The sequence below is a fragment of the Arvicanthis niloticus genome, chromosome 12 (genome assembly GCF_011762505.2).
Source record: "Arvicanthis niloticus isolate mArvNil1 chromosome 12, mArvNil1.pat.X, whole genome shotgun sequence".
In the NCBI taxonomy this organism is placed as follows: domain Eukaryota; kingdom Metazoa; phylum Chordata; class Mammalia; order Rodentia; family Muridae; genus Arvicanthis; species Arvicanthis niloticus.
The window spans coordinates 43,500,738-43,572,826 of record NC_047669.1 but is presented as its reverse complement, the minus strand read 5'-3'; the positions used below and the strand labels follow the sequence as shown (position 1 = coordinate 43,572,826).

General features: G+C 35.4%; 5 protein-coding genes across 5 annotated transcripts; 3 read left to right on the top strand and 2 right to left on the bottom strand.

The window, feature by feature from the left end:
• Positions 1-13,400: 13,400 nt before the first annotated feature.
• LOC117718064 (olfactory receptor 5AC1-like) lies at positions 13,401-17,769 on the top strand. Its single transcript, XM_076911192.1, has 3 exons — positions 13,401-13,749; positions 14,747-14,855; positions 15,030-17,769. The coding sequence occupies exon 3, from the start codon at positions 16,834-16,836 to the stop codon at positions 17,755-17,757; it is 924 nt and encodes a 307-aa protein (XP_076767307.1). The 5' UTR covers positions 13,401-13,749; positions 14,747-14,855; positions 15,030-16,833; the 3' UTR covers positions 17,758-17,769.
• An 8,391-nt stretch (positions 17,770-26,160) lies between these two features.
• Positions 26,161-29,598, bottom strand: LOC117717918 (olfactory receptor 5AC1-like). The gene is made up of 2 exons (XM_076911191.1): positions 29,485-29,598; positions 26,161-28,453 (listed from the first exon to the last, which is right to left on the bottom strand). Exon 2 carries the CDS (start codon positions 28,433-28,435, stop codon positions 27,515-27,517), a length of 921 nt encoding a protein of 306 aa, XP_076767306.1. The 5' UTR covers positions 28,436-28,453; positions 29,485-29,598; the 3' UTR covers positions 26,161-27,514.
• Positions 29,599-38,060: 8,462 nt separating this feature from the next.
• Positions 38,061-43,567, bottom strand: LOC117717928 (olfactory receptor 5AC1-like). The gene is made up of 3 exons (XM_076911190.1): positions 43,514-43,567; positions 42,369-42,455; positions 38,061-40,625 (listed from the first exon to the last, which is right to left on the bottom strand). Exon 3 carries the CDS (start codon positions 40,605-40,607, stop codon positions 39,681-39,683), a length of 927 nt encoding a protein of 308 aa, XP_076767305.1. The 5' UTR covers positions 40,608-40,625; positions 42,369-42,455; positions 43,514-43,567; the 3' UTR covers positions 38,061-39,680.
• A 4,033-nt stretch (positions 43,568-47,600) lies between these two features.
• Positions 47,601-53,168, top strand: LOC117718052 (olfactory receptor 5H19-like). Its single transcript, XM_076911189.1, has 2 exons — positions 47,601-48,068; positions 51,980-53,168. The coding sequence occupies exon 2, from the start codon at positions 51,998-52,000 to the stop codon at positions 52,925-52,927; it is 930 nt and encodes a 309-aa protein (XP_076767304.1). The 5' UTR covers positions 47,601-48,068; positions 51,980-51,997; the 3' UTR covers positions 52,928-53,168.
• Positions 53,169-59,609: 6,441 nt separating this feature from the next.
• LOC117717919 (olfactory receptor 5H19-like) lies at positions 59,610-65,811 on the top strand. The gene is made up of 2 exons (XM_076943054.1): positions 59,610-59,796; positions 61,906-65,811. The coding sequence occupies exon 2, from the start codon at positions 61,923-61,925 to the stop codon at positions 62,850-62,852; it is 930 nt and encodes a 309-aa protein (XP_076799169.1). The 5' UTR covers positions 59,610-59,796; positions 61,906-61,922; the 3' UTR covers positions 62,853-65,811.
• The last annotated feature ends 6,278 nt before the right edge of the window (positions 65,812-72,089 follow it).

The following is a 72,089-nucleotide window of genomic DNA, read 5'->3' as shown; positions in this document are numbered from 1 at the left end:
AAGCAAACTAATATGGAATGTCTATGACAAAGATAAAGAAAGCCAAATGAAGTCTCACAAAGCATTTGAAAGTTTCACGTATCTCCACCAGTCAAAGATAGTTTTTATATCTAGGTTGGATACTGGGTTACACTTCTGATTGAGCATTACCAAGCTTATAAATCCTTTGATTAATATTTAAAAAAATTGTATAAAAGCAAAAAGGAAAGGGGGGGCATGGGACAGGGGTTTTCTAGGGAGAGGAAATGGGGAAAGGGGATGACATCTGAAATGTAATATATATATAAAGAAAGTTTCACAAACTAGAAGATAAAAGGTGAAGGATAGATTCTGTTGAAACTTGTGATGAGGAAGGGGAGCCCAAGCTGGCATCACAGTCTGTCACTTAATTGTAGACACATTGTATGGTTATGAACATAAACTATATTTCACATATTCAAATTATTGAGAATAAAAGGCAGAAAAAGTAGTCTTTTTCTCAGTTTATAATTTTATTTTTATTTTACTTATTCAATTTACAGCCTACATGCTTCCCAGTCTCTCCCCACCACAGTCTTTCCCCCTTGCTCCCCTTCCCTTCTCCTCTGAGGAGCTGGCCTTCCTCTGGTTAGCTCCCCCTACTACAAACTCTGAAAGTTCATGTCTCTGGGAGGCTAGTTGTTTCCTCTGCCATGAAGCCAGATGAAGCAGCCTGGATAGAAGAACATAACCCCTTGTATAGACAACAGCTTTTGGGATATTCCCCATTGCAGTTCTGGACCCACATGAAAGTCAAGGTGCATATCTGCTATATGTGTTTGGGAATGCATATGTCCAGCCCGTGTATGTTTCAGAAAAAGTAATCTTGAGACAGTAAAAACATATAGGTGTGCCAAAGTAATTTTTTGAAACAAAGAAGTTATGCTATAGAAATTATTCTTTTTGTTTTTTCTGAGAATATGAAAAACAACTTTAGAGTCTGACTGGGTATCGTAGCATATTAACTAAACAGAGACGCTGATAGTGAGTCTAATAATTATTCTGTATCCTACATCAACTCTCAAAAGACATTTGGAGATTTATCCTCATTTAATATATTCCAAAAATTCAGCAGTGAAACTGCCTCTTTAGATAGTGATTTTTTTCTCTTCTATATATTTCCAGCAATACTATTCAAACCATGTACCAGGTGAGGACAGAAATAAGTGGCCTAAGGTGTCACACACTTCTGTGATTCTCATCAGTTGGAAAAACTCTTTCTGTTATTGGAAGATTTGCAATATTAGTATCATAATACATTTACTTAATAAAATATTCAGCATACTGGCTCAATAATTTTTATAGAAGCATTTATTTATTTATTTATTTATTTATTTATAATTTCAAAATCTTTGAGTCTCAATGGCACCTCTGAATTACTTGATTGTCTGCTTTCTCCAATTAATGACTCTTGTTTTAAATTTCATTTTCTTTTCTGCTCACCAAGAAGCACACCGTCAGTAATCTATAAGCTTCTGTTTTTTTAAAAAACTGATGTCAATAACAGCATAGCTGAAAGGCTAGTCTTAGAGTTCTTCATGCATTCACCCAATTGAGCTCAAATTTCTAGTTTACAAATATTTACATTTGTAGTCATAAAGACTAAGAGGATCAGACAAGATGTTTCAGGGTATTTTTCCCATCACTACTGCTTTCTATCCCATTTCATAGATAAATCCTCTTAACAGATATATTCCTTGTACTTTGTCACTTTTATGAAACAATCTCTGAGCATTAAAGCATTCTTCTTAAAAAATATAATTACATCAAAAAATACTGCATACTCACCTAATTCCTATAAGGAGATGTATGGATGTAGAGAGACGCAGATCATCATGAAGAACTCTTAAGGTGAAAAACAAAGCCAGCATAGACCATTGTTCTCTTCATCGTAGTTTTTCTTAAGAGGAGTTTGGATTGAATGATTCTTTTTCACATCTTAAATGCTGCCTGTGATATTAATACTGAAATTTCCTCAATGGCACTAAAAGAATCCCAGTAGAATAGCCACTCCCCAGATAGTATGCAAAAATTAAGAAGACACTACTAGGGAACCTCTTATAACATTTGTTTCCACATGTTTTATTTCTCTTGAAAACAAAAGTATTACAATTCAATAACAATAAAAATGCATTCCATTGAGATCATTCTAATGTTTTAGATGTAACTGACTTTTCAGGTAAATTTAGTAGAGGATAAAACAACTGATAACATGCCCTGAAGGGAGTGTGGAGCAAAGGGAACCCTCATTCACTATTGATGAGGTTGCAACTTGTTCAGTCTGTGTATACTATACATGTAGAGTTTAAATAAATATTTTATATCTGGGCTGGTCCCTCCAAGAGCCAAATACTATCCAACAAAATCCTCAACACTAGGCATGAGAAAGAAGCCTTCATTTGAGTTGTTGGTCATAGTTTCCTAAACAGCTTCCAAAACATTATAAACTATTGCTGCTGCTCTCAGTTGCACCCAAGAGTGAGAAGGTTAGCCCCTATCACTGAAGATATGCCTAAGCTAAAACTTACATGAAAGCTTCCTCCCTGAGAACAGGATTTAATGATTCCAGAAGGCACCATGTAAGCTTAAAAAGGAGGGAAGCAAACAATAATCCTTCCTAGGAATTATGTCTATGAACCATACAATGACCAACAGTAACCATAAGGATGTAAGAGTAGCATGAATACCTTGGCAATACCTTACATTTTCTAATTGGATTTAAGGCATACTCGGCAATAGGGAAACCATGTATGATACTGGAAACCTAGCTAAATACACAGGGCTAGTGAATTCATGGTTCTTGGGGAAGAACCTATAATTAACACTTTTATTAAACCAGCATAACAGCTAACTAAACTAAATATTTGTCAGCATACCCACAGGTAACAGTAGTCTTCAACTCTCATGACATCTTTTTACAAAAGACAGAGACCACTACAGAAAACCACCTTCAATCAAAATGCAAATGGGCAACCAGCCAATATAAAATACATCCAGATCTAAGGTTTGGAGAACATTGTAGAAGAGGGAGTCAAAAAAGTGTAAGAGCCAGAGTATCAGGGAGTATGTTGTGAGAGTGTGTCTCCTAGTAACATAGGAAGCTATACCCAGAAAGTCTCAGCAACATATCTGCCTAACATGCACCAAACAAGGAAAACAGGCTTCCCAAAGTGGATGTAGGAAAGCCTACGAGGCCTCAAACCAACCAACCAAATCCCCAGCCTCCGCCCAGAGCTCCCAAGGACTAAACCATCAACCAAGAATACACATGGAGAGACCCATGACTCCAGCTGCACATGTAGCAGAGGATTGCCTTATCTGGCATCAATGGAAGAGAAGGCCCTTGGTCCTGTGAAGGCTCAATGCCCCAGTGTAGGGGAATGCTAGAGAAGTGAGGACGGAGTGTATAGGTAGATGTGGGAGCATACCCATAGAAGCAGAGGGGAGGGGTGGTGGGATAGGAGGTTTGTGGAGGGGGAACTGGAAAGGGGATAACATTTGAAATGTAAAAAATAATAAAACTATAATTAAAAAGAATTACAGCAAATAAGAAATGCTGAGCATGGATGAAATAATCTTTCTCATTAATATCAGTTAATGAAAACAGAGGTCATGGATCTGAATGAGTGCAAGGAAGGGTTTATAGGAGAGCTCAGAGGGTGGAAGGGGGAGAAATAATAGGATTATTTTGTAATTTCAAAAGTAAAAGAAAGAAGAGAGAATGGAGAAGAAATAGAATCAGATGGTACAGAAATAATGTTTTAAACATATACTATGAGTATTTTCAAAATTTAAAAAAATTTTCTAACATTATATTCATAGTTTCTCATGACTCATATTTATCTTTCCTGTTAGAAAATGAACTAAGAGAGATAATGATAGTTACTTAAATTATTATTATTATTTTAGAAATTATTGGTATTATCTCCTATTATAGATCATCATTACAAGGGTAAGAATATATGAAGCATATTTTATGTTTATAATCATGCATAATCTCTCATTCACTAAATAATAAACTGTGGTGATGCTGATTTATATTCTTATCCAACTTGGGTTTGGGGTTTGTCTAGGTCTTAATTACTGTATCTTTAATGTGCCTATCTGTTGAATTTTAAGAGTGTGCTGGATTTAAGAATCTTGCAAAACTATGAAAACAAAGCTAGAAATACCAGATTTGAACCTTGGAGGAAAGTAGCCACATCACTAAGGTTATTTTTGTAAATCCATGTTTACAATATTTCAAATAGCTTTGAGGAATCGATATCTAATACACAAATGTGTTTCAGAGTTTTAAAATGGATAGCTAATACTTCAGGGACTTCTAAAGATGTTTCAAGGAAATAAGCAAATCAATAATGGCGGTTTCATTTGGACTGATATCTGTTTTGTATCTGTATAGTGAGAGCTGTTGGTCCCAATCCAACAAGACAACAGCAAGTTTTAAAAGTTCCTCCTGTGCAGTGATGCTGCATTAGATACAGTTATGCTCTGTACTGATAATATTAAGATTTTATCTGTCATATGAAATTGTTTCACATCACATTTAGGAATTTACTGGAGAACTAAAGAACAAATAGCTTACAATCCTAAGTTTGAATGGAAAGAAAGATTTCTTTAGAAATTGGGATTAGAGAACATTTGGTCCAGGAAAGTTTTTTGAACAATTTGTTTTTAATTCACTCTACATTCCAATCAGCCCATCCCTCCTCTCCTGGCTATAGAATTAGTAATGATTAAAAGTATAAAAGGACCTCCTATAATTCTGATGAGCCAAGTCCTACTTAATTTCATCAGTTAATTATACGATAAACCCTAAGGAAAGTGCAATAGACATTGTTAATGTCAAAGAGAACTATTTTATAGATGAGAATTGATGCAAAATATAATTGATGAGAGACTGTTAATTCTGTCTTGAGTTTAAATTCTTTTAGGGTAAATAACTGTCTTTTTAACAGGACAAAGGTAAAACTGTATCATTCTCCTCATTTACATGAGCTCAGAGGGAACATTTCACTTATTCTCTAACCTTTTGTACTCAGGCAGTAAGGGGTGATGTACTCAATTTCAAGAGAATTTAATACAACCTATAATGGCAACACACAAATAGACTGGCAGTGTTCTTATTCTATCACATTAAAAGGCTGTAAAATGTCGGAGGCCATCCATTTCTGGGGAAAATTTCTCCAGTTTAACTTGAGTTTGAAGTGAGCTATGTGTTTACATGCATGTGATGTAAGAAGCGTGTTTTTAGCTTACAGATACTGGCTAGTCACTGGATACCTAGGAGCAAGGCACATGTCCAGTAGAGGGTCTCTGGTGATTTTTGTTACTTGTTGTAGAAGGCATTTAGAATAATAAGTGCATCAATGCTTTACAGTATGTGTCTGTTTTAGGTTTAAAAGAATTATATGAACATAAAGTTTTACTAATAAAAATAAGGGTTTTATAGTTAACTGTATGAAGAGTCAGTTAAATATTACCACAGCTGTAATATGGGAAAGAGGCATAATGTTAAACCATATGACACCTTTAATTTAGGTTAAATATGCCAATTTCAAATTTAGAACGCTGCTGATGAATTTGGCTTTTTCTCAAATGATAGGAAAAAACAATAATAACAAATCCATTAAATAATGTCACTCCATTGATTGGTAAAACAAAACTTATGTTGTTATCATTTTGTTATTTGAAGTTTCATTCAAGTTCTCCAGAAGGAAAAAAATGTCTTAATATCATTTGGGGTATGATGATATCATCAGAATTTCAGCAGGTTAAATATGTTATCAACCAAGAAAAATGCAGTGTTGAATCTCTCTTCCTCCTCCTCCTCCTCCTCCTCCTCCTCTTCCTCCTCCTCTTCCTCCTCCTCCTCCTCTTCCTCTTCCTCCTCCTCTTCCTCCTCTTCCTCCTCCTCCTCTTCCTCCTCCTCCTTCTTCCTCTCTCTGTCTCTGTCTCTCTCTCTCTCTCTGTCTCTCTCTCTCTCTCGATATCAGCTGTGCAAGATGGTAATTGAATAAAACCTATCTGCAGATAATCAAATGGTCCTATTGGAGAGTTACATGGGAGCTTCTTTGATGATATTTCTGACATTGTGGGTTGGGCAAATCACACTTTGGTCACAGAGGATCAATCACCCCATCCATGTATTTCTTTATCTTTAATAATTTATGTATACAATGAGGAGTTAGATGTAAGATTTTCACAAAAAATATTTTAACATCTTCAAAAGTATTTGCTTTGAACTTATTGTGATTCTGTCCTGGGTCATCTTCTTGGAACAAGATCAGGCATGGATATAACTTGAAGATAAAGAGAAAACTATCATATTGAAGATGTACATGTCAACCCAACAGAATATCTAATCATGTATATCTCTTGACCTTCTCATTTGGGCTCATAGGGAAACCAAAGGCAGGGTAAAACTCCGGCATTTGTGCCTTAATTCTATGTGTGTCTCTTGTACTATGGGTCAGATTCCTTGATGAGTCTGTATGACTGTCTATCTAGCACATTCATCCCCTTTAAAATGTAAGTAATGAGAGATTAGCTCTTTCAAATCTCCAGTCACCTTGGATTCCAAAGACAGCAAAGTTTCACAAGAAAATTATCTGTGAAGAAGAGGCTGGACTCTGGGGTATGAGAAATAATCTCTTGAGAACCAGATTTTCTCTTTGAGCCTTAGGGACTCCTTATCACCTTGTATGACCAGAATTATGACAATGATCAATATGCCCACATCTTGAGCAGAATATCTAAGTATGCATATCTCTTGTCCTTTGTCTCAACTTTATTCTATTTAAATTCAAAAGCTCATGCTAGTATTTTAAAGATGAACTTAGAGTTACTGAATCCTTAAAATGGCCACATTGATTAAATTCTTCTCTTTGGCCATCACTCTTACTCAAGTCTTCACTTTGGTGCCTTGGGACTGGTGCTGAGCCTCGCATGATGATGCTCGTAGAGCAGAAGCTTTGCCCTATAATCCAATCACACTGCAAATTAAAAGGAATTTGAGGTGATTTAGCAAACTAAATTTATGAGTGCTCTTTTATAAGCATGTTTATATGCTGAGAATACTATACAAGCATCAGCACACTTATGTAGGCAATGTACCAAAATGCCATGATCTTTTAAGACAGACAACAGAGGACAAAGTTTCCTATACTATCTACTTGAGTAGTGTGGAATTTGTTAAGTTATATTAGGAATCTGGAGTTCATTTAACAATTTTAGATTAGCTTACTGACTTGGAGAATGAAGGTAATACATTCCAAATATTATTTTTAAGGATGCTAGATTAGATACATAGTAGCTTATGAATTATTATTAAGGTGATTAAGATATTGAACTGTAATATGCAAACTCTATAATTACAAATCTTTCCTTGCTATGTTCCAATCTCAATTTGTAGGAAGTTTTGAGTAGTTTTGAGGACAGAGACTCTTTTGTCCGTCTTGATGAAGGACATAGAAAGGAACTAGATCTTGACTTTGCTTGAGAATCTCTGCTGTAGAGTTTAAAAAAATTTTTTTTTGGCTATTATTCTCCTCATTGTATTAATGCTAACTTCTCTAAAGACTTGAATATTTTCAAGTGTTTATACCACTCAATATTTAGAAAAAAATAATCCCTCTCAGATTTACATGATTATTGTCATCTAGTGACCAACAGAATTCTTATCTTCTTTTGCCATTTGCAATAAAACAAGCAAACCAACACAGTGATAGTTCATTCTAAAGCGATGACAAGGAGTTTATGAAGACTCTAGTAGAAGAAAATGAGGGAGGGTCAGCAAATCCTTATCTAGGATTGTGCTCAAAGCTCCTGTTTGCATCTCAAGTACATGTAGGTTTGGGATATGCTAGAATAGATAGATGGTGGAAGATTACTAAAGGTGAAACCCCCAATGTCCCACTTCTGTCAAATTGTCCCTTAGATGGGCTGTTTTTTTGTGTGATGCTGTTGTTTTAAATTCACACATGCTCCTGTAAACCCTGATCTACTCTCCAATAAAGGCATTTCTTTTTACTAATTTAGACCGTGATAGCCTAAAGTTAGTGCTATATCAATAGGTCAATAGATAGTGTTTATCTATAATCAGTATGTCAATAGATTGTATTTCTGTCCATCTGGGCAAAACTATACAACTTTTGTTTTTTTAAAAATACAACTTATAGTGTATATTTGAGATTCATTATACAATGCTATGGCATACAGATAAACAGAAAATATCTACTATAGAAAAGAATATTAACACAATAAACATGTCTATCATCCTTCATATGCTTTTTGACAAGAAAAACTAAGAACATATTGTTAAGACAAAAATCATAATTATTATACAATTTCATTATCTTAAGGCTTTATACTTTGCATTAGATTGTTACACATGTCTGTTCTCCACACTTGCTAACTTATTGCTTTGCTTCACTCTTTTCTATTTTTTCTCTACCTGTTTTTAGGGTAAACTTGTATTTTCTTTACCTGTGTATTTTCATCCTTTTATTCCAGAGAATCTGTTTTTAAAATAGATCATGTAATAGTTTCCTTTCCATTTATGTCTTAATTTATTCAGCAAAATTCCATTCATGTTTATTTACACTGTAGCCACTAGAAGAAACTCTTTCTTTTTAAATACTAACTAATATTCCGTAGCATATTCAAGTGCATTTTCCATGTGTTTATTTCTGGATATTTAGTGTTTCTCTTTCTACATATTTGCTGTTGTATTTAGTACTAAAACACTTATCCGAGCACAAACATTGTCAAGGTGCTGATTCTATATTTGTCTACATGGGTCTATATTTGTCTATATGGGTCTATACCCAGTGGTTTTTTTTGCCATGATGAAGTTCTGATTTATATTTTCTCTAGGAAGTCTGTAATGTTTTCCAAGGATTTTTAATGCTTATTCGTAGACACTCATTCATCAAACCATAGTCACCATTCACAGACTGAGGAGAAGTACTTAGTGTCCTGAATCCCATGTCTATGATGTATGACAATATCAGCAATGATGACTGCTTAGTTTTCTATCTCTGCCAGAATATCAATCACAAGGAAAGAGTTAGTGATAAGCCACAGCAATATGAAACTGTCTGCTTGTGTGCTAAGAGAGTAACCAAAAGGGAAGAATTATTAAATTAGACCAGTTCAGAGAACTGTGTGAACAGACAAGTCCATTTAGGTGTAGAAGAATTTTAATCCAGCAACATGGTTGCTCTAGCAAGAAATCATACCCAGAGACACTAACAAGCCAGAATGCAGACATGCCATAGATTACAATATGATCTGGCTGTAATATAGACACATCCTTCACGTATACCTTTTATCCCTAACAGTGAAGACAAATTTAGCTTGTAGAAGGAAGCAGCCATGTTTGAAAGTGACATCTAATTGAGGGGAAGACAAAGTGACAAATCAGAGAAATGTTTGAAAGAATGAATCAGAGATAGGATACATCCAACACTCACAAGACAGACAGGATAACAAGGCTACTTAAAAGCAACACAGAGTGGCATGAAGGGCAATTAAGTGAGTGCAGTTCAGTTGAGTTCAGGTAGTGCAATGGAGTTCAGATGAGTTAAGTTCAGTGAAGTTTGGTGCAGTTCAGTTCCATTTGTGCAGTTCTTTTCAGTTCTGTTAAGTCCATGGAGTCAATTCAATCAGTGCAGTTCACTGTTTGTAATTCAGAGGTAGTTTTTTGAAGCAGAGCAATTCAGTGAGAAGGCAAGAGAAGCCAATTTTAATCAGTCAGCTTGGAGAGGAGTTTTGAGCCAGAACAGTGGAGTTGAACCAGCCAGCCAGAATTCAACAAGATGGGTGAGCTTATTCAGCAGTAAGCCTCAAAAATGTCAATTACATCTGGCAAATAAAAGTTACTAGGTTGTGAAAATGAAGGTTACCAACTAGCTGGATTTTTAAAAATATAAATTGAATTTTGATTATTTTTTAATAAAGTTGTATAGACACCATTAAAATATCTTGCGTTACTTTCAAAAGTAGTATAAGCAATTTTATCTAATTCATTGCTATCTTCAGGAATTTGCCATTGTTCACAAATCATCTGCTCCATCATGTTCCTTGTTGCAGTAAAAGCCATCCCATAATGATGCTTACTTTTGTATTTCTAGTCAATCTTGATCCATGGGTTCCTAGATAAGGATATATGTCTTTTATATAAAGAACAAATAAAATAATGTCTAATTTTTATTTATTTATTTATTTATTTATTTATTTATACTCCAGATTTTATTCTCCCCCATCCACCCTCTGACTGTTCCACATCCCATACCTCCTCCCCTGTCTCCACAAGAATGTCCCAACTCCCCAACCCCCACCCAACCAGATATGTAAACTCCCTGGAGCCTCCAGCCTCTTGATGGTTAGGTGCATCTTCTCTGACTGAACTCAGACCAGGGAGTCCTCTGCTTTATAAGTGTTGGGGGAGTCATATCAGCTGGTGTAGGCTGCCTTTTTGGTGGTCTAGTGTTTGAGATATTTAGGGGGTCCAGATTGAGACTGCTGGTCCTTCTATAGAGTTGTCCTCCTCCTCAGCATCTTCCAGCTTTTCCCTAATTCAACCACAGAGGTCAGCAGCTTCTGTCCATTGGTTGGGTGTAAAAATCTGCATTTGACTTTTTCAGTTGTTTCTTGTGTCTTCCAGAGGGCTGTCATGATTGTTGTGAGGACTCCATAGCCTCACTAATAGTGTTAGGACCTCCCCTTGAGCTGGATCCCACTTTAGGCCTGGGTATTCTGTACTTTTTTTTTTTTTTTTTTTTTTTTTTGGCTAATATCTACTATTAGTGAGTTCATACCATGCATTTCCTTTTGGGTCTGAGTTACCTCACTCAGGATGATATTTTCTAGTTCCATCTATTTGCTTGTAAAACTCAGGATGTCCTTGTTCTTAATAGCTGAGTAGTATTTTATCATGCAAATGAACCACATTTTCTGTATCCATTCTTCTGTCGTGCCTCCATCTGTTGCAAAGAAATGATTATTTGATGAGGCAAAGAAGATACACTTATCTGTTGGTGTAATGATAGGTACTTACAATGCATGTACTCTGTTTTTTGTAACTGTTGTTGCATGTATATGTATGAAATAAAATATATAATACAACCTACTGACTCTTTTACTGCTGTTTGTATGAATATAATTTTAGGGTTGACTACTTGTTATTAGATAACTATCCTAGAGAAGATTCTCCCTCTTTCAGCATTCATTAATTACTTGGGCATCTTCATCTAGGGGTGGGGTCTCATGAAATCCATCCATTTTGGCTGGTCAACTAGTGTTGTCATCATTCAGGATCTGTTTATGTTGAGATTTCAAGAGTGTATCTGATTCCTTGTCATATCTGAAAGACAAAAATACCACAGCAGAATTTCTTGTCTTCTGGCTGCTAAAATCCTTTTATTCCTTCTTTGGTGATGTTCCCCAAGCCTTAAGTGTAGGAGTTGTGCTGTAGAATATCAATTGGGATTGGACATCCCACACATTTTTCTTTGCATTTTGATCAGCTATGGGTTTCTGGCATAGCCTCCATCTGTTGCAAAGAAATGATTATTTGATGAGACACAGAAGATACACTTATCTGTTGGTGTAATGATAGGTACTTACAATGCAGTTAGGAATATACTGGCTTAGGAAATTGACAGTAGTTGGTTCTCCTCTAAGATCCAAGACCTTAAAAGTGAGAAACACCCTTTCCAGTTCTCAGGGCACTCCAAGAGACTCTCAAAACAATATAGGCTATGCATGCTGCCCTTGATCGCCTCTCAGAAGTTAATTAAAACTACATCCCTATTGTTTCACTATACCCTTTAGACATAGGACACAAAGGAATTGAAATAAATCTGATTCAAAGGCCAGCTCCCTGAGGAGTTTTAATAGTAGTGTAATGGGCTTTGAGAATTTCCAAGGTAAGGAAGCAATCAATAGCCCTATTTATCTATAATGACTATGAACCACAACAATGACCAGCATGGCAGGTATCATGCACTTGGTATCTAAATGAAGAATGGCTGCCACTCATTTTATTTATTTATTTTTTTGAGAGAATAGTTTTACCTGGAGCTTTTAGCCTTTTGTACAGTTAAGTACTGGCTATAAACTGGATTTTTTTTTTTTTTGAAGAGAGGTTGAGAGTGTATTGAAAGTGAGGAAACAGGATAATGGGTAAAGGTAGAGGAGGTGCTATAGAAAAAAAACTATCATCTGATTAGTATCCATGTTTCTCCTTTTATAAAAATGGCTTTCCATTGCACTTAAATGTGGTCAGATTGTTTAGGTTTGAATAGAGAGTAACATATGCCAGTTAAGTTTTTAGCCAATACTCATTTCATGTGCAAAACATGTTGTCAAGTGTGTTTCCTTCTGGATTTATCCAGTTGAGAAAATAGACACTGAAGAGAGCCAAGTTGGGAAAATGGCTGAGTGGTAAAATCAAAACCCTTCAGGACTTTGTATTCTCAGGTGTGCTTGAATTTTCTTCCAATTAGGAACACAGTCATTGCACTTTACATGAAAAATAACTGAGCTTCTTTCAGATCCACTAAGACATTTTGAAGAACCGTGAAGCAATTAATGTTACAGTAAAATGGAATCCAGACATGCTGACAACACCCATTTAACTCTGTTCAGTTAGTTATCGCGTCTATGTCTCAACATGGAGTCTAGAGCAAGAATCTTAGCTCTTATGTTACAAACAATGAAAATCAAAAATCCTAAGAGGAGAGTTTGTGTTTGGAGAGGTAGTGAAAGGTAGTGGCACATTTTATGAGGATCCCTCTTAAGTCAGTGTGGAAATTAAATTTGATAGCTCTGTTCTAAGATAGAATAGCTAGGAAGTTATATAACTCTAAGAAAGTAATAAATAATTTCTGAGTTAGGTTTTGAGCCTCATAGTGGAGAAGGAAAGAAATCTATGAATACAAAATTATCTTTAGTTGATAAAATCTAGAAGAGTTGGTATCCTAAGAAAAATTCTGGAGAAAAATCAGGTTTGGGAATGGGATAAAAAGAAAAAAAAAGACCACCTCAGGTTTGAACTTGTTAAATGCTTTTGGGATTTTCACATGAAAATGAAGTTAATTAGGTAATTTAGATTGTGCAAAATTTTGGGAAATAACAGGACGAGAACTAAATTCACTCTAAATTCTGCTCATCATAACTGCAAAACAAGCCTTTACAGAGCATCTGAGGACATAATGCCTACTGCTAATTGGACCTTTGTTTGGATGATTTAATGATTCTAGGCAATGCCCAATAGAACATAGCTGACATCATCCTCTTGAAAATAATCATGGGAATTTCAACATCATTTATTTAAAGTATAGATTCATTGTAGTTGAAAGAAAAACATACTAGTTTGGAGGTTTTGAGGAAAATCTCCACATAAATAACAGTATCTTTCCATACTTTGCATGGTACTTCCAGGAAATGAACAAGGTTCCAGTTTTCCATTGTTTTGAAGGAATTGGGTGAGAATGCAGATATTTTCATTATTATAAAATTGATTTTTTTTCTGTTAGAGAAAAATAACAACAAAAAACTCCCCAATAGCCCCAGGCATGGAAATTGATACTCACTTGCTGAGGGCTCTGTTAATAATTCACAGTGCAAGGGACATAGCTGTTGTGGATAGCCCTGGTCTTGTATTTTGATGCTAATTCAGCTTTCTTTGGAGGGGCTGCAGAGGAGGAGTGAATCAGTACACAGGTAACTTCTTGTGAACCTTCTGCCCACCTTAATTTGTAAAATAAAGCCTAGAGCCAGTGATTGGGCAGTAGAAAGGGGAAAAAGGTTTGGGGGAGAAGAGAGAGAGAGAGAGGGAGAGGGAGAGGTAGAAGAGAAGAGGAAGAGGTGGAAGGACAATTGAGGAGAAGCATGTGGCTTGGAAAAAAACCTGCAAGTTATAAGGCATCTTATAGCTGGGGAATAGAGTAGTGTAATGTTAAATCTGCCCAATCTAGGTTTGTCATTTATATTCATAATTATTGAATTGTGTTTTCTTTGACCAATCTTATTTGGGTTAGAGATTAACCACAACAATTGTTAGGAAATTTTCATTAATTAATAGAAAGGTGGAACCTAAGAGATTAATTTCCATATCTATCTAGATATCTATATCTATGTCTATATCTATATCTCCAAATTCACAAGGCTTATTAGTATATTCTTCAAATGCATTGTGTGATCTGAAACTGAGAATATCAATAATTTGAAGATATGAAGAATTTTGAGTCTTAGAGTATATGTATTGTATAAGTTATCATTTTAATCAGCATTTGATTCTCTTTTGCATAATAGAGTTCTTCTGGATATTTAAAAGTAAGAATTACAGATTGCCCTCATTCTAGAAATTTCAGGGATGACAGAAAAGCTGATGTTTCTTCTCTATGCTGGTATTTATTCTGACAGCTGATATTTTAGAATTGGATAAACGTAGGTTTTGTATTATTGTAACTCAAATCTTACTGTCTTTAAGTAATAAGTGTTTACTAATTAAGTACTTATGTCTTTAGTATTAAGAATTGTTATTAAATATTAACTATCAGATTATTTGTGTTTTTTATCTATAGAAAGATAATACATATTCTTGCATTTATTTTCCCTTAAAAGTATTCATTGGAAAATGACATTCTTTCAGAAATTGTCTACCAAGCATGAAAAAACGTCTCAATTCATGTTTACATTAAATGTCTTTTCATAACAGGGTCATAAATAAAGAACACAGGAACAAGCTTTATCAAAACATTGCCGGACAAATGGCAACTTTCATTATTTTGCCAATCTAACTGATATTCTATGTTATGAAATTAAAGGTAAGTTTTAGGGACTATCTACTCTTTAGGCTCAAGAGGTTCATTGCTAAAAATGTCTAAGTCAGTGGGTTCTCAACCTGTGGGTTGTGAACCCTTGGGAGTTGAATGACTTTTTCATGAGGGTTGCTTGAAACCATTGGAAAACACAAATATTTACATTATGATACATTGCAGGAGCAAGATCACAGTTATGAAGAAGCAATGAAAATAATTCTATGGTTATCACCCAGCATTAAGAACTGTATTAAATGGTGGAAGGATTAGCCAGGTTGAGAACCACTGGTAAAAAAAAATATGCTTGTTTTCCTCAGTTTATTTTTGAATTTCTCTGAGTTTTAATTGCAAAATTAAAGAAGAAAATCTCTTAGCTTTACATTGGGATTTTGAGTGGGGGATCACTCCTTATAGCAGGCAGCTGCAGCAAGTAACCATTCATTTGTTTCTACCTCTATTCGACACTATTAAGTAAAAGCCATCCTTTTAGGTATATGTATATAATATATTAATATATGCACATGCATGCATATCTGTTATTTTATTGCTTGTTATATGACTAAGGCTTTTTTGGATTCTCTCCTTCTGGAATGCTCACTTGAATATAATACTTATGTATTCTTTGCTCTAGTCTATCTTTTGTGTACCTCCTTCACAAACAAAACAAAACTAAAACAACATAAAACAAAATAACATTAAACAAAACTAACAAAACAAAATAAAGGAAAAACAAAAAGCTTACTCCCCTAAAAAAATGACATTGTATTTAACATTCCTCATCAACAAATAAAAGTATTTTAAAATGCTTGTTTTTATATAAACTTATTGGTTGTGTGAAAACAACAAGATCATAATTATTTGCATTTGTCTGTATGTATCTCCATAGACTTGATGCTTTCTGGCTATCTCCAACATAGTTGTTATATCTTCTTTCATCTCTGAATTTTAGTACATATTATGAATGTGCCATGTTTTCTTTTAATACTTCATTGTGGATATGTGTGGCCTTCCGATCTTGATAAATAATTCATTACATATCAGAGAGAGAGAAAGAGAGAGAGAGAGAGAGAGAGAGAGAGAGAGAGAGAGAAACAGACAGAAATGGAGACAGCTATCAATCCTTGTGTAGTTACACTTTTTCTTCTAGTGTATATAAATAGACTATATAAGAGGTACTTACATTTAAAATGATATTTCATAAAATTGTTTTAGAAAAAACTAGCAATCCTATTTCTGTAATTAGTATATAAAACACCATTTTTTCATTTCCATATGTAGTGGATATTTTATATATTTTAATTTCTGTTGATGTTATACATGAAAAGAGATATATGTGCTTATGTGTGTATGAGTCATATGCTATTTTTACTTTATTTTTACCATGGTCAGAATATAGATATAAATATTTTTACTAATTTCCCATATACATTAGAATACTCTTTTCAAATTTCTTATATGTGCTTTGTGAGGGTGAGGCCTAGTTTATTATTTCCAGACATAGAGCTGGAAGCTTCAGTCATTCTTTTTCAAACTGGATTGAACTCTTACATTGGTTCACATCTTATACAGACCAAAATCTATTATTATCTCTCCATTCTGTCATACTTACTCTCTTGTCCTAATGTTTTGTTTATTAAGCCTTTAACATAGTTAACAGTCTATTGAGTACACTTGACTGATCCTACTCATATTATTCTCAGGAATGGAAACTATTCATATAAACATTAAGATGAAGGTTTGCAGGTTCAGATAACCTTGCAAGACTGAAAAGTAAAGTATCTGCATTACATTTACTTGTCACTTTGTATTTCCTCTTCATTATAAGAAACTTACAGTGAGTATTTAAGTAAAGAAATGAAGGCAAATATTTAAACCTAGTAGAGAAGCGTCACATAGAAATGTACTAGTAACAAACGTCTCCCGATTCTCCAATCCTGTTTAGTTATTTCTCACTGCTTCATCTTAATGATTTTCCAAGTCAGATATGGTGGAAAGGAATTGGACTCTGGTGACTGAATTTATTCTCACAGGACTCACTGAGCGTCCTGAGTTGCAGGTTCCGCTCTTCCTGGTTTTCCTTATCATCTACCTCATCACCATGGTGGGCAACCTTGGACTGATTGCTCTCATCAGGAAGGACCCTCACCTCCATACTCCCATGTATTTTTTCCTCAGCAGCTTAGCCTTTGCCGACGCGTGCACTTCATCCTCGATGACCCCCAAGATGCTTGTCAATTTTTTATCTACAGATCATGAGATATCCCTGACTGAGTGCTTCACCCAATTTTACTTTTTTTGTTCCAGTGCAACCACAGAATGTTTTCTCCTGCTTGTGATGGCCTATGACCGCTATGTGGCCATATGCAATCCCCTACTTTATCCAGTGGTGCTATCCAACAAGCTCTGTACTCAGTTAGTAGTCATTACATATTTTATAGGTGTTCTGAATTCAACAATTCACGTGGGTTTGCTAATTAGATTAACGTTCTGCAAGTCCAAAGTTATAGACTATTTCTACTGTGAAATTGTACAATTATTTACAATTTCTTGCTCCGATACTTCAGTTAACGTGCTTGTGGTTTTTATCTGCTCAATCTTTATACAACCCTTCACATTTGCAAATATTGTAGTCTCCTATACCCGTGTGCTCTTTGCGATTCTTAGAAAGAAGTCTGAGAAGGGCAGAAGCAAAGCCTTCTCCACCTGCAGTGCCCACTTGCTCTCCGTCTTTTTATTCTATGGAACTCTCTTCCTCATCTATATCCTTCCTGGGTCTGAGCCAGCTGAAGATAAGGAACAACTGTTTTCTTTATTTTACACAATAATTATCCCCTTTCTCAACCCATTTATTTATAGTCTGAGGAACAAAGAGGTTCTAGGAGCCCTAAGAAGACTAATAAAGAAATAAACATTTCTCACACATTTCAAGTGTTTTTTTTCTCTTTATCTTAAAACAAGAACAAGACACAAACAAAAGAACCCAACACACCTCAAGTTTACTGTATGAGCCAGGACTCTGTCCTTTGAGCAAAGAGCTGTCACTCAGAATGTTTTATTGAGCTCAGAATGAAGGCAGACAGTATCTTGTTTCAGTTTCGTGCCTTGTGTATACATTTCCTTGCACGTACGACAGGGATGATTTGTTAACATTGTCTATAGCTACATTGTTTAGGAGCATTGTGCTTCATTATACATCAGCATTTTTATTTATGTAAATGAGCTATTTTCTATGGATTTCCACAATTATAAGCAGCCACTGGCAATTTTACGGATAAATAATGAGAAACATGAACTGACATAAATGAGTACTTGGCTGCTAGGATAAAAGTTAGCAGCTGAGCTGTCACTTGTAACTGCTGGGAGAGCCAAAATCAGATGCTGAGAAATATGAAGACGCACAGCCAGACATTACTCAGAGAGTAAGAGACCTTAGAATACTCAGCCCTAAATGAGATGTCTCCACCAAATCTCTCCCCTCAGAGCTAAGGGAACCCCGTGGTATAGGATGCAGAAAGAGGTTAAGAGCCAGAGGTTGTAGAAGACAAAAAAGAAAAGATCCTCTGAACCAATATGAGCAAAGCACCTATAACATTAGAAACTGAAGTAGTGTGCAAAGGCTCTGCACAGCTGGGCATCAGCTTATCTGTGTTTTGATTTTGTCTTCAAGTTTAGTATTTTTATGGGATTCCTGAATTTGTGAATGGATAGGTCTCTCATTCTTGTGACTTCTCTTTGGGCTCTTTTCCTTCTGTTTGTTTCTCTCGTTTGACTTCAGTGTGACAGTTTTTGTTTTATTATTTTATATTTTATTTTGTTATACCTAAAAAAGGATGAAAAAAATCTATGAATAAAAACCCAGTAACTAAAGTAAAGGTTAACAACATAACTGTCACTTATACCTGATAGGAGGGGAAAATCAGTTCTCTCCAATAGAATGACCCTGTGTGTTTCAGAATATGTTCACGAATAGTTGACCAATATAAAGTGGACTCCATAGGTTTGTGTGTGTGTGTGTGTGTGTGTGTGTGTGTGTGTGTGCTTTACTTAATTAAAATTTTGTTTTTTAAGGTGCGGCTTTATTTTACTTGTTTGGTTTGGGAGTTTTTATTGTTGTATGGGTTTTTGTTTGTTTTTTGAGAAGAGACTTAAAGTAGAATGAATAGGGATGGGGAAGAGATTTAAAAGGACTTAGAGGTAGGGATGAATATGAGCAAAATGTATTTAAATTTAAAAATTGTTTTAAATTAAAATAATCTTAAACATATATACAATAGTTACACAAATGAGCCTATAAGTACTAATGGTTGGTGATGGCTCAGTGGGTACAGGCATTCCTCCAAAGACTAATAACTTGAGCTTGATCCTCAGGACTGTAGGGTTGAGGCCAGAGAGAGGGCTTACCGACTCAGTCTTTGAAACTCAATCTGGTACAATAAACTAGCTTGTATAAATATAAAAGGTAAAGTTTGCCATTTATTCATCATCATATACACATATATATTTACATTTTAAATGATTATGTTCCAAGGGACCCAGAAATTCATGCCTGAGAATTCACAGGCACAATTGTATGTCTTACATTTAAAACATAGCCATAGATGGTGTAAATTCTCCTTTTGTAGAACAAGTGCATTCCTTCATTTGAAGGGAAATGCAACACAACAGTTGAAGTAAAGATGCTTCTTAATCTACTCCCTGTAAATTATAACATATTATTGCAAAATTCCAATTATACTAATTCCAATTATACTAAATGTTCTGTTCAAATACCAAATACATGATAGCTTATGACTGAAATATGTGTGTGTGTGTGTGTGTGTTTAGTGCCCATTTATGAAAAGATCAGTGCAAGGTGGGAGTCATTGACTAGGGAATGATTGCCATTGGTCAATATTGCAAATCAGATTTTGGTGTTGAATATAGTGAATTCTACCAAATATTTCAAGAAGTTATATTAATTATTTGCAAACTCTTCTAAAATTAAAGGGCAAGAGAACATTTTCCTATTTTACTGGGATTATAGCAGTGAATCAGAGAGAAAAAAAGAGAGAGAAAAACAAAACAACTAACAAACAATACCCCAGTGGTTTCATAACTAAACAAATAAAAGTCAAAAGAGAAACAAAAGCCATTTTATTTGAAAAGAAATAAGCATACATACTGATAATGTGATTATTTTTGTGTAAAAGTCCTAATATAATAACTTATGCTTTGTAAATGAATTTAGCAATGTTCCCCGATATAAAACAAATATAAAATGTCCATTGGATTATTTTTGTTCTAGAAACTATAAATCAGAATCACAATTAGTAAAAAATAATTCTTCAGTTTACAATAAATTTATAATAAGTTCATAGAATTAAAATATATATCTAATCAAAAACTCTTTTATAAGAATATACCAACATCATCTGCAAGATCTCCCAGTAACTCAAAATCTCTTAACTGAAGAAAGCAAAAGCCAAATGTGCTACAGCCACACAATGGGATCGTACTGAGCAAAAGAAAGGAATGACATGGTATTCCACAGTATAATATACATAAATTGGATGCATATTGACTGAGAGAATTTGTAATTAACTCATAAAAACATTTGGCTTTCACATTATGGAATATTTAAAACAGAAAACTAGTTGACTAGAAACTTTCATGAGCTGTGTTTTAGGAAACAGTGTTGACAAGTTTGCTACTTGCAACTGCAACGTGACGTGAGCTTACAAGCTGTAGCAGCCTCATTCTTTTTCTTTCAACGATAGTTTCATGAATATGAACTTTTATTTATCATCAACATCACATATATGAGTCAAAAATGAATAACTATTCAACTCCTTGGCCTACATATCCTTAAAAAATTTTGTAAATTTTACCTGAAACTCAACAAGCTTCCATGGGCAATATTGAAACATCCCTGCATTCCTGGGATAAAGCCTACTTGATCGTGATGGATAATTGTTTTAATGTGTTGTTGGATTCAGTTTGCAAGAATTTTATTGAGTATTTTTGCATCAATATTCATAAGAGAGATTGGTCTGTAGTTCTCTTACTTTGTTGGATCTCTGTGAGGTTTAGGTATGAGCGTAATTATAGCTTCATAGAACGAATTGGGTAGTGTTCTTTCTGTTTCTATTCTGTGAAATAGTTTTAAGAGAATTGGTATTAGGTCTTCCTGGAAGGTCTGATGGAATTATGTACTAAAACAATCTGGTCCTGGACTTTTTTTGGTGGGGAGACTTTTAATGACTGCTTCTATTTCTTTAGGGGTTATGGGATTGTTTAGATAGTTTCATCCAGATTTTCCAATTTTGTTGAGAAAATATCATTCTGAGTGAGGTAACCCAATCACTCACAGCTCACAGCTAACCATTGATCTGATCAAGGGGTTCTCAATGGAGGAGTTAGAGAGAAGACTGAAGGAGCTGAAAGGGTTTGTGGCCCCATGAGGAGAGCAACAATACCAGCCAACCAGAGCTCCCCAGAGTTTAAACCACCAGCTTGAGAGCAGATAGGGAGGGACCCATGACTCCATCTGTATATGTAGGGGAGGATGGCCTTGTTGGGCATAGGTGGGAGAGGAGATCCTTGGTCCCATGAAGGCTGAACACTGAGTGGGGGTGGGGGGGAGATTTGAGGGTGGGGAGGTGGGAGTGGGGAATAGGAGGGGGCACATCCTCAGAATCAAGATGAGGGAGATGGGATAGGAGTTTCCTGGGTGGTGGGGGTAATGGGGTAAGGGGATAAAATCTGAAATGTAAATATAATATTCAATAAAAAAAGAAATTCTGAGGAGTTCAGCATCAAACATATCTCTCAGGGACATTTAAAATATATATTTATTTAGCGAAGTTCAGCCATTCTACACTATAAATTCTAAACATAACAATTTATCTGATAAGTATATCCAGTTCACTCTTCCAAATTCGAAACAACATGAGAAGAAGCTGGGTAGATGGTAATGACAAGGTTAAGGTAATGAAGGTTAAGATGAAGACCATTCAATTTGTAATTAGACTTTGATTTTGGTAAATGATTGACACTTCAGAGCACATTAGCATGTTTTGGGGGCACAGCACCTTGAAGAGACAGAAGAGAAATGGAGGTGGTGTGTCTCCCACAAAGCTCAGAGGGGAGTGTTGACTTCAGGCTGTGCTTGCCTTGATATTCTATATTTCGTAAAATTATGTTTTTGTTTTAGACTGTGCCTGACATCAGGGGATCATTTCATAAACAGTCGGATTGCATTTACAGAATAGAGAATAACTTTCCATCTTGTTGGACATGTAAACCATAGCACTGTCTGATATCATCCACAGGGCACAGGTGGGTAAATAACTTACTGCTTCGCAGAAAGGGTGGTACCTTATAACATTAGCAAGGTAAATTGGAATTTTTAAAAAACAAGTATCTTTACTAATTCTTTGAGAATTTCATGTAATGTATTTTAATGATATTCACCTCTACTCTTCTTAACCTTTGCAATTCCATACCCACAATTTTACCCATGCAATTTTGTATCCTTTACAATGTTGTAATAACTCACTCCAAACTTTAGAGTTGATATATTTATGAGTGTAGACTATTTTCTAGATTCTAATAACTAGAGAGTGACCAATCTACCGAGAGCCACGTGACTTTCCCCTAAAGCTACTACATGTCCATATCTCCTCATTTAGGAGTGTGGGAACCCCAGGAAACTCTTCGTATTGAATGCTAGAATGTTGACTGGCATGGTTTTTTTGGGTTGTATAAAGACAACCACAGCTGCTCTGAGACCATGAGTTTGACAACTCTCTTGTGCCCCAAAGACATTGCTTCTCTCTACTCTCTCAAAGATCTGGCTCTTACAATCTTTTTACGACGTCTAAGTCTTAATGAGAAGGTTTGATACAAAAGTCCTGTTTATAGCTGAGTACTTCACTGATGTTTATTCTCTGCACTTTGACACGTTGCATGTTTCTGTTTTAATAACCATATACTGTACAAATAAACTTCTCCAATGAGGCCTGATATTTAGAAAAATTTATATGAATTTAGAGGTCATTTTGATATAATACCCACTTACCAAATAATATTAAGTTCACCTTTGTGACCTATCGATGAATTATTGGACAGATTTGTAATGTACATTTTTTTATTTATGAGGTTAGGCCTTACATGAAATTAGGAAATGACTGGTTATCCCTATAACATTCATGCCACTTATACATCCATGGGTGTATCTTGCCATGCTGGTTATTATTGAAGCTCACAGTATCCATAGCAGGTTTAGACTATTGATGGCTTTCCCCCAACAGCCTGCACAGCATTTTCCAGTAATTCGTGAGCTAGCCAGCAAGGAGGAATCTTCCTGTTCAGTATTGACCTGATTCAGTACCTTCAACAATTGGGTCTTTCCATTAAGATCTTTATAAGAACCAAGAGCAATGAAAATAATTTATATTGCTTTGTGGTCTCAGTAGCATCCTCTAAATAACCTAAGTGCTGGTGTCTCATATCTAGCACTAAGTTTTTTACTTGGGAACCGATGGCTTCTGGGATGAGCATAATCCTGGGTGTAGTGTAACTCCAATTAAATAGATATAGCTTATAAACTAGAATGTTTATTCATATTTAGCTTTTTCAAATATTTTGAGATAGTTATAACTCCTCTAAGTCCCTTCTCTACTAATATTTTAAGAAACTGGGACATTCCCAAAGGACAAAACTTTTGTTATTTGTTGTGAGTTGGTCTGGTGCTGCTATATATACAATGCTAGGTACTGGCCCCCCAATGTCTGGTTGCCCCCAATGAGAAGATACAGGGATGAGAAGATCTCCAGGGATGAGGAGATCCTTACATATACCAAGTGATGCTGTGTAACCTTTCAGCCCATGTTAATTGGTCAATAAAAGGTTAAAGCTTGTGATTAGGCAGAAAATAGAGGTAGGCAGGTTTTAAGTTACCTGGCTGTGAGTTTTAAGTAGAGATGGGAAACAGAGTGGACACAGAGAGGAGAGAAAGCCTCTACTAGAGAAGATTGACCATCAGCCCATGGCTAGGAGAAACAGCACATAACAAGGGGCATATGGCTGGGTAATAAGTTAAAATAGCTCCCAAACCAGCCCAATCTAAGCTTACCACTTGTAAAAAAAAATCTGGGTTGCATGCCTTTTATATGGGCTAACAAGAATTTCTAGTTAATTATACAGTTATCTATGTTTCTTACTTAACTCTCATGAGAGGCAGTTGGTTAACTTCTTTAATGGTGCTCTATCATGATTCAAAGTGGACCAGAGTGGATACACTCTATGTCTCTGTGTCTGTTTATGATTCTCTTCTAATAAAAAAAAATCAAACTTTGTCTTTGTGACTTATAAGACATTTATTGGAAGCAAAGAGTCCCCAAGTGAGTGAAATCATGAGTAACTGAGTTACTGTATTTTGAAGTGGGCACCGCCTTTTGAGGACTCCAAGAAATTGGCAAAGCTATTACTCACATGGGCCATGCTCAAGAAGAATGGCTAAGGTTTCCTCAAGAGTCTGAGTATGAGTCCTTAGGAACTATTATGCTCAAAGACTAGCAGTTAAGCCTTCTTCCTCTTGAATGTTTACAGCCTGAGCATATACACATGCAGAGACCTCCTACATGACTAGTTAACCCTTTCCCATGTTTTGTCCCTAGGAAACATGCTGGGGTTCTGGGTTGTGGGGGATTAGAGAACATTTTATCCCCTCCTCCTCATACTTGTGTCTCTGTGTCTGTCTTCTCTTTATTCCCTCATATCCCCTAGCCAGGGTTCTGAGGCTCAGGGTTCAGACAACTTAGGAGGTGGCAGGAATTCACATGTGACTTTCACTGTAGAGATTCCATGTTTCTGTTGTCTCCATTAGTAGATTTAATAGAATAAAAATTACCTCACCAACATGACTGCCTAAGCATGAGCTGAACAAGGACAACAATAGACATGGCAAAGTCCCCAGTGAAAGATGACAAGGCCTCAACTTTACACAAATATAAACAAATAAGGGATGCTGAGAGGGAGAAATAGTCTTTTTTTTTTTTTTTTCATGGAAAAGTTCATCAACTAGTTTTCCAAGACCAAATAATGATCCATGGAAAAACACACACAAGTGACTTGATACAGACTGAGTAGGTTACTGAGTAGGTTATCTATCTATCTATCTATCTATCTATCTATCTATCTATCTATCTATATGCATATATCAAAAAAGTATCCATGAATTTGAAAAAGAGCTAGGATGGGTATATGGGATGGTTTGGAGGAATGAAAAAAGGAATAAATGATATAATTATATTATAATCTCAAAAATATAAGAAATTAAAACATAGCTACATAACCATGAGGCTTACAAGGAAAAATTTTGCTCAGACAACACATAGTCTATACTATAATCTCTAAGGGTTTGGGGGAGATGTAGCAATAGAATTAGTGTTTGCTGTCTTGACACCATCAAATCCAAATCCAGTAATTAATTGAAAATTCTCAAACTTAATCTGTGCAAGTACTTATCAAATACTGGGTTTAATAAAGTACATAGGTCACTGAACAGACTATATAAAGAGTTTATAATAAAACAATTAAGGGCAGAGGCTTTTCTATTTTCTCTTCTTTTTTGTCTTCTGTCTTTCTCCTTCTCCTCTTTTTCTCTTCACTTCTTCCTTTCTTCTTTCTTATCTTCTTATTTGTAATTGTATCATCTAAGTTTTATACATAAAAATTTTTACCCATAATTTTTCTTAAATAAGCCTCAATATTAAACCATTCTGGCATTATTATAAAAATGTTTGTTCTCCTTCTTATAACAGTTATTTAAATATAGTAAGATAATCAATCAAATAAGTTGTAAAGGAATCACTTAGTGCTTATTTAGTGAAGCATTTTACCCAGGCTTATTCCATTTTGAGAAAGAATGTCAAAGAATAAACCAGAAATACTGTTGAGACCTTGAATTCCCATATATACATTCATTGGTTTCAGTCCCTGAATACCATCTGACAGACTGAATAAGCACAAGGAAGATCAGAATCAGTGGCTGCCACATTCTTACTTTAGGTAGCTTAACTGTCACCTTGCATTCAGGAGTATTTGGCATACTTTCATCTGTCAGTAACTCAGTATTTCATAAAATACAGGTTATAAAGCGTAAAACTTTCACTACAAAGTGGAACAATAGATTCATGAACATTTTTATTAAGTAATCACTTCAAGCAAACTCCAGCAATAAGGGCTGTTTTTGTTAAGACTATGAGTATCCAAATATTAGCTTGTTCAACTGAAAGAAGCTGTTAAGTGTTTTCCATACAAGGCAGTCTAGTGTAAGACAGGGGTCTTTATTAAAAATAAGACAGGTAAAATTACATATTACAGGTATAAATTACACATTTATATACTCTCTTTTGTCTTCATATTGTCACATAAACTATACAGTATTGTGAAAGTTTTCTTTAAGTACAGATTGAATATAAAAGACAATAAAATAAAATATTGTCACAGGTAATATTTTTAGAAGAAATTTTTTCTTTGTTATTGGAAACCTGATATAAAGAATCTGAAAGTTATAATATGGAAGCTATATTTCTCTTAAAAGTATTTCCATCAAGAGATTTGTGATAAAGATATTTGTTTCATACCTAAATATTTAGCTAAACTATATGGCAAGGTTCTTGGAATTATTAAATTAACAATAACTAAATTGTCTTATAAATACAATTATAAAACTTTAATTCTCCTTTTTATGATTATTTTTCTTAGTAAATGTTCTTGGAAAAGACAGATTGAGTGAGGAATATGATTATGTTGTTCACAGTTGATTCATCTAATTCTATGTAATATGAATAAAATATAAAATTGTGAGACTAGATTCTCAACCACTAGTTGAGCGAGAATTCATTGCCACATATCATCCCATCAAATTCCTATAATTCTTACATGCTCCTTCTTCCCTTACCTTCTGTTCAAATATTGTTATCAGTGAAAATGGCCACCAGAAGGCTGATTTCTGACATTTATTTTACTATACCAAAATATAAAATTTATAACTTCTTGAATACATCACTACTTGCAATATTAATACAAATATATGTGGAGTTATAAGCATGAGCAATAATTTATTTTAATACTCTACCCGTTTAAACACCCCAGTTTCCATTTATCTTCCTAAGATGCTCCAATATTGTTTTAAACTTTCCTAACATTTGTCCTTAAATTCTACATTTCTTGGGAATATATTTTACCAAGAGACAGAGAATCAGATTCATTTTTATTATTCTACAGATGTCAAAAATCTAAAAAAAAAAGCTACATTAACTAGGGTCACTCAAGAAACATTGTATTCCTGTCTACGTTGGGATAATCTTTTATTAATCATTTTTCATTATTTGTAAGTAGTATTTCCAATCACTCCTCATAAAACTGGAATTTCCTAAGAGACACTCTGTAGAAGTCGAATTCTCAGATGCAAAGGAGCACAGTGTCTCTGGATGCACTAACTGTGGGTTACATTGCCAAACCTCACTAGGAAGCATAATGAGAAGCTCACCGCCTTCTAAGGGAGCTCATGAATGAGCATCTGGTAACATGGAAGAACATATTCCAATCCATAATTCTACAGATTGCCCACCCCCTTTAAGATAGAAGTAATGTCCTGAAACTTAGCTTGCAAATATTTATTTCATTTTTCTTTTCAGGGCAACCATTACCTCTTTGTTCCTCAGACTATATATAAAAGGATTTAGAAAGGGAATTATTACAGTGTAAAATAAAGAATACATTCTGTCCTTATCTTCTCCTGATCCAGACCCTGGACGCACATACATGAGAAAAAGTGTGCCATAGAACAAAGAGACAGAGAGTAGGTGGGCACTGCAGGTGGAGAACGCTTTGCTTCTGCCCCTCTCAGACTTTGTTTTCAGGATGGCCAAAAGGACAGAGAAGTAGGAGACGATAATAGTCATAAAAGTAAAACCTTGTATCAAAGCTGAAAATATTAAAACCAGAAGGACATTAACTGTAGGATCAGTGCAGGAAATTTTGAATAATTGCAAAATTTCACAGTAGAAATAGTGTATGATGTTGGATTTGCAGAAATTTAATCTCACTAACAAACCCACATGAATTGCTGAATGTAGAAAACCTACAATATATGAAACATGTATAAATTGCATACAGAGGCTATTGGACATCATCATCGGATAAAGCAAAGGGTTGCATATGGCCACATAGCGGTCATAGGCCATCGCTGACAGTAGGAAACATTCTGTTGTTGCACTGGAACCGAAGAAATAAAACTGCGTGAAGCACTCAACCGAGAATGTTTTGTGATCCTTAGATAAAAAATTGACAAGCATCTTGGGAGTTACAGAGGATGAAGCGCATGCATCTGCAAAAGCTAAACTTCCCAGAAATAAGTACATGGGAGTATGGAGGTGAGGGTCCTTCCAGATGAGAGCAATCAGTCCAAGGTTGCCCACCATAGTGATAAGGTAGATGGTGAAGAAAACCAGGAAGAGCGGAACCTGCAACTCGGGAAGCTCAGTGAGCCCTGTGAGAACAAACTCTGCCACCGCAGTCTGGTTTTTTACTGTCATGTCTACCCCGAACAATCACTAGAATGAAAGAACAAGTAAGGAACAGTCACAAGGAACATAAAAATATTTTACCATGAGAAATTAAAATAAAAGCAGGCCTTATGCAATTTTAAGATATAAGTAGATGCTATCTTTCTAAAAGTTAAAAACACCACAAGTAACCAAATGTGAGATGTCAGTTTATTATTATTGAGAATCCAAGAGAAATAAATGTTTCAAAACCTTTAACTGTAAATTATAATGAAAGAAACATTATATGAACAAACCCACAACATTATTATTACTTTTACTTTTCAGATTATAATATAATCACAGTAATTCTTCCCATTCCTCTCTCTAAATCCTCCTATATACCCCATTTTGTTATTTCAAAGTCATGGCCTCTTTATTTCATTAATTGATAAATGCTTTAAGTTGAAAATTATAAGAGATTTTTGTCATGAATTAACTAATCAAATTTTCTTTATGAACTTCAACAACCAAAGTAAGAATATCTCTACTAGAAGTATATGACCAGGCAATAAACACTGTTTTGTAAAGTTTTTGCTTCATAAATTTAAAAGTTTGTGATATATGAGAGGTATAAGGATCTTATTTTCATAACATTCATTATTACTCATAATCTCATTATTTGTGAAATTAATGAATTTTTATTACACACACACACACACACACACACACACACACACACACACACACACAATCCAGCTTTTTTTCATTCTAAAAATAAAGTAAGTAACATTTGAGCATCAGATTGTACTTCAGTTAGGAAAAACTTACATAAAAAGTGAATATGTTGAAACGTTCTAATCTTTCATTCATTTTATATTACTAGAAATTTACATTCAAACCTTCTGACAATTTTGTTACCTTCATGAACAATGAATTAGACCATCATTGTGTTCATGTGAGTAATTTCTGGTGTTACTATTTTGGGGTCTGATTTTCTTCAAGATTATTTAGTATTTTAAAGTCTTATTTATGTGCTTTGTTATCTGCAAACACATTGCAAAGCTGAAACAGAATCATGCAAAGCTTTTTGCTCTCACCTAAATCCTTTAAAACAGTAGAAAACTGGAACACTGATAATTTTCAGGAAGAAACACAAAAAGTATGGGAGAATCAGTGTTATTTGTGTGAAAACTCCAGGCAATAAGGAGACAACATTTCTTATTTTTATTTCAAAATGATTCTTTAAACACTTCCAAATTCCCCTAATGCTTCCCAGAGATTCCCCAGGAGGGTGAAGTCAATGTTATTCCTGGCATTGTGAGCTAATCACCAAATTATCAATATAACTAGTTCCATAGTGTGTTCTGTTTATTAAATTTCAGGGAACTAAGGAAACAGTAAACTTCTTCATTTTTATTTTGTTTTCAGTTATTTTATTAAAAGTAGATTTTTTTTCATACAATTCTGATTATGGTACCAACTGCTCCCAGTCCTCCCCATTCTTCCCCAGCTCACCTCCCAGTCAGATCCACATTCTTTTTGTCTCTCCTTAGAAAACAAGGAGGCGTATAATGAACAATAATAAAATAAAATGCAATAAAATAAAACAAAAACAATGTGTAAAAGAATAAAACAAATAGAAGTAAAAGAGCCAAAGGAAAAGCACAAGAAATAGACACAGAAACACCTACATTTATGCACACAGGAATCTGTAAATCACAAAACCAGAAGCCATAATATTTATAAAAATGACATATGTGTTTAAAAAATAAAATTTAGAACCCCAAAACCTCCCTGACTCAGCATTATGAGACAAAGAACTTCCAAAGATGACATTGGTTCCAAAGATGTTCATTTTGTTTTGGCCTTCTGCTGCTGGGCATGAGACGTACCCTTAAGAGTCATTTGTTTTCTCCTTGAGATTATCTTGAAGAAAATTTCCCAATTCTTTTTACAAGGCCACAGTTACCCTGATACTTATCCTACAGAAAGACCTAAGAAAGAAAGAGTTACAAACCAATTTCCTTTATTAACAAAGACACAAAAATTCTCAATAAACTACTTGTAATCTGAATCCAAGAACACATCACAAAGATGATCCACCACGATCAAGTAACTTTATGCCAGAGATGGCTCAATATACAAAAATCAATAAATGTAATCTACCACACAAACAGACTGAATGAAAAAAGGAAACACACGAGAATCTCATTGGATGAAGAAAAGGCCTTTAACAAAATCTGACACCTCTTTATGATAAAAGTCCTGGAGAAATTAGGTATACAAGGGACATACTTCAACATGATAAAGGCAGTTTAAAGCAAACTCATAGTCAACATCAACTTAAATGGAGATAAACTTAAAACAATTCCACTAAACTCAGCAACAAAAAAAGTTGCTCACTTTCTCCTATCAATTTGATATAGCATTTGAAGTTTTAACTAGAACAAGACGACAACTGAAGATCAAGGGGTACAAATTATAAGAGAAGACATCAAGCTATATTTCTTTGCAGGTAATAAGATTGTGTATATAAGTGACCTTAAAAATGTCTCCAGGGTACTCCTCCGGCTGATCAACACTTTCAGCAAAGAAACTGGATACAAAATTGACACATGAAAATCAGTAGCATTTAGGATACAGATGGCAAATGGACTGAGAAAGAAATTAGGGGAATAATGCTTTTCAAACTATCCTCAAAAATATAAAATATCCTGGAGTAACTTTAACCAAGAAAGTGAAAAACTTGTATGATCTAATTCCCCTTAATATTTCATAAGTTAACTAAAAAAAAATTGGTTTCCACTTAAAAATACTGAATGTGTCACAACCTCAAATCTGAGATTATATGTGCTGATTGTAGTCCCCCAAATGCCATTCTCTTGGATTTTGCTATCTCAGCAAACAAAATTACCAAAAGTTTATTATGCAAACAAACCAGGGAAATATCATTGAACCCCTTCACCTCAATGCCTTTATTTCTACCTTCTCCAAGTCCTCAGTTCTTTATTAATACTTAGTAAACATAAATATTTTTCTATCTCCATAATTGACCTAAAAATTCTAAAACTGTCCCTTGAAAGTATAAATATTAGGAGAGAAGAGGAAGAGAAGACACACATTGGTTTGCTGGAATCTTCACGGAATCAATTGGAGAATGTTAATAAATAATAACTATCAGAAGAAATGTGTGGTGGTTGACATCTTTACTTTTAATAGTAAAGTAAAGTAGGAAACTTCATGTAGCAGAACAGGAAAGTTGAGTCTTTCCGGAAGTGATCAGTGAGTCTTGGAGGATAGCATCCCTTTCATTGAATAGGAGCAGCAACAGCAGATAGGGGAAGAATTGGTTTAAGACAAAGAGGCTCAAAAACTAGGAACTGTACTTGAGTAAAAGACTTTGCAAAGAGAATAAGAGGAAGGAAGCAGATGAAAATTTACTACAGATTACAAAGCAATCTAATAAAAATGTAAATGTTTTTACAGAAATGATCATAAAAGTTGATAGCCTTTATTATTATTGTTATATACATATATAAATATATGTGTTTGTATGCACACATAGAATATGTATAAAACATAAAACACACATATGTACATATATGTATATGTATATATATATATATATATACACATACATATGTATGTATGTGTTTATTTTTGTTGTTTGTGTGCCTTAATGGTTTCGAGATTGACCACATTACACTGGACAGCCAGTAAGGTGGCTCACTTCTGGCAGAGACTAATTTTTCCAACAGTCATTAGTTGCCTGTAGTTTTTTGTCTAAGGGTGGAATCCTGTGAGATTTTTTTCCCCTTCCATGCTAACAATTGATATTGCCACTGATCCTGATCCTGTCTTGTTTATGTGGCTTTTCTAGAAAAGACTATCTCACAGCAGACTTCCTGGTGTTCTGGCTTTTGCTTTGTGCCCTTTCTCCTGCAATATTCCCTGAACTATAGACACAGGCACTATGAAATAGGTGCATCTATTGGTGATGGGTACCCCATGAGCACTTGGTCTTTGTATTGTGACTATATGGTTTTCTGTGATGGTCTTCACCTGCTGTAAAGAGAAGCTTCTTAGATAAGGGGTGATCACTTCACTTCTCTGTGGTTGTAAGGTTAAGATCTAACCAGCTTGCCAGGGCAAGTGAGGTCATGGGTCTTAGAAAAGAATCTACTCCTACCACTTTGCTAGATCAACATGATTCCTTACTACATTACAAATCTTATCCTCATAGCCACTGGTAATAATCTCTTTCTATCTAGAAATTCTTGCTGTAGTTGCTCTTTGTATAGATGTGAATAACTTTTAAAAGTTATTAATTTTGTCATATGATTTAAATACACATAACCAGTACATAATTTGTTCAAAATTACCTTTCTTCCTATTGGTCATATATCCATTACATAAACATGTAGAATAATTTTTAAGAACAATAATAGGATATTGGCATTATAATGAATGAGGGTTTCATAAGAAAATTCAGAAATCCTCTTACCCTTAAATGGAATGGCCAGGATATATGGGGCCGAGGATTGATATGACTGTTTGATACCACAGAAGGCACAACTAAATGGCCACCAAAAAGATTAATGAATTAAATAGATATCTCCACAAACCAGGCCTAATTATAAATAGCATGAATAACAATTGACATCCAGGGAAGAGAAATTTCCCTGAGAATTCCCTTCTTTTTCCTTTCCAGGTAAAAATGAATCACCCACCGTGTCTGCTGTTGGAAGTTCTAATTCTGATGCTGGCCTCTGGACTTATACTACTCAGACCTTCGATGGGCCATTGACAAGGACATCAAATAGCTAGAGATTGCCATTACTAATCTGAAGAAATCCCTCGTTTCATTGTCTGAAGTGATCTCCAAAACTTGCGAAGGACTTTATTGGACTTGATTTACTCTTTTACAATTGAAAAGACTGTGTACAGCTCTAGACTGTGTACAGCCCTTAAAGAAGAATGTTGCTTTTACATAGGCAAGACAGGGATGGTTAAAGAGAGCATGAAAAAGGCCAGAGAAGGCCTTGAGAAAAGGCAGGGAGAGAAAGAGAAAAATGAGAGCTGGTACAAGAATTGGTTTTCAACCTCTCCATGATTGTCAACCCTACTTCCTTCCATCTTGGGACCATTAATTGGGTTATTTTTGCTTATTTCTTTTGGTCCCTGGGCCTTAAATAGGTTGACTAACTTTGTGAAACAAAGGATAGATAATCTGATAGCAAAATCTATTCAGATACATTGTCATAAGTTAGCTATGGGGGACCATGAGACTCAAGATGAGGTTGTTACTCTATCCAGGGTATTTCCAAATCCCATCTCCACCCAACCTAAAAGAGGGGATTTCCACCCCTAGACCAGGTAGAGAGGGGTCACCCAGAACCCCCTCTGTCTGGCGATCTGAATTCTTGCTAAGGCTGCGAGGCTAAGCACTGCAAGGGAATATAAATAAAAGTTAAAAATATGTTTCTGGGTTCCCTGAGGGACAAGCCTGACTGCATATGGATTGATGTCAAAAGTATCCCTTCTCCAGGAAAAAGACATTGGGACAGGTATGGCCCTCATGTCTCACTGAACAACGACAGGAGGGCTGGAGCCATTACAAGGTCCCCTTTAATTACTGGAGGTCAGGCCTCTATCCCCACCTTGGCAAGATTAGAATCGCCATAGCCCTTCTATACTTGGAGAAGGGAGGAGATGTCAGGGGCAGCCCTGCTTATACACTGAAGGCCTAAAATCAGCCATAAGCCTAAAATCAGCAATAGGCCTGACTTACATGCCTGCTAACACAAAGTCTTGGGTCTCTATGGAAAAAACACTGAAACAGAGGGCTATAAACTATTGTAAACAGGCAGCTTTTGTTGAAATCTACCAGCCTGAGTAGTCATAGACCTTGTAAAGAGGCAGCCTTTGGCAGATAGTACCAAATTAGATAAGGACAAGTGAATCATAGGCAGAGTCATAGACTCTGACCTGACCCCTGAACCTTCATCCAGCATAGACATGACCCCTGAACCTTCACCCAGCTGATACCCTGTTCTGAAAGATATCTGTACTCCCCCTGAACATTTATGCTCCTGTGTCATCACCTTCCCCACATCTTGCATTTTTGTGTTTATAATCCCCATGTTAAATAGTAAAAATTATGATTTGATTAAAACACACACACACACACACACACACACACACACACACACACACAGTGTACCCCTGGTTCTGCTGACTTAGCTCCTGACAATCTATTTTCTTGTTCTCAGAAATACTTTGAATTATAAAACGTTATTGTGGTTTTTTGTTATCATGCTGGGTAAAATAATTTTTATTGATCACATTTTAAACTTCAAAGTTTATACTGAGTTAAAATGTCCTTTAACATAATTATAGGTCATATTTATTTTCATATTGTAAAATGTTAGTTAATCTGTTGAACATTTTAAAAAACTGGATTACTTTTTGAGAATTTCATATATGAACACTGTATTTACATAATTTTCCCCCTTCTCTCCTTCCTCCCACTTTTCTCAACCCCCCCATACTTTTTAAATACATCCTATTATTTAATTATTGTTTATATATGTATATGTGTATAAGTATATATGTTTATACAAATATTGATAAATAAAGCATTTTGAAAATTAAAAAAAGAAAATCCAGAAAATAAAGATTCCATTCATTTCAAAAAATAGAATAATTATAGCCCTTTCCCAAGAGCAGAAGAGTAAACTGTCTTCCTTAAAGATGAAGTTAATTTTTTAAATTCTTTTTCATGACACATGTTAAAAAATAACCTATTTTTTCACACTTAGTAGCCATATGTGTGTTTTACTTCAAGGATCATAGTAAAGTTTCCCATTAAAGTAGTAAAACTGGAAAGGCAGGAACAACTAGCAGCCCAGCATCCTGGATTCATGATGATCCACTTTTGACATTTGTGGCTTTTGTTATCGTACATAAACTGAACAAAAAATAACAATGGAAATACAGAAATTACTCTTATAGCAGCTGTGGTGTCTGGGAGACCCATCACCCATGACTTTGTATGAAAATGTCAACTACGTATTTCTGAGATACAAACCTTTTCATTGTGCTCAACTTGTGACCTCCATAGTTTTTATGGGGTAGCCTTTAAATGGAGTCTTTAGATAGCTGTGCTTATTCTCAGTAAAAAAAGTGCATAAGTACTTGCAAATTTCTTTTATATTATGATATTAAGATTTAGCATGACCTTTATGTGAAAGCTCTTTATCTGACAAATCTTCAAACTTTTGATTAAATTTTACACCACAAAGTCTGGAAAAAAAAATATTCATTAGTACAAATGCTTTTTTTTTTTTTTTTTGGCTTGAATTGATTGCGTTGAGTACTGTACATGAACTTCCTTGTATGGGGATATAGCTAGCTTTTCGTGTGCATGTGTAGTTTTCTCATGTCATCTGCTAAATGTAAAGGTCAATCAAGTTGGAAAAATAAACACGTTATTAACTGTCATACAAAGGAGACAATCCCACCCCGTGATAATTCAAAGTGAACAATAGTAAAATGTTGGTGACTTCCAGGTTTTGGTTCTTCCCCAATTCTCCTGCAGTTTTACTGGATTGTTTTATTTTTAAATTATAGGTTTTTACTTACAAGACTATTTTCAATCTGGGCTTTACTAACTGGTTAAAGCAAATAGAACACATTTGCCTTAGTCATACACTACACAAAATTAATATCTTGCGCTTTGGGAGAATGCATTCCTATGTGATTTGTGAGTAACTCCAAATTATTCTGGCGATAAGACTGAATGTTTACTGTGCATTTCTTATTTGGTCTTTATGCTTTGCCAGCACTGAGTGCATGTCTAGCACCAATACTGTGATGAAGCGCCGTAGCACAAGTTAAAATTCATCAGACATTTCTAGAACTTCAGAATTTTCTGAAGAAAATTCTACAGCCCTAAAATCTATAGCTGCTTCTTAAAGCAATATTCCTATGCCACGTTACTTTGTTATAAGGTATACATTTGGCATTTCTTCTGCATCATAAAATGGAGATATAAAACACCCTAATTTAATTCCCTAATTTATAAACAGCATACATTAAAAGGTGGTATTAATTGGAAAGTCTTAAAATGGAGGGTTTCATAAAGTCCATATGAGTTTTTAGTGAAAACCTTTCAAGCATCATGTCTAAGGAAAAGCCCTGTTGATACAAAGATTGATTGGTTCACACCAGCAAAGCCAAAAGGAGACCGATATCCTTCTACTTGAATTGAAGTCTTTCAAGTGTTGAATGGATAATTAAAATAAGATGGTTATACCAAAATGGAATTCTATTCAGCTGCAGAGAACATTGGGATCATGAAAATTTACTGGAAAAAGTAATGAAACTGGAATATATTATAATGACTGAGGCAACACAGGACCAAAAATATGAATGCTACATTTTCTCTCTTTGTGGATCTTAGCTTGGAGGCTTTAGACTTGAATATACAACCTGATTACTGCAGAAGCCAGGAAGGTAGAGAGAGAACATGAGAAAGATGGAGATAAGAAGAATTCTAGAGTAATAGGAGGAAATAAAACATAGGCTTTATGAAAGGAAAAATAGGAAATACTAGGGTGGGAATTCTAACTATGGAGAGAAGTCGGAAGTTCATACAGAGATAGGGGGAGAAAGGAGAGATAAGTAATCCTTGGGATATTTGAGAAAGCCATGGACTTTAATTAAATGGAGTGTAATTCAATTTAAGTGGATGTCTTGAATGGTCCCATAGAATATCTGACAGGCATAGGAAACCTCCTTTTCACTGTAAGGAGGGGTTGGATGGGGAGAAAGTTAAGGGCAGAAATGATGTAAATATATTACTCAAGTATGAAACTCTCAAAAATAAATTTAAAGTTAAACTGACAGCCATCTCTTACCCATTTACCACGTGTGAGACTACAAAAGGACATACGTGATATTATATTTCTGAAATGGTTATTTTTCAGTTTTCAAAGGACCATCCTAGAGAACTTGTCTCATTTATGTTGTAGTTCTCCAGTTTGTTTACAATAAACTACAGAACAATTAATTCATTGAATGCTCTTTTAGCTCTTGTGTCTATACTGTCTATAGCAGGGCTTGAATTTTCAATGAATTTTCATTGATAAGTCCCTCAATTTGCCATACCAAAGAGTCCCAACCACAAGTTAAGCCAAGATTATACAGGTGAATGATTAAGTTTTTTCTTTGAAGTAATATGATATAAGTATTTTTGTTAAAAGAATTTTGATGTAATTATATAATATTTGTAAATTTTAAAAGAACTATTATTTGTGTGTATATGAGTGTTCACCTACATGTATATATTTGCCCCACATGGGAGTTTTGGTGCTGATGTGAGTCTGAATATGGCATGTGATCTCCTAGAAACAGGAGTTCTAAGATGTGAGCTGTAAAGTGGATGCTGAGAACTGAGCTTGGGTCTTCTGCAAGAGCAATAAGTGCTCTTAACAACTGAGCACATTTGTATGAATCTAGAGCTAGAATAAGACATTTTAATAACATAGATTTTCAAATGAGAATTTGGACTAAAATATTTTATAGATCATATAGAGAAAACAAAACATGTATTTTATATATAAATTATGAAAAATGCATTGAGGACAACTCTAACACATCAACAGTACACTTTAGAGAAAGGATTTTTTTAAGTAGGAAAACAAATTATAATGTTTGCAAAAAGAAAATACAAATATTTTTGGTTTTGTTTTGATTTTCTTGTTTAGTTGGGTTTTTTGTTTGCTTGTTTGTTTTTGCTTTTTTAAGACATAGTTTCTCTGTGTAGCTCTGACTGGCCTCGAATTCTCTGTAGATGAGTCTGGCCTTGACCTCAGAGATCTGTCCTCTCTGCCTCCTTAGTGACAAGATTAAAAACATGTGCTGCCATGCCCTGCTACAAATAACTAAGAAGAAAAAAATTAGTTCTGTGGGATGATTTTAGAGGAACTTTTGTCACAGAGAAAATATGGCTGTTTATTTTAGGGTGAGATGCACACGGAGACTTTTTCCAATAATATGCATATTCAACTGGGTAAAGTTATAAAAAAACATTATATACCTATGTCCTTAAAAGATATCATAGAGCTACATTTTTATAGGAAGCATTCAGCTTTGTTGGAACCACTGACATGGCAATAGTAAGCTGTTTCCAAGTAGTAGAATAAAACAATCTGTTAACTATTTAAAAACTTAATCTTTTGTTAAGATTATTTTCCACAAATAAGTTTACTGGAAGAATTTAATTGGGTGGTTTTAAAGAATGAATTATAGATTTCTATAAAATAACACTCAGATAAACTAAAATATACAATTATCATACTGTATTATCAGTTAATTTATATCTAGTTTGGAAACATAATAATTATCTGTCAAGAGCTGCGAATTCATTGGCACAGCTTCTCAGTTCTACAATTTTAGGTGCCAAGTCTCTGATGATCTCATACATTTCACTTTCCAACTCTTACTAAAACTGATAGAGACAGTAATATCATTGCCAGGCAGCTCTATGGAATTACTTTTGACTGCAATAAATTTTAAAAGTTATTGAATATATATATACAGAATCCTTGATAAAAATAGCATTCTGGGCTCTAAATAAAAAGATATGGCAAATTTTGTTGCTGAAAATTTTAAATTATGGTTACTCAATTTTTCTTCTATCAATACCATTTTTATGATTTAATTTTCTTTTTCTTTTTCACCATTATTCAACAGTACATCTCTTCTCAGGAATGCATTCCACCATGAAACAGAGTTCTATTTTTTATCAGTCTATCAATGTTGTTTGGTGAGCTAAAGGGTCAAAATCTTTGTTTACTTCTAGATCCTCAGGGGTAAACTATTCACTCCTGCACATGGCTGACTGTATTTGTTAGTAATGATAAGAGTCAGGTTTCAGCAAGTATGTAGCAAGATGGCATAAGAAAGTACCAAATTCACATCTGTAAATTTGAAAAGCCAATGGACATAATTCATTTGAAAGCTAAATCTTCCAATAAAATAGAGAATATTGTTTCTGGACAAGGTGTTTGTGAACTGTGCTACCAAAACTTCACCAAACCCATATGAAAGGAATCACTAGGGCATCAGACATAAAATTCAAAGTTGGATGTCCCCTGAAGAGGGTAATGAGCCTCCAGTAAAATGGCAGAGTTGTAATCATTCCTTAGGACCTATTTTTTCTGTTAATGTTTTTGTCTTATTTTTTATATAATTATGAGGGAGACATGTCTAAAAAATTGTACAATGATCAGTTATTCTTCATTATTCTTCTAAAAGCACCTATAACCTCTTTGTTCCTCAGACTGTAAACAAATGGGTTGAGCAGGGGAATTATTACTGTATAAAATAAAGAAAGCATTTTCTCTTTGTCTCCCACAGGCCCAGAGCCAGGACAAACATAAATGAGAAAAAGAGTTCCGTAGAACAAACAGACAGAAAGCAGGTGGGCACTGCATGTGGAGAAGGCTTTGCTTCTGCCCTTTTCAGACTTCTTTCTCAGGATGGCAAAGAGGACACGGATGTACGAAACCAAGATGGTTACAAAGGTGAAGGCTTGTATAGAAATTGAAAAGATTAAAAGCACAAACACGTTGATTGTTGGATCAGTGCAAGAAATGTTGAAAAGTTGTAAAATTTCACAATAGTAATATTGTATAATGTTGGATCTGCAGAAAGTCAGTCTAAGTAACAAACCCACATGAATTGCCAAGTGCAGAACACCAAGTAAGTATGTCACAGCTATAAACTGAATACAGAGTCTATTAGACATCAACACTGGATAAAGCAAGGGGTTACATATGGCCACATAGCGGTCATAGGCCATCACAGATAGGAGAAAGCATTCTGTGGTTGCACTGGAACCCATAAAATAAAATTGAGCAAAGCACTCAATCAGAGATATCTCATGATTTTTAGATAAAAAGTTGAGAAGCATTTTGGGAGTCACAGAGGATGTAGTCCATGAGTCAGCAAAGGCCAAGCTGCTGAGGAATAGGTACATGGGGGTGTGGAGGTGAGAGTCCTTCCAGATGAGAGCAATCAGTCCGAGATTTCCCACCATGGTGATGAGGTAGATGAGAAGGAACAGTAGGAAAAGGGCAGCCTTTAACATGGGATGCTCTGTGGGTCCCACGAGGATAAACTCAGTGACCAGAGTGTGGTTTTCTTCTACCATGTCTGAGCTGGACAATCACTAAAATGAAAGAATCAGGAAAGACAGAGTTCCAGAAAAATTATAAACTTGTTGCTATTGTTGTCACTATCCCCAATTGATGTTTCTCATGCCAGATTTTTAAAATTTTGGTATTTGTCTACCCTAAACAATAATACACTAAAGTAATATGTAAATTTTGTGGAACTCCTTCTACATCTTACAAATGCAATATGTGTTTGCATTGTTTAGAACTGAGTAACTTGTTAAAGCTCATGTGAACAAATAAGATTGGTATACCAACAGTATAAACAGTAAGATTAGTTGAATGTATCTTAACTGATATTGAATTGTTGTTTAAAGATTCAATAATTGAGATACTAAGACACTGTATAAGAAAGAAGTAGATTAGGCATAGAATACATCTCAGATTCTAAATAAAGGGAATTTAAAAAAGCAAATACATGTTTTTATACTGTAGGAAGTGGTAATTGATGTGGTAGGTTATGCTGTCATCTGGAAATACATAGGAATAAATTCTTACAATACAGACTGCATATACCTAGATGAAAATAAAAAACACAACACACACACACACACAAACACACACACACACACACACACACACACACACACACACACACACACACCCAACTCATGTATGTGAGTAGCATAAATTAAAATGTATCAAAGTTCTCCCTAATGACTAAGGTGAGGAAACTGATGCTTTTCTGTATTACTTGTAGAATACTAATTGCAACTGCCTTTGGGAAAGCAACTTTAGACAATTCAATTTATTTGAATTCCATATATTTATTGTCAATCTACAATTCTTTTAGTTATACTCTAAAACAAAATCAATGCTAGATGAAAACAGATACACAAAGTGTATGCAATTCATTTCTTGTCAAGGTGCAATGAATAGAAACAAATAGGTATGTCATCATGTATTTAAAAAAAAATCAGTCACAAAAAAGAATTATTATCAAGTGTATTGAGAATTACCACAATGTGGACTCTTTCAGAGGACCCACATATACAGAAATTAAAATAACTATGATCATACTGCAGCCAAATAAGCTACAATTTTTAAAAATATCCTCTGAATCTAAAAAATATGGATACAATACAGTAAATTAATAATTCCTATTTTTATGGTACGGAAGTAGAGGCTTGGATATAGGGAAAAGGTGAGAAAGAGAAGGATAAGTTAACTAGAATTTCATAAGAACCCACTCATATAAATGACAATTGTACTCAAAATTATACCTATGTGTGCATGACACTCAATGTGAATATTTTAAGGATTAGGTGAAGAATTGCCTGGAACATGTTAGTAAGACTTGAGAACAGCAAAGTCCTGGTGCTGTCTGTTTTTAAAGTCATTTTATTTACCTTTCAAATGTTGTCTCCATTCCCAGTCCCGCCTCCATAAGCACCCCACTCTATCCCTCTTCTCCTTAGCCTCTATGAGGATGCTTACCAACCCACCCATCCACTCTCACGTCATCCCTCTAACATCTCCCTTCTCTTGAGCATCAAGCCTCCACAGGACCAAGCGCCTTCCCTCCCACGGAGTCTAGACGAGGCAGTTTTCTGCTACATATGTAGCAGGAAATATTTTATAATGTAAAAATTAAGAAATATAATTTAAGTTTTTGCATATTAAATTAAGTAAAATAAAATAGAGAAATAATCTTCAGGGAAATTGCCATAGTCCTTTAGATTTTATAGGTAAGAAAGCTTTCAGCATTGGGAATACATTTCATAATACTCCAAACTTACCTATAATTATATGTATAGGGATCACGAAGAAAGGTTTTAGATATCTTTCAATTTTAATAACATTATCAAGATTTCCTCTGTGTGAATCTGTTTAAAATATAAAATTTATATTTTAAAAAATTGTATGAATAAGAGGATATTTTTGACATTTTGGAGTTTCTGAAAGAACTTCAAAATTTTTTTACAAAAATTTTTAAATAAAATGAATAAATAAAAGTAAAAAGATTGTTATATTTTCAAATATCAAAATATTTATGTGTGCTAAAAAATATAGAAATTTTCTTTTATGTAATTTTAAAATAAATAGAAGTTTACTTCTTGGAATTGATTATCAGCATAAGGAATGATTTTGAGCTGCTATTTTATCTAACAAAAAATAAATAACAAAACTTTTGAGAATTTTTACTTTTAAGTACAGAGTTGTAAACATTTCATGGGAAAAATATATAGTACAAATTCAGATCACTAAGATATTTAACCAGATATAACTATTCCAGGTGACTTCAGATATTACAATGTGTAGTTGAGCTGAGAATTAATAACCTTTAACTTAATAGTTAAATAATGCAATAATAATTACATAACTTAATAGTTACATAATACACTAGGAGACTTATGGAGTCTGTGGAAGCTGATTTCTGTACCTTTAGTTCCATTCTCATGATTCTATAAATTTGAAGAAATTTTATGTCTCTCAACTAAAAATGTCATAAGACAGAATTTATCATTCAGAAAAATTACAAATAAGTGAGATTTGCAAGATAACTATGTCTTAATTAAGAAAACATTTCACACTATAAAATCTTCTCTAAATACCTTGAATTTTCATATCATTACTCAATTTTTGCTGTTGTTTTGCAAATCAGTGGACACCATCTCAATAATGGTGTTACTGATGTGGTAAACTCCAACTGAAATACTTATTTTCAGACTGTCATTTGTCTATCTCTGTCCTGTCCCCTTTGCAGTTGGAGATTTTTACAAAATCTATGACATTTTAATTTATGACAATTATTTTGTACATGTACAAATTATAAAGGTAAACAATCAATAATCTGAAAATCTTCTTTCTCATCCAATTTCTGTAAAACACTGGGAAACTGGAAATGTACCCATTTTCTGGAACTTGTATAAAATATACATACAGATATATATATTATCTGTGAACCAGGTTCCCCCTAGAAACTCCAAAGTGAAAAGATTTAGCATCTTTTCTCCCATTGCAAACAGATCCTTTAAATCATCTTCAAATTCCCTCAAGTTTCCAAACCATTCCCAGCAGAATAAAGTCAAAGTTGTTCCAGTGGGCATTGAGAACAAATCTTTACATTGTGCACATAACTAGTTATGATAAAAAAAAACATTGTGTTCACAGAGATCACAAAATCACTGAGCAAAACTTGGAATAACTTTATTTTTTTCCTCTTAGTCACAGCTACCTAATTAATTTGATATTAATTTAGAAGTTCCAAAGACACCTTAGAGAATACACATCAAAATCTGACAAACATCTTTTCATATTTTCTCTCCAACCCCAGTGTTCTGCGTCTAGAAACAGGGCTACCAAACAAATTGATATGAAAGCCATATGCCATTCATGTCAAACTGTAAGCTTAACTCTGTTGTTTCAATAATGTCCAATGCATCTTAGTTTGAATTTTTATATGCAGATTTTTCTATCATCACAATTCACTTCCGATTCATCACTATAATTTTCACTGTGTAAACATATACATTATTCTCTCATAAAAGTGATTCTTGTAACAGAGTCATCCAGTTCTCACAAGAATGACCTTCATAAAATCCACATATCTTCACTACCACCCAGAACATACATCATTCTTCTCACTTAAAATGTATAACTTTTTGTGAGGATAAGACTACAAATACATTAATAGTCTTAATTGGCCTCATTAAAAGTGAGACACATAACTAATGATGTTAAGTAGTCAAAGTTTGGTCATTGTGTATACAAGTTATTGACCATAACATTAACTGAATTTTAGTCAATCCAAATGTCTTAGTTGATCAACAGAGTGAGACTTCTCTGCCTCAAGTATTATATATATATATATATATATATATATATATATATATATATATGTGTGTGTGTGTGTATAAAATATATATATACATATATAAATATATACGTATATATACACACACACAAATCTAACTACGCTTGATATTCATAGTGTACACTGGCACAATCATATCCATTAGAAACGGTGAGAGTCATGAAGCCAACACAGCTGCTTGGCACAGTTCCAGCAAAGCTGAGCAGAATGCTGCAATTACTGTCAGTCTATCTTTAACTTTTGGGTTTTGGTCTCTGCATGTTGCATTCTTGGGGACTTTCTGCATTATGATTCATTTTACATCTTTTTCTGACATGTCTAAGTCTTTCTAGGAAAATCCAAAAATTAACGTTATCTGGCTACTTATTAGAATTCTTCCATAGTTTTTGGAGCTAATTACACAGATAAGCACATAGCTAAAGGAGGCCGTTACTTCAGGAATCTTCTTGGAGCATCTGCTTCTGAGCAAACTCAAACAGTATAATTAGTGCAGGATAAACAGAGACAACTGACAAACTCTGACTGGCCAAGAGAAAAGGGTACAGATTCAAGGCCTGTTTTTATTATAACCTAGAGTTCTCTGAAAATATAGTTTAATAATAAAGGGTCATACTGAGTACATCCCTGGAGGAACAGAGCTAAATAATTAAGATATATTGACTAAAATAAAACTTTTCCTACACATATAGCATAGATGATGAAACATATGGTAAAAAGAGTTAGGTATCAATATTAGGTATTTATATAAAGACCAGTTTAGATATTTTCTGTTTGTCTCTGCTTTAAAACTATAAACACTGGAAACCTAAAAATCAGTCATATAATGTCATATAATGCATGTGAAGATGAATGTGTTTGCTTTGGAGGAGGAATTCTTTAGATTTGTTAAATTGTAGTTATAGGACTGATAATAAAAATAAAATTTGTTCTGTTTGTACTTTGTAATTGTGACTGAACTTGTAACCGTGAACATGTAATGAAAAAAATCAAACCATAATCTTTACTTCTTGGATAATCATTAGTCTGTCTTTGTGCTGTGAAACCTGTATAAATTAAGGAACATCTGGTTGCTAGTCAGTCAGAGCTATAGAAGCAGACTGATTGCTAGTGAGCCCAGGATAGCCCCTGGCAGTGCACTTCTTTCTATTTATTCAAGTCATGTCCACACCTGACTTCCTTCAATGCCTTAGTCTCATCTGAGTTAAGCTTAATGGATAAATACCACAATATTTGAGGTCAGGAATCACTACACAAACCATAAGAACACTGATCTCAATTAAGTTAGAATAGTTTATTGGAAGCACATCCCAAGACTAATCAATCAGGGTGAAAACTCTAGAACAAAAAGAATCAAATACACCCAAGAGGAGTAGATGGCATATAATCAGAATAATCAAACTCAGGGCTGAAATATACCAAGTAGAAACAAAAAGAACTATATAAAGAATCAATACAACCAGAAGCTGGTTCTTTGAGAAAATCAACACGATAGGTAAACTCTTAGCCAGACTAACCAGAGGGCACAGAGACAGTATCCGAATTAACAAAATCAAAAATGAAAAGGGAGACATAAAAACAGAATACTCATGGGAGGAAATATGGGGACAAAGTGTGTAGCAGAGACTGAAGGAAAGGTTATCCAGAGACTGCCCCATCTGGGGCTCCATCTTATAAACAGACACAAAAGCAAGACACTATTGTGGATGCCAAGAAGTGCTTGCTGACAGGAGCCTGGTTTAGCTCTCTCCTGAGAGGCTCTGCCAGAGCCTGGCAAATACTGATGTGGATGCTTGCAGTCAACAGTTGGACTGAGCATGGGGTCCCCAATGGAGGAGTTAGAGAAAGGATGGAAGGAGCTGAAGGGGTTTGCAACCCCAGAGGAAGAACAACAATATGAACCAACCAGATCCCTCAGACCTCCCAGGGACTAAACCACCAACCAAAGAGTACACATGGAGGGACTCATGGCACCAGTCGCATATGTAGCAGAGGATGGTCTTCTTGGGCATCAGTGGGAGAAGAGGCCCTTGGACCTGTGGAGGTTTGATCCTCCAGTGTAGGGAAATGAGAGGGTGGGGAGGCCAGAGTGGCTGGGTGGGTGGAGGAAAACCACCATGTAAGCAGGGGAAGGGGGTGGGATAGGGGGTTTCCAGGAGTGTGTGTGTGTGTGTGTGTGTGTGTGTGTTGGGGGGATTAGGGAAACCAGGAAAGGTGATAACATTTGAAGTCTAAATGAAGAAAATATCCAATTAAAATTTATATATATATATATATATATATATATATATATATATATATATATATATATTCCTATGTACATAAATACATCCAACTTTGTCTGTATAATGCTACTTGTATGTATGCTTTTAGGGATGACCATTTGGCGTTGGATAACCAGTCAGTGTGTGCTTCCCTGGAGAGGACTATTTCTGCCACTCTCACATTCCTTAGTGATCTATAGTTCTAATTTTGGGTCCAATACACAGACCTAAATGAAGTCCCTTTGCAACTTAGCAGCATTGCCAGAAGGACCTCAGTTTCACCACTTCTTTGAGTTTGAAATAAAATGTACTTTTTGGTTGCTGTAAATCCAAACACCTTTTCCATTCCCAGCTACATCATAATCCCACAGGGGATCGAACTCCATATTCTAAACAGCTGAGGTTTAGATCTCTGGTCATACATCAACTTTTTAAATTAATTCAGACAAAACTCTCCTAGTCAAAGGCTTCAGAGTGTTAAATTTTATATGTACAGTTTGTTTAAGCCTATCAAAATTGCCATTTTGACACAATATATCAAACAACAGGAAACAGTAGTATGGAAAACAATAGCATAAAATAGAACTTTGGTTGTTAAAATTATAATATCTTACTGAATTGAATATTTATTAGTATAAATTGTGTGATACCCTAAGGGACCAATTTGTACTTCTCATAGGCGTCCAAACCCACAGTGCCCAGTAAAACACTATCACATGGTCCTCCAGAGAACCCTGGGCTATTGGGAATTTTACTTCTCTAACCCTTCTTCTGGAAAAATAATGCAGGGATGGAATTGGTGGGGCTATTGTTGTTGTTGTTGAGGGGATATTCAAATAAACAAAGTTTCCTGTGCTTGGAGAATGAGACTCTCAAATGTGTCACAAGTAAAAGAATTTCTATGTATGGTAACTGCCTTCTGTGTTCCATTCTGGTTGAGAAAACCCAGTCTTTCTGAAGATCATAGTAATGTCTTTTGAGATATGGATAGAAAAGATTTCTACATCTTTCCCTAGAGAATTAAGAATGTTGGTTTTTTTTCATAATAATCACATATTTGGCTTTGGATGCCTAAACAGCTTGGTATAAATGAAGGCAGCAGCAACAACAGATTATTTCTAATTTTTACTTCATGACTAAACAGGAATAAGTAAAGTAGATTGGATTGCTCTCTAAAATGATGCTTTCAATTTTTATCTAACCATTGGATTTTAAATTCTAATGAACTAGAAGATGAACTTTAAACTCAGTTTAAAAATCAATGTAGCAATGATTGTCAAATAAGTAATTATTCTGATGATTTCTAGTACAAGGATGGACTGTGTTCCATTTAATTATATTCTCTGACTAAATCTTTTAAGGTGAGTAATGAAAATATTCCTTCTTTAGGCAATTCACAAACTTTACATTATGTATGAATATATATATATATACACACACACCAGAGAATATGTATGGAATATGTTTCATGGAGTATTATATATATATATATATATATATATATATATATATATATATATATAGAGAGAGAGAGAGAGAGAGAGAGAGAGAGGGAGAGAGGAGATAGGGAAATATATAAGAAATACACAGGAAATATTTCTCACAACTTTTTTTCTGCATTTGTTATTTAATTATGACCCATATGCCAAACTATTTAAGAATTTAATTTTCTTCACTATGATTAAGATTGTAGAGAAGGAGAAGTATCTGTACAAATTTATTTTAAAATTATAATTTTGGTACTGTGTTTATCATCAATATAGAAGCCACTCTGGTTAATTTTATTTTGTTAAAAACAGCAGGATTAAAAATAATTAGTAATATATTTACTCTCAAATAAAAGTTTAAATTGAAACATTGTATGACTTCTAGAAAAATGTTTTTCCAACTCTTTTAATTGTATCAGAAAAGTGCATCTAAAGAGAGGAAGAAATTTTAGGCAGTGACTCTATATGTATTTATATATGAACAACACAAACATAATGAAGTATTAATTTTACATTTTACAAAGCATGTTCTATAGGGAAATATATTTTAACTTGTACAAAATAAAACCAAGAATCTCTGTAGTACAATGTGGTGTTTTTGGGTGTATTCTAAGAGTGGTGCTGGTGGCACTTGTGGTAGATCTATTTTCAGCTATTTGAGGAAGCTCCAATCTGATTTTCCACAGTGGCTAGACCAGTTTGCGTTTCCAACAGCAATGAATAAGCATGCCATATCCGCATTCTCACCAGCATGTGCTGCCACTTGTTTTATTGATCTTGGCTATTCTGACTGGGGTAAGATGAAATCTAAAACTAGTTTTGATTTTCATTGCCCTAATAGGTAAGGACTTTGACAATTTTAAAAAGTGCTTCTAGTCACTTGTGCTACGTTTGAAAATTTTGTTTATTACAGTTCCCATTTAAAAGAAAAGAAAATCTATTGGTTTTCTTTTAAAAATTTTATTTTATTTATTTATATTTCAAATGTTAACCCCTTTCCTGTTTCCCCTCTGCAAACCCCCTATCCCACCCCTCCCCCTGTTTCTATGAGAGTGCTCCCCCACCCACTCCTGCTTTACAGTCCTAGTATCCCCCTACACTGGGGCATTAAGCCTCCACAGGACCAAGGGCCTCCCTTCCCATTCATGCCAGATAAGGCCATCCTCTGCCACATATGCAGCTGGAGCCATGGGTCCCTCTATGTGTACTCTTTGGTTGGTTGTTTTAGTCCCTGGAAGCTCTGGGGGGGGGGGGGTCTGGTTGGTTGATTTTGTTGTTCTTTCTATGGGGTTTCAAATCCCCGTCAGCTCCTTCATTCCTTCCCGTAACTCTTTCCATTAGGGTCCCTGTGCTCTGTCCGATAGTTGACTTCAAACATCTGCATCTGTATATGTCGGGCTCTGGCAGATCCTCTCAGGGGACAGCTATACCAAGCTCCTGTTAGCAAGTACTTCTTGTCATCAACAATAGTGCCTGGGTTCGGTGTCTGCAAATGAGATGGATCCCTAAGTGGGAAAATCTCTGGATGGTCTTTCCTTCAGTCTCTGCTCTACACTTCGTCCCTGTTTCCTTTAGACAGGAGCAATTCTGGGTTAAAATTTTGGAGATATGTGGTTGGCCCTATCCCTCAAGCAGGGGCTGTGCTTATTCACTGGATATGTTCTCTACAGGTTCTATCTATCCTTTGTTAGGTATTCCAGCTAATGTCTTCTCCGTTGGGTCCTGAGAATCTCTTGTTTCCCTGGCATCTGGGACTTTCTAGTGGCTACCCCTAGTTCCCCATCCCCCACTGCTATACACCTACATTCAATTTCCTTACCCTCTGTCCTTTTCCATCTTTTCCCATACGTGATCATGCCCCCCCTTTTCCAGCTTCCTCCTCTCCCCCTCTCAGATCCCTCCCTTCCTCTACCTTCTGTGATTATTTTGTTCCTTCTATGTAGGACTGAAGTATCCACACTTTGGTCTTCCTTCTTCTTGAGCCTTATATGGTCTGTGAGTTGTATCGTGGGTATTCTGAGGTTTTCTTGATGTTTAATTTTTAAAGTTCTCTGTATGTCCTAGATACTAATCCTCTGTCAGATGTTTTTTTTCTATTCTCTAGTCTGCCTCTTTATTCATGTGATGGTGTCCTTTGTTAAAAAGATAGGTATTGGCTATAGCTCATAAACACAAAGGCTAAGACAAACTTTGTTTTGTTTTTTGTTTTTCGAGACAGGGTTTCTCTGTGTAACCCTGGCTGTCCTGGAACTCACTCTGTAGACCAGGCTGGCCTCGAACTCAGAAATCCACCTGCCTCTGCCTCCTAAGTGCTGGGATTAAAGGCGTGTGCCACCACCGCCTGGCTCTAAAACAAACTTTAATCACAAGTCTCTGAAAATTGCCGTTATTCTGATTTTCTGTCTTCTGTTACTTGCTCTCTCTGATTTGCCCTCTTTTTCTACAATTGTTCCCCATTGTCTTTGTCATACTCTTCTTATTTCTCTCCATTTTATTCTTTTTCACCAAACGTAATGACCCTTTCTAGTCTTCCTGTGAATTTTCTCTTCTCATTACCTTCCACTTCTCCTCAGTCAGTTGCTTACCCTTTTGCAAACCTTTTCTTCCCATAGCCTAGAAGGGACAAATGCCATCTGTCCTCCACAGTTTCTAGAATAGTCCACATTACTCCTGCTCATTAATATAATTTCTTCTCTGTATGGCTTTTTGCCTCTCATTATTCCTGTTGTTCTTTTATATGCTCTCTATGATATGAAGAAAGGTTTTTCACCTCAGCCATTACAAACCTCTTCATTTTTAATACTCACAAATCTCTAGTCACTCATTTAATCATATTCTTTATGTTGGCCTCTGGCACTGTGCCAGGCAGCAACACATAATTACAATTAAGCCTTAGTAGGCCCAAAAACCTAAGTTCATATCCCCAGCTTGGTTTGTGATAACAACAAATAGAATAATGTACCTAAATGCTCAAGCTAATACCTACACCTTCCACCAGGTTACCAAAAACTTTGATTCCTATTTTATTAAGCGTATAATTTATTTCTTAAAACAATACATAGTATAGACTCTACATTATAAATCATTGCTAATTAATCTTTGTTATCATAATACCTTCCAATGATCCTTTATATATACTAGCTAAATTTACATGAGTTTAAAAACCATCTTGAGAAGATTTAAAGGGTATGTAATTGTTTATAAACTACTCAGTTTCTGTAGTTATAGTGTACAATCTACATTTTGCACAAATGTTTTCGCACAAGTCTGATATAAAATTGGCTTTAGGAGCTTCTTTAGGGCTTTCTGATATTGTTGAATCTAGTTTCTCCTATCATAACCCCATTTTGTTGCTACTATATAATTAATTAAATTTAGTCTTGAGATACTTTCTTCTACCATTATTCTAATATGTTTCCATTGCACCAAGAAAGTATATTCAAATCAACTAAAACTATACAACTTGTATTTGCTTTATAATTCTGTGGCTTAAACATTTTTGCAGTAACAGTGAATCTATGATACTGATTCTGAACTTCCCTATCAAACCAACGGTATGTTTAGAATGTATCATGTTTTGTTAAAGTATTAATTTTTACATGTTAAAATTACATCAATGAATTAAAACTATTTCTTAAATTTCAAGAATAGTTTCCATTTAGTATAGTCAAACTGAACAAAATCCAAAGGTCATTCTGATAAATGTATTGTTATATTTCACTACCAATTTTCACTTTACAAGTCCTTATTAAATACTGTCTAACATTTTCTGCCTTTCATTTAAGGGACATCTAAGTGAGGACATGGGAACAGAGAACACAACACTGCTGACCGAATTTGTTCTCACAGGACTCGGTCACCAACCACCATGGAAAATTCCTCTGTTCCTGCTGTTCTTGGTCATCTATCTTATCACCATTGTGGGAAATCTTGGTCTGATCATTCTCATCTGGAATGACCCTCGCCTTCAAATCCCCATGTACTTATTTCTTGGGTGTTTAGCACTTGTTGATACTTGGTTATCATCCACAGTGACACCAATGATGCTTCTCACCTTCATAGCTAAGAGTAAACTGATCTCTCTTTCTGAATGCATGATACAGTTCTTTTCATTTGTGATGTGTGCAACCATGGAATGTTTTCTCTTGGCAGCAATGGCCTATGATCGCTATGCAGCCATATGCAAACCCTTACTGTACCCAGTGATCATGACCAATAGACTCTGTGCACGTCTGCTCGTCTTGATCTTTGTAACTGGAATTCTTCATGCTTCAATTCATGAAGGCATGTTGTTCCGATTAACCTTCTGTAATTCCAATGTGATACATCACTTTTACTGTGATGTTATGCCACTGTTAAAGATTTCCTGCACTGACCCTTCTCTTAATTACCTCATTGTTTTTATTTTCTCTGGATCTATTCAAGTTTTCACTATTTCAACTATCCTAGGCTCTTACACACTTGTTCTGTTTACAATCTTAAAAAAGAAATCTGCCAAAGGCATAAAGAAAGCCTTCTCCACCTGTGGAGCCCATCTCCTCTCTGTGTGCTTATATTATGGTTCTCTTCTCTTCATGTATCTGCTTCCTGCATCCCAAAAAGTACAGGATGAAGACATGATGGACTCTGTGTTCTACACTGTCATAATCCCCATGATGAATCCAATTATCTATAGTCTGAGAAACAAGCAAATCAAAGACTCGCTGGAAAAATTTTTAAAGAGAAATGATTAGATCTCATGTTACCATCTGTTGTTTTTTTTGTCAAAATATCATAAATGTTTGCAGGCTTATTGTGGCTGTATTTTGTTCATGGTCTAAAGTATTTCCCAATTGCACCTGTTCTAGCATTTTAATGAATTAATGTGTAAATGCCTAATTCTTTAAAATATTTCCATGTGCGTATTCAACCATACAAAGATTTGTAACCATATATTATATTATGATAAAAAAATATAGCTGCATATCAAACTTCTTTGCATGTTCTTTGATGTGACTTCAGAGGCTACAGAAATGTGGCCCTTTAAAAAAGACTTCAGTGCCATAGTTAATTTTTCAGCTTAGAGACTCATTTCACCTTTACCTGTTTTGAAGTACAGATAATGACAGACAAAAACATGTAGCATGTGACCAGGAATGTAAAATATTAAGAACATAGCATAAATCATATGTATTATTAATATTTCACTAGTTTATTAACTTGAATATTTTTAAAAGATTCATCTTTCTTTGTGTGTATTTGTGTATATATGTTTCAGGATTCTACTTTTTAGGATATTATTGACAAAATTATCTTATTTTTTATATAATGAAGAAAAATCATTATGATTTAGGTATAAATCAACAATCACAATGTGCTGATTAGTTATTATCAATAGAAATCAGAGTAGCCTAGAAAGATGGAGGTTCATTTACAAAGTTCCTCCATCTGATTGGCCTGTGAGCATTCCTCTGGGGGCATTTTTTTGGCAGATGATTGACAAGGGAAGGCCCAGTTCATATGGGAAGTGCACCCCTGGATAGATGTTTCAGAGTTATATAAGAAAATCAGGGGAGCTGCTATAGCAAGCACGGCAGTAAGCAGTATACCTCCAATATCTTGGCTTCAGTATTTGTATCTACTTCACTTGATGATGCACTGTAAGCTGTAAGTTGAAATGAACTCTTTCTTTCTTAATATTCATTTGGTCCATTTGCCTGCAAAATTCTTGATGTTTTGGTTTCTAATAGCTGAATAGTATTTAATTGTATAGATGTACCACATTTTCTTGATCCATTCTTCAGTTGAAGAACATCTAGTTTGTTTCCAGTTTCTGGTTGTTACAAATAAAGCTGCTATGAACATAATTTAGCAAGTGCTTTTGTGGGATGTTGGAGCATCTTTGGGTATATGCCCAGGAGTGGTATAGCTGGGCCTGGATGTCGAACTAGTCCCAGTTTTATGAGAAAATGACAATTGATTTCCAAAGTGCTTGTACAAGTTTACACTTCCACCAGCAATGAAAAGGAGTTCACCTTGCTTCACATCCTTGCCAGCATATGCTATTTCTTGAGTTTTTTATCTTAGCCATTCTGATGGCTGTAAGATGCAACCTCATAGTTGTTTTGATTTGTATTTCCATGAGAAATAAGGACTTTGCACATTTCTTTAAGTGCTACTCACTCATCTTAAGTGAGGCAACTCAGTCCTCAAAGGACATACATGGTATGTACTCACTTATAAGTACATATTAGCCATAAAATACAGGTACTGTGTTACACTCCACAGACCTAAAGAAGCTAAATAAGAAGAGAGGCTCAAGCAAGGAAGCGTGAATCTCATTTATAAGGAGGAACAAAATAGTCATAAGAGCCAGATAGAAGGAGGGAGAGTAAGGAGGAGAATGGGAGATTCAGGATCAGGTGTGAGGAAAGACAAGAGAGATGTATAGATAGCCATGAAAATGAATGGGACTGCAACTAACAGAGGTGAGGAGGTGAGGGCATCTCCAGGATGAAACAGAGACCTGGGATAAGGGAGGCACCCAAAAATCAATAAGGATGGCCTTAGCTGTGACTCACTACGTTAGGAATATGGAACCTGAAAAGGCCACCTCTTGTAGCCAGATAGAAACCCCAGTGGAGTCATAAAGATACCAAACCACCCACACAATTTTCAACCAAAAATTTATTCTGTCTACAGGAAATACAGACACAGGGGATACAGTAGAAATGAGGGAATGGCCAAACTATAACCAGCCCAACTTGCGACCCATCTCATGGGAAAGTAATAATCCCTAATACCATTAATGAAACCCTGTTATGCTTGCAAACTTATATTGTTGTTCTCAGAGAGACTTCACCCAGAAGCTGACTCAGGCAGATACAGACACCCACAGCTTGAGGACTCTTATGGAGGAATAGGAGGAAGGATTGCAGTCCCCAAATAAGATAGGTTCTCCACAGGACAACCAACAGAACCAACTAACTTTGGTACCTTGAAGCTCTCAAATTGACAAAGCCCTTCCTCATTGTTCCTACAAGAAAACTAAGTGCATTGTTAATTTTCATTAAGGGAACCTTTATGACCATTTGATTTGCTGAACTTTCTGTCTTTAGTTGAAGATGCATTACATCTTCTACTTTCTGGATATTTCCCCTCATCCATCAGCCACATAAGTTGCTTTGTTGTGACGTAGAATATTTGTTTTCTACTGTTGGTATAATAGCCATCTGAATTAAACCCTTCAAGTAAATCTTGGTCAGCTTTAGGATGTGATGAGGTGTGATGGTTGATAATCATTTTGGAGACAATTCCTCTTCTTGTAGTAGCTTTGAACATTTTTTTTTGTCTTATGAAAATAATAAAGTAATTTCCAAAATAAAAAATTCTATATAAAATATCTCTATATAAGTCAAACTGAAGTGCTACACACTCAACATTAACTATTCAAATGTGAATAAGGGAATAGTAAGATTTATATCATCTGCTCCCTCCCCCAATACTTAGTAAGACAGATAAATCATTCAATATAGTATCTATTTCAAAGGTGAAAGCGCAATCAGCATGTGTTAATTTTCTCTATGGAGTTGACAGTGATAACAGTATGAGAGCTTGTATTAATTACAAAAATATTATTTAACAAGATAAATCTGTTTTGAACTATAGTTCTCAAAGTTCATGTAAAAGAAATATCTTTGCTTGAAAAATATTACTTTTACTTCTTTGATAGTGTTCATTTTGTGTGAAATTTGTTTGAAGGCAGTAATTTGCAATTATATAATGATATTTCCTTCTTTTATCAAGAAAAATTATCAAATATGAAGTGAGTGTTATATTAATTATGGTTATAAAGACTTAAAAGTTCCATATTTGCTCTCTATTTACTAGTTAAAAATGGAACTTCATGCCTAGTTCAAAGTTCAGATAATATAATAACCAATGGTGTTATCCATTCTGAGTATGAAGGCCTGGAATTGATGTGTACCTGGAAGATGAATATCAATAATTAAGATTTGTGAAAAATAAACTCAACTTTCTCTGTTGCATTTTACTGAGGACCTAAGTTGACATAATGATGCCCCCACATATTTGGAGAAAGTCAAATAACTTACTTATTCCACTAATCCAAATAGTTAACACCATCAACAAAGAAATCCACTGACAGATGCACTTAGAAATGATGCTTTATTAGATACTCTAGGTACCAGTCAAGTAGACAGAAAATTACCTGGTTTCCCCACCATACTGCTACTCCCTGAGGACTCCACCTTTTGGTGCAGACTTACTTCCCTTAGCTCTTTGCCACAGATCCTCTCAGCTTTTCTTCTTAGACCATTTGCATTCTCTTACACCCTCAACTGGCTTCAGAAACACTATCTACTGGGGGCTACATAGCCATCACACTTGCCTAGGATACCTACCCAACAAAAACAAGACCAGATATTAATACCAAGAAATCATTGAAACATCATATTATATGCTTAGATCCCAGAACAAAAACATGAATGTGAACACACAAGGCAATATGCTTCCTCCAGAACTCAGAAACCCTATTACAGTAAGACATGAGAAATACTGTAAAGCTGAAGCACAGAATACAGATTTTAAAATTACAACTATAAATATGTTTAAGAACCTTGATGTTGTTATGAATAAATCACTTAATGAAGACCCCGAAGACACAGAGAAGCATGTGAGTGAAATGATGAAAAGGGTTCAAGATATAAAAATACTAATAGACTGACTAAAGAAAACCCAAACTGAAATAAAACTGGAAATGAAAAATTTAGGAAGTCAAACTAAAACCTCAGAGGTAAGCCTCACCAAAAGAGGTTAAGTAGAAAATCTCAGGTGTTGAAAGCAAGGTAGAAGAACTAGATAGTTAAGTCAAAGAAAGTATTAGATCAAAACAACAACAACAACAAAGAAACACAAAATTTCCAACAAATCAGGTTTATCATGAAAAGACCAAATCTACAAACAAGAATAGGGATAGAGGAAGTCTGCACAGAAAACATTAACAAAATCATAAAAGAAAATATTTTCTAATTTGAAGAAGGAAGTGCCTATATAGGTACAAGAAGTAGAACATCAAATAAACAGGACCAGAAAAGAATTTTTCATGACACACAACAACCAAAACCCTAAATGTACATAAATATAGGATATTAAAAGCTGCATAGAAAAAAGACTAAGTCATATATAAAGGCAGGCTTATTAGAATAATATCTGACTTTTCAATGCAGGGTCTAAAATCCAGAAGGGGATATATGAATGCTTTATAAACATCAAGAGATCATGGTTGCCCACCTAGGCTATAGTACCCAGTAAAACTATCAATAACAATCCACAGAGAAAGTAAAATATTTCATGATAAAATCAAATTTATGCAGTCTCTAAGTTCTAACACAGTTCTACAGAATGCACAAGAAGAAAAAGTTGGAAGAGGTTAACCACACAGGAGAAGATAAAAGAAATAATTCCAAATGACTAAATCACAGGAGGGGGGAAGACCCACAGAATAACAACAAAGTAGTAGGAATCAATAAACATTGCTCATCAATATTAATTGTATCAACCAACTGCCCAATAAGATGACACAGAAAAATAGATTAGATTAGAAAAAAAGTATTCATATTTCTACTGTATTCAAGAAACACACCTTACCATAATGGACCATTACAGTGGGGTAAAAGGTTAGAAAAATATTTTTTAAAAAAAGGACCCAAGAAGCAAGCAAGTGTAGTAATTTTACTATCTGATTAAATAGAGTTTAAATGGAAACTTGCCAGAGGATATAGAAAAGAACATTGCCTACTCATCAAAAGAAAACATTGCTGTGATGATATTGCAAAACTAAACATTTATGTACCAAACACTAGGGCACATACATTTATAAAAGAAACACTACTAAAACTAAAATCACATAATAATCATCACACAGAGATAGTGGGCATTAGGAGACTTCAATACCCCATTCTTGTCAGTAGACTTGTCATTTAGACAAAAATTAAACAGATACGCTAGAGTTAAATACTTTCATAGATAAAATGGAACTGGTAGATATTTATAGAACATTTCTTCCAAACATGAAACAATATACTTTCTCTTCAGCAGGTCATAAAACTTTATCTAATATTGACTACCAATTTGGACATAAAGCAAGTCTTAACAGATGTAAGAACATTGAAATCCTATTTGAATCCATCTTGTATCTTATCTGAACAACACATATTAAAGCTATATATCAACAAAAACAAAAAATGCAAACTTATGGAAACCATACTCACTATTAAATGAAAAATGGATCAAGAAATAAATCAAGGAGGATATTAAGTTTTTTTTTTTTTAGAACTGAATGAAAATGAAACCACAACATACCCACATCCATGGGGCACAATGAATGTGGTTGTGATAGTGTGAATAGGTATGGTCTTTGTAGATTTATGTGTTTGAGTGATTGGTCATAGAGAGTAGCACTATTAGGAGATGTGGCCTTGTTGGAGGAAGTATGTTGCAATGGAGGTGCCTTTTAGGTCATATATGGTCAAGCTATGCCCAGTGCAGCACACAGTCTCGTTCTGCTGCTTGTGTGTCAAAATGTCTCAGCTCTTCCCCCAGGCCCATGTCTGCCTGCACATTGCCATGTCCCACTATGAAGATAATGGACTAAATTCCTGAAACTGTAAGTCATTCTAAGTTAAATGATTTCCTTTGTAAGAGTTGCTGTGGTTATGGAGTCTCTTCAAAGCAATAGAAACCCTATCTAAGACAGTGGTTCTAAGAGGTAAGTTTATAGCACTAAGTGCTTACATAATATAAAGGATCAGTCTCATATTAGTAACATGAGAGACCAGAGGATGGTGGCAGGTATAGTGAGTCTGGGATAGACACTGGAGAAGATTATGGAGTATATGGCTAGATGTAGCTGTTGGATACAGAGAAATGACCTGTTTGTCATGGCAGATATACTGAGTTCAGTCTAGACACTGGAGAAGGTTGTTGAGATTTATGGTTCACGAAGAAAAAAAAAATTGTGAGTTGTGGTATGTAGGGCAGGTACACATCAGGGGGTGTGGTCAGACTAAGCTGGGCCACTGGACATGGGATCTAGGATGGATTTGTGGGCTGGTCAGAACCATGGAAAGGGAGGAAAGGAAGAATCACTCTTACTGTCCTAAGCTTTTAAGAAGGAAGTGGGATGTCTCTGAAATTTAAATAGTTAATACTCAAGACTATTAAAGCATTAGAAATTTATAATGTTAAAGTTTGTGATACCCAGTGGGACCAATTTGGACATTTCATTGGAGTTCAAATCAATGGTGCCCAGTAAAACTGCCTTACTTTCTTCTCCAGAGAACAGTTAAGCCAAATGGGAATTTTCATTCTCTAATATATCCTCTTCTATGAAAAGCTTGCAAGGCTACAATTTGATTCTTGTGTTGAAGGGTGGAGTTTATGTAAACAAAATATATTTGTGCATGGGTAGTTAAATTTTCAAAATGCTCACTATGAAAAGATTTCCTACAAACATTACTGCCTTTCTGTGATGTTGGATTCTTTTCTGATTTAGAGAGGACAACACATGGTAAAGATCTCAGTGGTTTCTTTCAAGATATTCGTAAGTGATATCATACTTTTCATAAATACTCAAAAATATTTTTATTTCATTATAATTTATTTGGATTTTGATTCCCACAGCTAGATATAAATGAAGACAACAACAAAAAACTACTGGCATATTTTAACATTACTAAATATGAATAATCAAGATAGCTTGAATTTTTATGGTGCATTTAAAAATGTTTTAGTTTTTAGCATAATGACTTTAAAGATCTGTTAAAGCTAGTATTTAATTGATTTCTCCATGGTCTGTGACTTAAGTATGTGAACTGTGTAAAACAGGACCTTGTTATCAGGTTCTGGAGGGTAGCCAAGAGTAAAAGGCTGTGGTGTTTGGTGGAAGTGGGATGGGTGGGTCATCTTAGTGGCAAACAAGCAAAAGAGAGATAACCCGTTTACAGTACTACAGTTTTTATTTGCTGGCTTAAGGTGTCTGGTTAGGGGTTTGTGCTCTCTTTACTGCAGGGTAACTACATTAAATATGTATATATATATATATATATATATATATATATATACACACATATATACACATACATATACATACATACATATACATACATATATATATGCATATATATGTATATATATATATATATATATATATATATATATATATACACACACTCACACACATATGTAATTTTTTTGCTTATCTTCCTTGTGGTTTTCCTCACCATACTGTCCTCTCTTTGTAATCTCACTCTTTTATCCTTAGTTGAAAAGTTCTCTACAGCCTTGAGAAATTTGTGGTTGACAAATGCTAACTGTCTCCACATTTCTTAGACTATTTTAAACATTCTTTTACCCTATTTTCTTCTTATTTTCCATTATTCTATTTTCTAACGTTGGCTCTATCATGTGCAGAAAACTTTTCACCAATGCCATTAAAAATCTTTACATGTCAACATGCAGTGATCCATAGTTTATTGTACTTCACTTTTTAACTGCTGTTACCTTTTCTTTCTCACAGATTAAAACCTTAACTATCCATTTATGTTCTGCCCAGGGTATATTTGTATATTTTCACTAGAGTAACATAGGCTCTTCATCACAACAAGAAATATTTCATAGGAAATAATATTGGTACTAATATAGAAATTCTGGTGGGGAGTGGAGTGACTCAATGAACAAGAAGGAAGGGACTAGGTCACATGTTATTCTTAAGCCCTGGTAGACCAACTCTCCTGTTGATGATAAAAGTGGAAGGCTAACACATCTAATTTCTCAAGCTCAAGTTTAAAAATCTCAATACAAAGTTCACAGATAATATACAAAGTTCATCGTTTATTTTTTTCTTTTTTAATTGGACATTTACTTAGCATACCATACATCACTGCTTAGTAGTAGGTCTACATTGTGAATATTTTGTGATGTACCATTCTTCTGTTTAAATACCATGAGTGTCCTATCACATATATGTTTGATTTCTCACAATTTAAAGCCATTTGGAGATGTTTTTAAATGGTAGACTCATAGTCCCTGGTTATACTAATGCATCAATTTCTAAATTACTAAATTTTCTGGAAACACACAAATGTTTCCAGAAAATCCTGGTATGTACTCTGTTTGGGTGTCTCTGAATACATTACAGCTTTCTAATACTGTTGCTTCAAGTTTCTCCTCCCAGAAACTTGTTTTGTTCCACTACTGTATAATTACTTTAGAACTAATTTTGAAGTATTTTTCCAGCAACTATTTATTCTTAATATTCACCTCAAGTTAGTCACTATAATTCTAGTTGGTTGAGATGATTCACTTCTGTCTACCTTATAATGTAGGTACATAAAACATCTTTCTCTAGACTCATCATATAAAACTTAGATATGAAATTTGTAGCCAGACAAATGAGATTTCTACACATTTAACAAATGATGGAAGACATCTTGTTTCCCAAGAATATGTTGGTATATTCACATTTAGAATTTGGACCATGAACTTACATCATTTATCAATCTCAAGGATAGTTTCCATTGATTATTATAACATTAGATAAAATAAAAGGGCATTCTTATAATTAAATGGCTGCATTTAAATTACACAATCGAAAATTCACCTTCTAAACACAGTGTGAATAATATGTGACTTTCATTGCCTTTCATTTCAGGGACATCCAGTAAGGACATGGGAATAGAGAATATAACACTGCTGACAGAATTTGTTCTCACAGGACTCAGTCATCAGCCACAGTGGAAAATCCCCCTGTTCCTGCTGTTCTTGGTCATCTATCTCATCACTGTGGTGGGCAACCTTGGTTTGGTCACTCTCATCTGGAATGACCCTCACCTTCACATACCTATGTACTTGTTTCTTGGGAGTTTAGCTTTTGTGGATACTTGCTTATCATCCACAGTGACACCAAAGATGCTACTAAATTTTTTTGCCAAGGGTAAACTGATCTCTTTCTCTGAATGCATGATACAGTTTTTTTCATTTGGAATCAGTGCAACCACAGAATGCTTTCTCTTGGCAGCAATGGCCTATGATCGTTATGTAGCCATATGCAAACCTTTACTCTACCAAGTGATCATGACAAACAGACTCTGTGTACGTCTTTTAACATTATCCTTTGTAGGTGGATTCATTCATGTTTTGATTCATGAAGGCTTTTTATTCAGACTAACTTTCTGTGATTCCAACATAATAAATCACTTCTATTGTGATATTATGCCGTTGTTAAAGATTTCCTGTAATGACCCTTCTCTCAATTACCTGATGCTTTTTATTTTCTCTGGCTCAATTCAGGTATTCAGTATTGTGACTATTCTTATCTCTTATATACTTGTTCTGTTTTCAATCCTAAAGCAGAAATCTATCAAAAGCATAAAGAAAGCTTTTTCCACCTGTGGAGCCCATCTCCTCTCTGTGTCTTTGTACTATGGTTCTCTCCTCTTCATGTACGTGCGTCCTGCATCTCCACAAGTAGATGATCAAGATATGATGGACTCTATATTTTACACTGTTATAATTCCTGCACTGAATCCAATTATCTACAGTTTGAGAAATAAGCAAGTAAAAAATTCACTAGAAAAATTCTTAAAGAAAAACACTTAGGTCTCATATTGTTATGAAGTATATTGTTATTAAAATATCACAAAAATCATGTATCTGTATGTAGCTAAATTTTGTTTACTTACTAAAATATTTGCATTGCACTTACCCTAGAAGGTTTTTGTTGCTGGCTTCTGTGTATGTCAATGTATGGAGTATATTTGTATAGTATATGTATACTTATGTACATAGTAACATTTGACTATGTACACATATGGGAAGGCTGAAGGAATTTACCAGGCATCCTGCTTTATCACCTTATTTTATTGAAAGAGATCTTTCTCCAGAGTTAGGTTCATATTCTGCTAAACCCAGCAATCCTCCTTTCCATATCCCTCACTCCAATGATGCTATAACGGGGCCATAATTACCAACAGTGAAATCTGAAGTCCTTTTCTATTGACATTTGTACACTGTGCTCCTGTGGATGTAAACACAGTTATTCATATTCATCTTGTATAGCAAATGCTCTTACCTTCTAAACATATCATTTTCTCAAGAAGTTGCATTTAAATGAACTCTTGTTTATGTATCCATTTCCTTAACAATATTTAAAATAAATGGTAAATCATACTGTGGTGGTTTGAATATGCTTGCCCGATGGGAAGTGATACTATTAGGAGGTGTGGCCTTGTTGAAGGAAGTGTGTCACTGTATAGCAAGGCTTTGAGAGCTTCTAGTGCACAAGTTCTGCCCAGTGAAGAAGAGTCAGTCTCCTCTTGGCTGCCTTCAGATCAAGATGTAGAAATTTCAGCTTCTTCTCTAGTGCCATGTCTGCCTGCATACTGCCATGCTTCTCACTATGATGATAATGAACTGAATCTCTGAAACTGTAAGCCAGCCCTAATTAGATATTTGCCTTTATAAGAGTTGCCTTAGTCATGGTGTCTCTTTTCAGAAATAAAACTCCAACTAAGACAGAAATTTCTACCAGGGACTGGGCTTTGATAGACCTGACCATGTTTTTGTTTGAAGGAATGTGGATTTGGGGACTTTGAGTTTGGAAAGCCATGGGATGCTTTACGTGGGACTTAATGGACCATACTCATAGGAATATGGAAGACACTGGTGCTGAGGGTGACTTGAACTTTGAAGATCATTCTTATGATGTTTTGGTGAAAAAAATGTTGCTTCTTTTTGCGCTTGTCTGAAGAGTATGCCTAAGGCTAAGGTGAAGAGATTTGGGTAAATTGTATTGACAAAGGAAGTCTCAAAAAACCCTGGCATAGACTTTATCCTCTGATTTATTCTCATGAATAATGTTTTGATCAAACACAGCAAGCTTAGAAGAAAAAATACAAAATGTATTGTTCAAGCAGTAAAAGGGCACCAGGAAGTGCAATGGAGTTAAATCCTATGTTCAAGCATATTGAATGGAATTAAAGGAGTGGTGACCCTGGGGCAAGATCCCACCTAACTAGGTGTATTGTTTATGTGTTTGTGGTTGAACAAGGGATACTTATGTCATTTTAGAAACTATTACTTGGTTATTGTTTTCATTTGCACTTTCAAGCTGTAATTAACTAGAATCCAGAAATGTGGGGGCACACCTGTGATCCAGAATTTGAAGTTGGAAGACACAAACTTTTGACCCAGATCTTGACATGAGATGACATACACTTTTGACTCAGATCTAGAGGCATAGTTGACATGAAAAAATAGGCTTAGGCATGGTGGTACATATCTTTATTCTCAAAAGACAGAAGCAAGCATATCTCTGAGTTCAAGGACAGCCTAGGACAGTGCAAGTTCCAAGTAGAAAAAAAGCAAAATTTTACCTCATGCTGCAGCTGATAATAGGTAAGAATCACCCAGGTGGTACTGGTTTTGAAGACATAAAGAGGTCATAGAGATTAGCTGACGCTTAGCACTGTGAGAGGTCAGGAAATGCCATTGGTGAAGATGCAGCCTCAGCTGCAGTTGAAGGCCTAGGTCATCATGAGGAGAGCCTATGAAAGACTACTGGTAAAGACTTCTACTAGTTGCAGTAGAAGACTCCACCATATTGGAGATACCAGTACCATGAGATGACCACTAAGAACAGCAACAGCAGTGAAGTCAACCAGAGCCTAGAGTGTTACAGAAGGCAGCGCAGGTTGTGACCCAAATCCTTCGGAGGATCCCAGAAGATAATGTGTGGATCTCAGACACTGGAACAAGAAGCTGTAAAGTTTATGTTCCCTGGAGACCCCAAGATGTTAGAGATAGCAGAACATCTGCCTGCCAAGAAAAGCTGCTAACAGAGAGTGAAAATTGCCCAAGAGAAAGAAGTTTGTTTCAGTCAACAAAGATGAAAGGAGTTGGAGATCTGAAGAATGCTTTGACATCAGACATGAAGAGTTTAGAGTTTTCCCAGCTGGTTTTTGGTATTACTTTGGTCCAATATTTTCTCACTATGAAGTTTTGGAATGGTAATGTATATCCTGTAATGTTGGAGGTACATGATCTGCATTTTTTTTTAAATTTTGATTTTATAAGGGTTACACTTAAGTAATTGGATGAATCTCAGAAGATACTTTGAACTTGGACTTTTAACATTGTTGAGAATGTTATAGACTATGGGACTTTTGAAGTTGGACTAAATGTATTTTGCCTTATGGTATGGCTAGGTATGGTCCCCATAGAGTCATGTGTTTGAACAAGCCTATGGCAGCCAGGGAGTGAGTGGAATGTGGTGGTTTGAGTATGCTTAGTTCATGGGATGTTTTGCTATTAGGAGGTATGGACTTGCTGGAGGAGGTCTGTCACTGTAGGTGGGGCTTTGAGGGCTTCTAATGCTCAAGCTCTGGTCAGCAAGGAAGATTCAGTCTCCCTCTGGTTACCTTTAGATCAATATGTAGAACTCTCAGCTCCTTCTCTAACACTATCTCTGCCTGCATGCCACCGTGCTTCTTGCCATGATGATAATGGACTGAACCTCTAAAACTGTTAGCCAGTTCCAATTAAATGTTTGTCTTTATAAGAGTTGCCTTGGTCATGGTATCTCCTCACAGAAATAAAACCCTAAGACACATTCAAACACTTTTAATAAAATGTTTTAGTATAATAAACTAAAAATGGCAGAAATCAAATTAAAACAATTTAACAGGTTCATATGTTACTCATCATGAGATTATACATACATTAGCTGTTGTAGTAGTTTAACACATGTGAAAAGGACATGAATATGATATAAGTGACAGCATGGCAACTCACAGCACATTTACATTTTGTGATGAAGAAGTGCTACATTTCTGTCAACAAATACAAACTTAGAGAATATTGCTAGAAATTTGAAAAAGTCTTTGATTAAATTTTATTGTAAATTTATGACTTCTACTTTTTATAGAAATTCAGCTTTCAGTTCCCAAAAATTCCCATTACTCTCTTTCTACCTTCTTCCTAATTTACCTCATTTCCCCCTCCCAAAGAAGTCTTTCATATTTTGATATCCTGATCAGACTGTAAAGCTCACTTTTGTTCCTTTCCTTGTATATTTCAAAAAGCCACCAGACACTATAAACATTCAGAATATCTTGCAAGTATTTAGTCCTAGGTAAGATGTATTTAAAGCATGTTTCCCTCAACTATACACTTGATACCCAAACCACAAAAAGCCTTAACAAAAAAGTGAATTGCAGACAGATTTCTCTTATGAACATACATGCAAAATTCAATGAAATACCTGTAAACTAACTATAAACCATAACTTTATCATGGAATATCTTGTCTTCTCCATCTATCATGACTCAAAGTTTCTCTGGGTATAGTCTTGGATGGCATCTGGGGCCATTTAGAGGTTGCAAGACATCTGTCTGGGCCGTTCTGACTTCTAGAGTGTCTGTTGAGAAGTCAGGTGTAATTCTAATAGATCTGCTTTTAAATGTTGTTGGTATTATTTTCCATTTTGGCTTTTAATAGTCTTTCTTTGTTCTGTATGTTTAGTGGTTTGCTTGTTATTGTTATTATTATTATTATTATTATTATTATTATTATTATTATTATTTTAGTTCTGATCCTATATTTTCTCCACATCATTGCCAACATGTGCTGTCACCTGAGGTTTTGATCTTAGCCATTCTGATTGGTGTAAAGTGGATTCTCATGGTTTGATTATTGTATGGCAAGGAGACATTCTTTTCTGATCCAATCCATTTCATGTTCAGTATGTTTTTGTACCTTTATAGGCATCTTCTTCTTTTTTTCATATTTTTTATTGGATGTTATATTTACATTTCAGGTTTTATCCCCTTACCCCATTCCCCCCACCACCCAGGAAACCCCTATTTCATCCCCGCCTCCTGTCTCCACAAGTGTGTGCTCCAACCTACCCCACACTCCCACCTCCCCACCCTCGAATTCCTCCCCATTTGGTGTTCAGCCTTCATGGGACCAAGGATCTCCTCTGTTGTTAAAGGAGCACTAAAATCATTCATAAGCCTAGTATGTCTCCTTTACACTAGAGATATGGCATAAGAGGCAGCCTTTTATATACTTGGAGTAATGGCATTTACAAAACTCAGAATTGTGGGGAGACATAGCTATCTGTAATTCATAGAGTAATGACTGGTAATAACAGGACATCTTATGAGGTTTGGCCCAGCAGAATTTATAGATTTGTTTAATAGAGAATAACAACTCTATAGGATAGACAGATAAGTTTTTGAAAGTATAAAAGATAAACTGAAGAAGGCTGAGGAAAATTGTCCCAATGAAAACTCATGGTCCTTTGTCCCATTCCCATTTTTGAATGATATTTTAAATTTAGCATCATTGATTGAGCATGTAGCAAATTCCCTGAATAAAGGACTGTATAATCTCATAAAAAGTGTGTGCTAAATCTGTCTGGCTCTAATGTCATAGCCCTAATGATGAGTTTATTTTGGACTTCTGGAATTCATACCTGTGAGAGAATAGAACAAACTTTTAAGCCATCAAGAGTATATTCTGGATTATAGTAATCTCAAGTCTAGTTGGTGATTCTGATAACCTCAGTTCATCCATCTTTTCAGAGATGGATACAGTCAGAATTTCAGTCAAGCCCTGAGCCTTCTAAGCATACAGAGACTGGCTCACAGATGCGAAAGCTAGCTTTGTAAGGCTAAGTAATTTTTCTAATTTTCCTACCCCTCTTCACCCCTTTAAAAAATATTCATTCATCACTCCAATCTAGGAGGAAGAAGTTGTGGAAAATTTCTAGACAGATACCATGTACCAAAGTTAAGTCAGGACCAGATAAACCATATAAACAGTCCCATAACCCCTGAGGAAATAGAAGCAGTCATTAAAAGTCTCCCAACCAAAAAATCCCCAGGGCCAGATGGTTTTAGTGCAGAATTCTATTAGACCTTCAAAGAAGACCTAATACCAATACTTCTCAAAGTATTTCATAAAATAGAAACAGAAGAAATGCTACCTAATATATTCTATGAAGCCACAGTTACACAAATACCTAAACCACACAAAGACTCAACAAAGAAAGAGAACTTCAGACTAATTTCCCTCATGAATATTGATGCAGAAATACTCAATAAAATTCTTGCAAACTGAATCCAAGAACACATCAGAGCTATCATTCACCATGATCAAGTAGGCTTTATCCTAGGGATGCAGGGATGGAAATATATGGAAATCCATCAACATAATCTATTATATAAAAAAACTCAAAGAAATAATCCACATGATCATCTCTTCAGAAGCTGAAAAAGCTTTTGACAAAATACAACATCCTTTCATGCTAAAAGTATTATTCAACATCCTTAGTTATCAGAGAAATACAAATCAAAACAACCCTCAAATTGCACCTCACACCAGTCAGAATGGCTAAGATCAAAAACTCAGAGACAGCAGATGTACAAGGATGTGTAGAAAGAGGAACACTCCTCCATTTTTAGTGGGATTGCAAGCTGATACAAACACTATAGAAATGAGTCTGGTGGTTTCTCAGTAAATTGTACTTAGTACTACCTGAGGACCTAGGCATATCACTCCTGGGAATATACTCAAAAGATATAACAGAAACACATGTTCCACCATATTCATATCAGCCTTATTTATAATAGCCAGAAGCTGGAAAAAACCCAGATGTCCTTCAACAGAGGAATGGACAGAGAAAATGTGGCACTCCATTACACAATGGAGTACTACTCAGCTATTAAAAACAATGAATTTGTGAAATTCCTAGGCAAATGGATAGAACTAAAAAATATCATCCTGAGTGAGTTAACACAGTCACAAAAGAATACACATGATATGCACTCACTGATAAGTGGATATTAGCCCAAAAGCTCAGAATACTCAAAATACAATTCACAGACCACATAAAGCTCAAGAAGAGAAGAAGGAAGACCAGGATGTGATGTTTCAGTCCTTCTTAGAAGGGGAAACAAAATACTTATAGGAAGAAATACAGAAACAAAGTGTGGAGCAGAGACTGAAGGAAAGGCCATGCAGAGACTGTCTAACCTGGGCATCTATCCCATATACAGACACCAAACCCAGACACTATTGTGGATGCCAAGAAGTGCTTGCTGTCGGGATCCTGATATAGCTGTCTTCTGAGAGGCTCTGACAGATACAGAGGTGGACGCTTGCAGCCAACCATTGGACTGAGCACAGGGTCTGCAATGGAGGAGAAAGGACAGAAGGAGCTGAAGGGGTTTGGAACCCCCTAGGAAGAACAATAATATCAACCACCCAGACCCCCCCCCAGAGGTCCCAGGGACTAAACCACCAACCAAACCATGGCTCCAGCCACACATGTAGCAGAGGATGACCTTTTCAGGTATCAGTGAGAGGAGAGGCTCTTGGTCCTATGAAAGCTTGAATTTCAGGGTGTTGGGGCCCGAGCTACCCCACACTTGGGGGCAAAAAATGTTGAGAACTGCACTACCCCACGTTTGGGGGCCAAAATGTCTTGGACCACTCTATCAATGTTGGAACCCGCACTGCCAAAAGCCTTGGGGGTTAAACTGTTAGAGCCCACTCTGCCCCAAACTGCTCCCGTCTGCGGGTCCGGTTTCAGCAAGAGAGTGAGTGAGAACAGACTCAAAGAATGGAGACCAGACAGAGTATGATTCAATCCCGTTTATTCTTCAGTCTCTTTTCTTCTCCCCAAGTCCCAAGTCTTGAGTTTCTAGTCCCTAGTGCCTCCAAGTTCCTTCTCCAAGTTCCTTCTTCCAAGTGCTAAGTGCCTAATACCTAATAATTCTTCTTCTGACTTCTCTAGTCCAAGTGTCTTCTTCCTCAATGCCTAATTCCTACTCCAAGTTGTACTCCAAGTTGTACTCTCTAACCTAATTCCTAGTTCCAAGTTTTGCTGAGTTCTCTAGTTCAAGTGTCTTCTTCCTAGTTGTACTGAGCTCTCCTGTCTGCCTCTCACCTTTTATATGTCTCACTTCTAAGCCACACCTTTAGGTCACACCTTTAAGTCATGCCTTTAGGTCTTGTCTCTAAATCTGATCTCTAAGTCACGCCCTTAAGTCTTAGGTCTAAATCACAGCTTTAAGTCTCACATACCCAAGGGAAGATCCTGGGTATCTAAAGTAAGATGTTATCAGAGTGTGCTCAGCTGTTGTAGGCTATTGTAATCAAATCTCTTATCAGGGTATATGGCTCAAGATGGCTGCAAGGGTGATAGCTGCCTTCTGTCGGCTCCCCACACCAGGGCAAGGAGGTTGGAGCAGGTGGGTGAGTGGGGGAGCACCCTTATAGAAGCAGGGGGAGAGGCTATAGGAAAAGGGCTTTTCTTAGGCGAACCCAGGAAAGGAGATAACATTTGAAATGTAAATAAATAAATATCCAGATTAAAAAAAAAAAAAGGTTTGGAGAGTCATCATCCCAATCTGTTATAACTATGTTCATTGTATATCTGAGAGAAAAGGTGTTTTTAATGGACAAAAAGGGGGAAATATTGTGAATTTAATGATTGTATTATGTTATTTAGGTTCCCAAATCACATGAGAATTCCAGGACAATGAGATTCACTGCCCCCAGCTGGTCCTGATTGGTGAATAACGTTGCCAGCAGTCAATGGTTGGGCAGGGAGACAGAGACAAGACTTTAGGATGTGCAGGCAAGGGGACCAAGAGAAAGAGGATAGACATGTTGAGGAAGGAATAAGATCTAGGCTTGAAAGCTGCAGAAGGGAGAGCACACCAAAACATGTAAGAACCAGAGAAGAGCCATACAACCCCCACTCCAATTGGGTCTATGGTAACAAAGATAAAATATAGATTTTAGTAAGTAATAATTCAGGAGTATTGGAGGGGAAGCATTAGCGATGTGGAAGTTTAGGAGTGGCCCAGCCATTGAGCTGATTAAGACACATTGAATATAAGACTACATATGTGTACCTTTTATTCAAGTCTCCAGAGCATTAGCGCTTGTATGGAGGAACTCTTACTGCCACAGTAGGGAGATTAGAGCAGATTAATCAACTACTACAATGCGATTCAATTGCCTCTGCTTTATGAATGGAATAGAACTGAACTCAACTCCACAGAACTGCCTCCTACACTGACTAAACTGACTACACCAAATTCAACTCCACTCAGCAGAACTAACTGAAGTGAACTCAACTGCCTGTACCCACCCTCTCTGTTCTGCTCTTAAGTAGCCTTTCCTTCCTGTCTTTTCTTGGAAGAGTTGGGTGTATATTATTTCTGACTCATTTTGTCAAATCTTTCTGATTTACCACCCTTCAATTTGACATCAGTTTCAAACACTGCAGCTTACTTCTACAAACTAACTTTACCTTCATTATTTGGAATTGTAGGTATGTCATTCCACCCAGACCACACAGATCTAGAAGATCTTTATATGTGATTCCTTGCCACAGCAGCATGTTGCTGAATTACAATTCCTCTACATTTACCATAATGAGCAGTGTCAGCCTATCAGCCTGGGAATCATAAAAGAAGCCCCTAGGATTCTGGAGTAAGTTATTTCATCAGTTTTTTTTTAAACTATCTGGTTTGTAAGAAACTATAGTGTTACTAGATTCTAAAAGTGAAAGATTTTATCATAGGGTACCAGGTAATCTTACAAACTTGTCCAGTATTAGCAGAGCGCTGCAGGCTCAATTTGTCAAGAAGATACACATGTCTACAATATACGGTTATTAGATGGATGAGAAGCACTCATGACTAAGCCTGAGCTGGACAGATGCCACAAATCAATTTCCGGACCAGGTGACCCAGATACTTTATTACCAATTGTGTTGTAAGTAGTGTCTATTCAATTCACCCCTGTGGTCAGGAG

Coding starts and splice junctions, on each gene's coding strand:
- LOC117718064 (XM_076911192.1), top strand. CDS start 16,834: ATGGTGGAAAGGAATTGGACTCTGGTGACTGAATTTATTCTCACAGGA.
- LOC117718052 (XM_076911189.1), top strand. CDS start 51,998: ATGGGAACAGAGAACACAACACTGCTGACCGAATTTGTTCTCACAGGA.
- LOC117717919 (XM_076943054.1), top strand. CDS start 61,923: ATGGGAATAGAGAATATAACACTGCTGACAGAATTTGTTCTCACAGGA.
- LOC117717918 (XM_076911191.1), bottom strand. CDS start 28,435: ATGACAGTAAAAAACCAGACTGCGGTGGCAGAGTTTGTTCTCACAGGG.
- LOC117717928 (XM_076911190.1), bottom strand. CDS start 40,607: ATGGTAGAAGAAAACCACACTCTGGTCACTGAGTTTATCCTCGTGGGA.